Source organism: Microcaecilia unicolor, chromosome 2 (genome assembly GCF_901765095.1).
Source record: "Microcaecilia unicolor chromosome 2, aMicUni1.1, whole genome shotgun sequence".
Classification (NCBI taxonomy): domain Eukaryota; kingdom Metazoa; phylum Chordata; class Amphibia; order Gymnophiona; family Siphonopidae; genus Microcaecilia; species Microcaecilia unicolor.
Window position 1 is genome coordinate 216,189,828 of NC_044032.1, and position 72,089 is coordinate 216,261,916.

The window sequence follows — 72,089 nt, forward strand, 5'->3', positions numbered from 1 at the left end:
TGCAATTTGGTAAATGGCTATCAGCAAGAAACCTAATGAGAAGTCATTAGTCTCCTCATCACTGAGCAGAACATTTCAGATCAGCACAAGTCTTGACCAACAAGGTATGGAGGTGTATATAGCAAAGAGGTCATAAGCAGTTGAGCTACTCCATTAGATCAGTACTAGGCAGATAAGAAAGCACAACACTAGTTTAAAGGACTCTGAGGAAAATGTTCAGTGGGATGGTCAACACTTAAAATGATACAAGTATTGTACTCAAATAACTGTAAGGTGATTTTCGAGGCTATGTATTCAAGACTGAACACTGAAAATGCTTGCATAATTTGAATGAATAATTCTTACCCTTTCCTGGGTTGTGTTTATGAAGTAGAAATGGTAACATGTGGAACTGAACTGCAGCCTCAGTGCTAGAGGGTTAAGTGTGAGAGACAATACAAGCAAAGACTAGGCCTAAGCCGGTAAGTTAATTGGTAATTTTTATTTTCACATCCATCCAAACACTGTGGAGTAAATATTTACTATGGGTTCAATATTTAAAGCGGTTTAACGGGCCAGAAACAGCTCCTGGCCTGATAAATCATCTGACTGGGACTAACTGGTCATCTTCAGTGGCATTTAACCAGTTGCTGCTGAAAATGACTAGTTAGTACTTAAAGTAAAATTGGCTATTGGGGGTGGGGGTGGGGGGGAGGGTGGAATCAGCACTTAACTGGCCAAGGTCACCATATAAATAGAAATGTATAAAAGTCAGTCCTATCTTTATGTGGTGCCCCATAGCTGGTTAATTGCTAACTATCGCACTTAGGGCCCTTTTACAAAGCCACAGTAGGGCTACTGCAGCAATGGCAGTGGCAAATCGGCACTACCTCAGGAGTTCGTCAGTAGTTCTGCTGTGTGTTGCATGCTATTTCTGAATCTCCCAAGAAATGGCTGTGCAGCAAGAGCTTAACTTACCACACTGCCATTTCCTTCTTTTTTTTTTTTTTTTTAAACTCCTCTTACACGCTGCAGTAAAAGGAGGCCTTGGCATGCCTCAAACCTGCGGGCTGACACCATCACAGGGATCTTTTTACTACAGCTTTGTAAAAAGACCCCTTAACCAGCTACGGTGTAGCTGGCCTGACATTGAATTTCTGGGCAAAATGCTGGTACCAATCAGCAAAACGCTGAGCGCCGCCAGCTGAATATTGACCCCTGTGTGGTGACAGCGTAAATTTATATAGATCATTTATCCACGGTTATGATTATTAGTATTATCTACTGTATATTGCACAATGAGGTGTGCACAATACTTTATAGAAAAGAGCATAAGTCAGCATGTATGCATCTAACTTTAGGAGCAAGCACTTATGCCATGTCAAAGGCTGCTGTAAATGGTTGCACCTAAAGTTGGCAGTTGCACACGTAAGTGATAGTATTCTATAACTTACGCACACAACTGCAAGACACGCTCCTGAATGCCCATGAGCATGCCCCCCTTTGTAGCTGTGCACTATAGCATTTAGGCACAAAGGGGTCCTTTTACCAAGCTGTGGTAAAAAGGGCCCTATGCTAATGGCGGGGGCTGATTTTGCCACACACTGTGGCCCTTTTACCACAGCAGGCTAAAAAGGCTGAAAATAGCCATGGTCATGTGGTAAGATTGCTCTTACCATGTGGCCATGTGAGGGTGAGCACTTACCGCCACCCATTGAGGTGGTGGTGGTGGTGGTAAGGGCTCCCATGCTAACCCGGTGGTAACTGGATAGCGTGCGTTGCTGCCCAATTACCACCGGGTTAGCGCCGTGCTAAAAATTACAGCCATATTTTCCCCAGTGCGGGAAATGGTGCATGCTAGAGCTGGAACTACCACCGTCGCCCGCATTGGACGGGCAGTAGCTCCAGATTAGCATGCAGTAAGCTTGCGTTGGGTTTACTGTCACTTTGTAAAAGGGTCCCTAATTTTATAGACTTGTGCCTAGGTGTAGTTACATGCAAAACTACAAATTAATCCTAATTAACACCACTTAAGGGTTATTACTTGTACTTAAGGCCAGTTGGCACTTAATTTAACAATCAGGTGCCTAACTATTCTATAACTTAGGCTCCCAAATTTGTGTACTAGTCAGAAATTTGGGCTCGCAACTTTATGGAAACTGGGGAGGTGGGGGGGGGGGGGGGAATAATAGACAGCACTTGTCTCTCTATCTTCTGTCTTCCACAAATGAAAGGAATATTATGGGTCTAATATTCAAAGGATTTATGCTTCTAACTTTGAAAGTTATATTCATAAATTGGCCTCTTTTAGAAAATTTACGAGGGCTGAGTGCATAAATTTTTGTTCAAAATTTCACTTAACTCTTACATTTAGGAGCATAAAAAGTGTTTTGTGTGTGTGTGTGGGGGGGGGTAACACGGGTGGATTTAGAACAGGGAAAAGGAGGTAGGAGCATAGCACTATTTTCAGTATTAGGTGCATTAATTAGGCTCATAAATCTAGGCAAACAAATGGAGGCTTAAATTTTTGAGCATAACTTTTTAGCTCCTAAATTAAGATGAATTTCAGCTGAAAAATTATGGGCCCAATATTCAGAACATGCTGAGCACCTAAATTTATGCTCCTAAATTAGCCACCTAAATTAGTGACCTATTTTCAGCTGAAAATTCATCTTAATTTATGAGCTTAAAAGTTATGCTAATAAATATAGACCTGCCGTTCATTTGCCTAGATTTATGAGCCTAGTACTGAAAATTAGTGCTATGCTCCTAAAACTTCTTTTCCTCACTCTAAATCAGTCCCTGTTACTACCCACTTTTCATGCTTCTAAATTTAAGAGCTTAGTGAAATTTTTAATATAAATTTATGCACTCAGCCTTAGTAAATTTTCAAAGAGACCAATTTATGAGCAAACTATCAAAGTTAGGAGCATAAATCCTTTGAAAATTGGGTCCTATGTTCCTAAATTTGACTGAGAATAGAGCACAAATTTAGAAAGCTAACTTAGAAGCAAAGATTTATCAGTATTTTCTGAATATTGGGCCCTATGGGGTCAATATTCAGTTGGCGACAGTGAATATAGCTGTCTGATCTAGATTGTACTGTGTGAGTTCTTTTGTAGTTTCGTATGACAAATGTGTATAAACTACAAACTCACACATTCACCCAGGAAATAGGATACAATAGATATCTTTAATATGATTCCAGCCAAATAATCAGCTTGCATAGCTTATGGATACAGATGGATGGTATTCATGGCAATCTCTAAGCTCCCATACATGGTGAGGGGGCAATGAAGCATCTGGCCTTCCGAGATTTGTGACTATATCTCCACAGTGCACAGAGATGGAACACCGGAACAAAAAGTCAAAGAAAAAAAAAAAGAAAGGAAAAAGCCTCCAAAGAAGTTCTCATCTATAAAATGCCAGTGCATGATGCAGTTATACTCCTATTCTGCCCAGCCCAGGTGGGGCAGGACCTGACCAGGATGACCAATCATATATGAACACATGAACAGAACCTGGCCAGGTAACATGCACATCCAGAAAAAAGGAATGTATCTCCCCCAGTTACTAACTGATAAGGGAGAATAAAGGTCTCTGGCTGTGGCAGGGGGATTTAGAGACAAATCAGTGTAAACAAGGGCATGGCAGGTAATGAGGCCCAAGGTAAGGCCTTGAATATTTAGGGAAAGACCTCAGAAAGTCCATTTCACAGGTATGTAGGCCCAATTTCCACTGACAAAACCCAGGTTTGTACCATTCTGCATCACTGTCCGCTGCCGCATTATTCCAGATATTCAATGGCAGGGCCATGTCCTGACTTCGACATTGAATATCCAGTTTATGTGGCTCTGGCTAACATATACTGCATAAAGATAGGACTGACTTTTATGTGGTCCCATTTATGTGGTTTCCTTGGCTGCTTAAGTGCTGAATATTGGCACTTAAGTAGCTAAGTGCCAACTCCACTTTCCGCTTTTCATTTAGGCGCTAACTCTGGGATTCTACATAACGTGACTTAAGTTGTGTGCACAAATCCAGTCATATTCTGGATTTGTGCATGAAACTTAATTAGTTAATAAGCCAATCAGTACCAATAATTGCCAATTAACAGGTAATTATTGACACTAATTGGCATTAATTAGAATTTACATGCAGAACTGTCTAAGCGTAGTCTATAACGTGATGCATGTCAATTCTAAGTCATATAGTTGAAAAGGGGGCATGGCCATGGGCACGGAATGGGTGGATCATGGGCATTTGTAAAACCTATACAAGTGGGTATAGAATACACTCAGTCCATGTGTAATTTAGGCGTTGGCATTTACAACAATTTAGTCACGCAGATGGAAAGTTAGGCTTGTTCTATAAAGTCCACCTAAATTTAGGCATACTTTATAGAATACACCTAGAAGTATTTTGTTTTGGTGCCGATTTTTTAGGTGTCATATATAGAATCTAGTCCTAACTTAATTTTCAGCAGAGAAACCATTTAAATTCTGCTGAAAATTAGCAGATAGCCCCGAGCAAGTGATTTAACTGGTCAGTGGCTGTTTCTGTCCGGTTAAATTATATTAAATACATAGTAACATAGTAGATGACGGCAGAAAAAGACCTGCACGGTCCATCCAGTCTGCCCAACAAGATAAACTCATATGTGCTACTTTTTGTGTATACCTTACCTTGATTTGTACCTGTCCTTTTCAGGGCACAGACTGTATAAGTCTGCCCAGCACTATCTCCGCCTACCAACCACCAGTCCCGCCTCCCACCACCAGCTCTGGCACAGACCATATAAGTCTGCTCAGCACCATCCCCGCCTCCCGCCACCGGCTCTGCCACCCAATCTCGGCTAAGCTCCTTAGGATCCATTCCTTCTGAACAGGATTCCTTTATGTTTATCCCACGCATGTTTGAATTCCGTTACCGTTTTCATTTCCACCACCTCCCGTGGAAGGGCATTACAAGCATCCACTACTCTCTCTGTGAAAAAATACTTCCTGACATTTTTCTTGAGTCTGCCCCCCTTCAATCTCATTTCATGTCCTCTTGTTCTACCGCCTTCGCATCTCCGGAAAAAGTTCTTTTGCGGATTAATACCTTTCAAATATTTGAACGTTATCACCCCTGTTTCTCTTTTCCTCCAGAGTATACATGTTCAGGTCAGCAAGTCTCTCGTCTTGTAATGCAAATCCCATACCATTCTCGTAGCTTTTCTTTGCACTGCTTCAATTCTTTTTACATTCTTAGCAAGATACGGCCTCCAAAACTGAACACAATACTCTAGGTGGGGCCTCACCAATGATTTATACAGGGGCATCAACACCCCCTTTCTTCTGCTGGTCACACCTCTCTCTATACAGACTAACAACCTTCTAGCTACGGCCACCACCTTGTCACACTGTTTCGTCGCCTTGAAATCCTCAGATACTATCACCCCAAGATCCCTCTCCCCGTCCGTACCTATCAGACTCTCCCCACCTAACACATACGTTTCCCATGGATTTCTATTCCCTAAGTGCATCACTTTGCATTTCTTCGCATTGAATTTTAATTGCCAAACCTTAGACCATTCTTCTAGCTTCCGTAGGTCCTTTTTCATGTTATCCACTCCCTCCGGGGTGTCCACTCTGTTACAGATCTTAGTATCATCCGCAAATAGGCAAACTTTACCTTCTAACCCTTCAGCAATGTCACTCACAAATATATTGTACATAATCGGCTCCAGCACCGATCCTTGAGGCACTCCACTACTCACCTTTCCCTCCCCCGAGCGAATTCCATTCACCACCACCCTCTGTCGTCTGTCCGTCAACCAGTTCCTAAACCAGTTCACCACTTTGGGTCCTATCTTCACCCCATCCAGTTTATTTAAGAGCCTCCTATGGGGAACTGTGTCAAAAGCTTTGCTGAAATCTAAGTAGATTACGTCTATAGCTCGTCCCTGATTCAATTCTCCTGTCACCCAATCAAAGAATTCAATGAGATTCGTTTGGCACAATTTCCCTTTGGTAAAACTATGTTGTCTCAGATCTTGCAACTTATTGGCTTCCAGGAAATTCACTATCCTTTCCTTCAGCATCGCTTCCATTACTTTTCCAATAACCGAAGTGAGGCTTACCGGCCTGTAGTTTCCAGCTTCTTCCCTATCACCACTTTTGTGAAGAGGGACTACATCCGCCGTTCTCCAATCCCTCGGAACCTCTCCCGTCTGCAAGGATATATTAAACAAATCTTTAAGAGGACCCTCCAGAACCTCTCTGAGTTCCCTCAATATCCTAGGGTGGATCCCATCCGGTCCCATGGCTTTGTCCAACTTTAGCTTTTCAAGTTGTTCATACACACTCTCTTCCGTGAACGGTGCTTTTTAACAGGTGAAGGATGTCCAAAAAGGACGTCCCTGACGACATTTTTTTCTTCCCTTTGTCCCAACGAGAGGTGTAGCCCTCCCGTTAGATTTTCCACGGTTAGGCAATCGGAAAACGGTAGTGCATCTCATTACAATACGATTTATACACATTGGGGTACTTAGATGTATTGGATAGATGGAATATAAATTTACCAAATAAATACATATTTACGCAAAACATTTATGCCTGCTATTGACATGACATAAGTAAGCGTGCTTAATTGTAGACACACGATACCAATTTATGCTAGTATTGTGTAATTGAATCTTGGCACCTAGATGTAGTTTGGGCTCAGCGCACTGCATCTAAGTTTCTAAGTTTGATGATCAGTTGTAGAATTGTCCCGTTTAAAAAGTCAAAAACAGACCAGATAATTAGGGATGTGAAGCTGCGTTTTCATGTCATTCATGGCACCAAAATGTAGAAATATTTTGAACATACTACATTCAAATGCCTGAGAAAACAGGGCATCTCTTAATAGGAAAAAAAACTTAGCTCCTCTCAGTAGACATAAGTTTACAGCCATCTTTAAACTAAGTACATAAGTATATAAGTAATGCCATACTGGGAAAGACCAGAGGTCCATCAAGCCCAGCATCCCGTTTCCAACAGTGGCCAATCCAGGTCACAAATACCTAGCAAGGTCCCAAAAAAGTACAAAATATTCTATACTGCTTATCCAAGAAATAGTGGATTTTCCCCAAGTCCATTTAATAATGGTCCAAACTTTTTTTAAACTCCGCTAAGCTAACTGCATTTCCTACATTCTCTGGCAACAAATTCCAGAGTTTAATTACACGTTGAGTGAAGAAACATTTTCTCCAATTCGTTTTAAATTTACTATATTGTAGCTTCATTGCATGCCCCCTAATCCTAATATTTTTAGAAAGCGTAAACAGATGCTTTACATCTACCCATTCCACTCCACTCATATCATATCTCCCCTCAGCCGCCTTTTCTCCAAGCTGAAGAGCCCTAGCCGCTTTAGCCTTTCCTCATAGGGAATTCATCCCATCCCCTTTATCATTTTTGTCGCCACAATGCTTCTAACCACAAATAGTCTGGGCCAGAATCAATTTAGGCACCAGTCATTTCACTTGGATGCAACTCAAAATACAGCCTCCTGGGACTTTACTCAGTCAAGAAGCTTAGGGGGGAATTCATAAAGCGATGTTATGGCCTTAATACACAATAAAAGGAATTAGTGTGCGCTGAGCCCTTTTACTCTTGCATATTTATTAATTTTTTTAACATTTACATATTTAAAACATAAATGTGGAAATACACAAAAAAAATTAAAAAAGAATATATAAATAACATATTTTACATCCAGTAAATATATTATTGAAATATAATTTTACTTTAGTCCCCAATATCAATATCTGAATCAAGATACTAGGATATATATTTAAAAAAAAAAGTAAATCAAATTAATAAGCAGTTAGGAACAACAGAGACCGAAAGCCGACTTTACAGCATTTCCTATGAGATCGTTTCCAGGGGTCTTCTCGCTTTTTCTTTAAGTTCAATAAATTCCAACAATTTTCTTGGGGTATAAAATACATAATTAACTGATTCTAAAAATATACAACATCTGCAAGGGAACTTTAACACAAAAAGACCACCTAAATTCAAAACCCTGGGTTTATATATAAGAAATTCTTTTCTCCTTTTTTGTGTATTTCTTGCGATGTCCGGAAAGATCTGGATCTTACCCCCAAGGAAAGAGTCATTCAGGTGACGAAAATAAAGTTGAAATATATTATTTTTGTCTGGTTCCAGAGCAAACGTTACAATTAACGTTGTTCTTTCAGTTACTATCTCAAGAGAGTTTTCAAGAAATTCTGTTAAATTTAAATTAGGATTATCTTGATTTGGCCCTTTAGATCCCTTTATTCCTGATAAATACTGGGTCCTCGTAATGGGCGGGTAGCCCTCCATTGGGATCTCCAGTATTTCTCTAAAATATTTCTTAAGCATTTCACCTGCGGGTATCAATGGGCACTTTGGAAAATTTAACAACCTCAAATTATTCCTACGAGCATTATTTTCCAAATGTTCAATTTTCCTTTCTTGTAACTCTCTTTCTCTTATTAATTCTGAGGTAATACTTTGTAATTTTTCCAGTTCCCCATCGAACTTGGTATTTTTTTCAGTTTGCTCTTGAAATTTAACAGACAGGTCCTGATGAGTTTGTTTTAATTCCGAAATTTCATTTTTCATTGAGGTATTCATTTGTAACAAGACATTACTCACACCCTGTATAGCGTCCCATAGGGTCTCCAGCGTGACTACAGCAGGTCTTGTAATTCCTCCAGAGTTCCCCGGCACCAAACTCCCAGGAGTAGAAGAACAGGGTTGACTCAGCCCCTGCTCCGCTGTTTCACTTCCTGGGGTTGAAGTTCCCCTGGGTCCTCCTTCCACGGCTATGGCTGGGTACTCCTCCATTCTCCGTGGCCCCAGTGGGGAAAATACGACACCGGGCTGCTGGGGTGCTGTAAGTGAGGGAGGGCTCAATGAGATTCCCTCTATGCTGCGCTCCGCTCCCGAAAGAGCAGGGCTAGTCGAAACGGAAGTCCGTTGAACCTGGGAGGCGATGCCAAAGCTGTCGAGAGTTGTCTGGCGGGTGGATGGCGTCGAATGCGGGACCAGGGAGGTAGGTGCCGCAGTTTTCCCCTTCCGCTTCCCCATCATTCAGACAGTAAACGGAGCCCACATGGCAGATTACTCAGCAGCATACAAGGCATTGCGTCCACACTACTGCTCAAAACGCCATCTTGATTCGTACCTATCAATTAGGCACCAGTCATTTCACTTGGATGCAACTCAAAATACAGCCTCTTGGGACTTTACTCAGTCAAGAAGCTTAGGGGGGAATTCATAAAGCGATGTTATGGCCCTTTTACTAACGGCTTGGCAGGAGTCCGGTGGCAGATCCCATCCCCAGCACGTGCTATTTTTGTAGTGCCGGGGTTTAGCCAGCAGTAATCGGTTACCACCAGGCTAGCGCAGGAGCCCCTACCACCTTCTCAATCAATAGCAGTAAGGGATCCCCCCAAAATGGCAATGCGGTAAGTGGTTCACTTACCATGTGGCCATTTCTTTTTAAAAACACTTAGCCTTTTACCTCCTGCGGTAAAAGGGGGCCTCATCGCACATCAAAAATACACACTGAAGCTAATGCAGACCCCAGATTAGTAAAAAGACCCTTAAATGATTAAATCCAATTCTATACCTATGGGCTTTTAGTATTTAAAATGCTTTAATTCTCTTAATGCACATTAAGGTGCATTAAGGTCATAACACCGCTTGACGAATTCCCCCTGAAGGACCAGATTCAGGTGCCTAAAAAATCAGCACAGTAAACATTTCCCCTTAAGCATATTCTATAAGCGACACCTAGATTTAGGCACGGTATATAGAATACGCTTAGTTGACATCACAGCACCTAAAAGTAGGCGCATCCATTTATACCAACAAAAATATGGCGTAAATCCCTGCATGTAGATTTATGTGCAAAGGGCCATATTGTATGCGTGTAAATTTTGGAACACCCACAAATTGCCCATTTCCCCACCCATACCCCTTTGGAACTGCGCACATTAGAATTTAGGTGCAGTACATTACAGAATACACTTAGCGAGTTGCATGCGTATTGTAATTATTGCCAATTAGTTCTCATTATTGCTTGTTAAGTGTTGTAATCAACGCCAATTAGCTTGTTAAGCCAATTAAGTTACACGTATTTTTATGAAATACACTTAGATTTCAGCGCAGAACACTAGTGTGTTACTTAGAACCCAGCAGTTAGTGTGGCAGTCTACCACATGTATTGAAATGGATAAGGTAACCCCATGGTGGGCACAGTGTAAATCTCCTGCCAGTGTAAATCTCCTATGTTTTAGCTTTCTGGTGTGTGAAAGAAGACACAGCTATATGGCTAATTTCTCATTCCTTTACTAGCTGGGCCACCAAACAGGTGCACTTCCAGTGTCATAAACAGCATCCGGGCCAACCAGTGAAAGGAGTTTGTGTAATGAGGTTGGACAGATGAAGGAAGCTGTGGAACTAAAAGACACTAATGTTGATGCCCAATGAATGCTATTCCCAGTTCATCTGTGTGCAAATGTCTTGGACAACATATCTGGCAGTCTGCTGATATGTAGGATCAAGAATTTATTTTTTTTTTTGCTTGAAAGCAGACTTTTGTAAATCAAAAACCATTGGACAAGACATCACCTTGAGGAGAATGTGGTTCAAGAAAAAAGTTAATAAACAGATAAGGCACATGGACACAATTCTATTAAACGTGCTTTTAAAATCTGATCACATTGGTTTCCACCAACATGTCAGGTTTAAATTGACATCTTGGATGTAGAATTTATTTCTTATTTGAGCTTTCTTTTACTCAACAAAAAAAATGCAGGGTTGAATATTCAGTTGGCAGTGGTGAGCATTTGGCTGACCTCTGCCAGCATTATTCCCGGATATTCAATGCTGATTTATGGAGCACCAGGTAGCACATGGCTGGTTATGTTGATATTCAGAATTTAACTGGCCAAGGGCTGCTGCATAAAGATAAGACTGTGTTTTATGTGGTCCCATTTATGCGGTTACCATCCAGTATTGCCCTTCTGTGTTCTTTTCCCTATGCTCCCTACATGCCCAGCATCTCTTCTCTGTCCCTCCTCTCTCTCTTCCTTTCCTCCCCACCCCCTACCCTTGTGACAGTATATCTAATCTTTTCCTCCCCACCTACCCTCCTGATCCAAGATTTTTCCTTCCTTGTCCAGTGTCTTCCCCCACCCCTCTTTTCTCTTTCTCCAGTCAAGTCTCAGTCTCTCTCTCCCCCTCTCCTTCACTCCCCCACCTGGTGAATGTAGTTGCAAAAACCTCAGAAAGGCGGTATATCAAGTCCCATTTCCCTTTCTCTTTCCCTAGTCCAGCATCTATCCCTCTCCCTCTCCCAGCACCTCTTCCTGACTGTCCCTCCCTCCCCCTTCAAGGTCCAGTAGAGGCATACCTGTACCTCTTTCTCCATCCATCCTGCAGGTCCAACATCTGTCCCCTTTCTTCCCTCCCTTTCCCCCTGTTCCAGGTTCACCCCTCCTGAGTCCTGTGTCTCTTTCATCCAGCATCTCTCCCCCCATCTCTTCACCTGTTTCATTCAGACTCAGTCTCTCTCTCCTCCTTTCCTTTGGTCCGGTACCTCTTCCTGTCCCCCCCCCCCCCCCCCCCCACACACACACACACATACACATACACACACACACACACACAGCATTTAACAGAGCAGCACCTGCACCACTCCCTGTTCAGGTCCAGGACCTCTCTCTCTCTCCTTCTATCCCACAATCCCACAGGTCCAGCATCTCTAACCTTTCTCCTCCCCCCCCCCCCCATTCCAGGATCTGTCCTTGTCCCTCTAACATACCTTGATTGCCTCCAGTAGTAGCACACTGTTGCAATTCTAACAGGCTGCCTTGAGGTCTTAACCTTCCCAGTGATGCACATGGAAGCAGGGAATTGAATGAAAGGAGGGGGAACACTTCACTGGGAAAAAAAGAGGTCTTGAGGCAGCATGTTACAATTTCAGCAGTGCCGCTACTCAAGGCGTTTGAGGCACATTAGAGAGGTCAGAGGAGGGGAAGGGACAGACACTAGAACTGGTGTGGGGGGGGGGGGGGGTTGAAAAGGAAGAGACACTGAACTTGCAGGATGGAGGAGGAAAGAGAGATGCTGGATTCTATGAGATAGAGATGCCGGCACCTGGACTGGCCCTGAGGCAGACAACCAGAATTCTGGATGGAGCCTGGAGTGAGAGTCAGGGGCTTATGGTTGGGGAGGCTTAATGCCCCCAATCTTCTTATACCAGGTATCTATGCTGGCAGAGAAAAAGTTGTCGGTAGTGTGTACTGGCATGTATCAGCTGAAAAAATGGTGTGTGTACTTAAGTCCCCACAAAGTAGAAGGCTACAGGATGCCATCAGTTAGAATACTGATAGTGGTCTCCTGCACTGCATGTAGAGAATGTCAGTTTGAAAGAAATGCTTGATTGATTGGAGATAACTCTAAGATCAGCACCAACCTGGGCATGCCTGAATGAGTATAAGAAGTAATCTGATGTTCATCATATATGGTAAAAGATACACAGGTCAATATTAAACTTAAAGTTAAAAGTTAACTTCTTGGAAAGTGTTTAAACATATTCCAGTTTGGCCACTATCCAAATAGAAGCATTGAATATCTAGATATCCGATGATGTCCAGAGTTATTCAGATAACAGTGCTATTCAGCACCACTATCCAGAAAGCTATCTGGACAACTTAGGACACTTATGGCATTATTTTAGAAACATATTTATATGTAAATAATGGCAATTACATGTGTATATTGCATACACATGTAAGTACGAATTTTACAAAGCTGCTATTTACTCAGGGAAACTCACACCACACGGATATTTCAAGGGGGTGTGGTTTGGGCAGGACCAAAATCTATATGTGTATTCCCCATGTAAACAAAGAAAATACACATATATAGGGGGACATTTCCATGTTAGTTTACTTCAGCACAAAATACACATAAGTGTTTTAAAAGTGCTTATTTCAGCTAGGGCTTTACATGAGGGACTATTCATTCTCCTTAATCCCATGAAGTTTATTTCCACCTCTAAAATGAAACCAAGTTAAAATTGCAGCCTCACTAATTAATTGGCAGTACTTACACATATAGGCTAGCAAAACTGGGCAGGTAGATATGGACGTGGCACTACTCACACATGTAAGCTGTAAAATCATCACTTCCACTTGTTAAGTGCTGACACCTCCACATGAAAGCTGCTGGGTCCAAATCTCTGGAATGTTTTACCATTCACATTGAGAATATTGCAGAGTTGTGCAGAGTTCAAACAAAATTTGAAAACCCTTCTGTTCCAGCAGGCTTTTAAATGTTAGATTAAAGAGCATATGGAATGAATAAAAATTATAATATCAGTATGCCTATAGATAAAGCATTATGGGCCAGATTCTATATAAGGCACCTAAAAAATCCACACGGTAAACATTTCCGCCTAAGCGTATTCTATAGCTGGCGTCTAGATTTAGGCACAGTATATAGAATACACTTAGTTGATATCCCAGCGCCTAAAACTACGTGCCTCCATTTACACCAATAAAAATATGGCATAAATCCCTGTACATAGATTTACGCACACTGGGCCATATTCTATAACTATGCATGTAAATTTTGGAATGCCCATGAAATGCCCATGTCCCCGTCTATAGCCACGCCGCTTTTGAATTTCACGCATTAGAATTTAGGCACAGTTCATTACAGAATATGCTTACTGAATTGTACATGTAAATTCTAATTATTACCAATTAGTGCTTATTATTGCTTGTTAAGTGATGTTATGAACGCTGATTGGTTTGTTAAGCCAATTAAGTTACGTGCGTTGTTATAGAAAATGCTTGGATTTCGGTGAGGATCTCTAGGTGCGCTATATAGAATCCAAGTGTATACTTCTGGCTTATTTTGCATATTTTATGTAAGATTTTTGCTGTGTTGTTTTATTTTCTACACTTTTATTATGTATGTTGACTTGTTTACCGCCAAGTACTCTGGGATTGTACGGCTAATAAATATTTTTTAAAAATACACATTTGTAGAATGAATGCTTCTGCTGCATGTGCTGGCAGTTGCACATACATTCCTGTAGGTATTTTAGAACAGGCTCTGTATTGGCAAAGCATTAGCTAAACTACCACCGGAATTGAGAATGTCCTGACCTGGACATCTCAATTCTGATCTCTGCATTCTATTAAAATGAGAGATGCTGTGTATCTTTGCCACCATACCACCGTAGCCCTATCAGGATAGCACCTGGGAGGTCTGCACTGATTTCTAACAACATTATCTGTATAAAGCCACAAAAATCAATGACTGGCCCCATTTAATGTAATTTATCTAGGCAGCAAGAACTGCTACCCAAATAAAAGCTTTTGATCTTTGGGCAGATAGTGTCAGTTGCATACCTGCTGGATTCTTTTATGCTGTAATGTTGATACACATACTGTAAGATGCATTGTAGAAATGATCTTTTTCCTAAAATTCTGCTTCACATTAGTGGGAGGAGCCAGCATTCGTAGTGTACTTGTCCCCTCACATGCCAGGACACCAGCCGAGCACCCTAGGGGGCACTGCAGTGAACTTCAGAAAAAGGTCCTAGGTGCATAGCTCCCTTACCTTGGGTGCTGAGCCCCCCAACCCCCCCCCCCCCCCATAACCCAAAACCCACAACTGCACACCATTACCATAGCCCTTAAGGATGAAGGGGGCACATACATGTGGGTACAGTGGGTTTCTGGTGGGTTTTGGAGGGCTCACATTTACCACCACAGGTGGGGGGGGGGGGCTGGGCCTGGGTCCACCTGCCTGAAGTACACTGCACCCACTACAACTGCTCTAGGGACCTGCATACTGCTGCAATGGACCTGCGTATGGCATTTGAGGCTGGCATAGAGGCTGGCAAAAAAGTACTTTTAAAGATTTTTTTGAGGGTGGGAGGGGGTTAGTGACCACTGGGGGAGTAAGGAGAGGTCATCTTCGATTCCCTCCGGTGGTCATCTGGTCAGTTTGGGCACCTTTTTGATGCTTGGTCGTGAAAAAAGAATGGACCAAGTAAAGTCGCCCAAGTGTTCGTCAGGGACGCCCTTCTTTTTTCCATTATCGGCCGAGGACACCCATCTCCTAAGCACGCCCCAGTCCCGCCTTTGCTACACTGCCGACACGCCCCCATGAACTTTTGTCGTCCCTGCAATGGAAAACAGTTGTGGGCGCCCAAAATTGGCTTTCAATTATGCTGATTTGGGCGACTTTACTAGAAGGACGCCCATCTCCCGATTTCAAAAATTCACCTGATAGTATTCTATACATAAAGGGCTTGGGGGCCCTTTTACTAAGGCGTGTAGGTGCCTGCGTGCGTCCAATGTGCATCAAATTGGAACTACCACCCGGCTATCATGTGGGGCAGTAATTCCATTTTTGATGTGTGTCCAAAACATGCGGTAGAAAATATATTCTATTTTGTACCATGTGCTACTAACTCACTGGTAATTGGCAGTTTATGTGCGCTGACGCTTACCACTCAGTTAGCGCATGAGACCTTACTGCTAAGTCAATAGGTGGCGGTAAGGTCTCAGGTCGAAATTGGATGTGCTCTGGTTTTAATTTTGCCGCACATCCATTTTTGGCCACAGAAAAAAGGCCTTTTTTCCAGGTGCATTGAAAAATGGACCTGCACGTGTCCAAAACTTTTCAGGCCACTTTTCAGCACGCCTTAGTAAAAGGGCCCCTACATTTAGTAAATGGCACTGAAAAAAATCCACATGGAGCACTATTCTGTAACATCACTCCATGTTGTGCACTATTATTGAATAGCATTTAGCACCAATTTCCGCACCAAATTTTGAGCATGAGGATTTACACCAACAGTAACATGGTGTAAATCCTGGTGCATAATTTATGCATGTATGCCCAGTATTCAATCACATTGTGCGCATCTTTAGTGGATGCCCCTGATACACCCATGCCCCTCCCATGGCCATGTCCCCTTTTGAGTTGCACACTATAAAAAATGCACACGAAAAAGCACATGGATCTTTCTGTCAATAAATAAAAGTTAAAAAAAGAATAGTGTAAGTGTAAATCCAAATTGTTGCCAATTAACACCAATAATTAATTGTTAGCACTCAATTATTGGTACTGATTGGCTCGTTAGTAAATTTAGTTATCCTCCCATCTCAAAATAACGTTCATTTTTGCATGCAGAAATTTGCACACCATTTATAGAATCTGGGGAATAGCCCATAAGTGTGAGTCCCACCCACACTCTGCCAAGACTCCTGATAGGTGTATTCTCATCTGTAAATTATGTGCATTTACAGAATAGCTCTTAGGCAGAAGTTTGGCGCATTATTCTAATGTGTTACATATGTAATCATTATGTTATGTAACTTTATAGAAATACCCTCATACTGAGCAAGAAACTGTTTACCAAACTAATATCAGCCTGTTTTGCTCACTAGTGACCCTGTTTACTAAGCCACACTGTAGGCGTGCAAACCTTTTTGCATGCATTAAAAATTATCAAGCGCTAACATTAGAGACGCCCATAGGAATATAATGGGTGTCTCTATCGTTAGCGCATGCTAATTTTTAGTGCAAGCTAAAAAGTTAGTGCGCCTACAGCACAGCTTAGTAAACAAGGCCCCAGGTCTACAGTGTACCCGGGCATACCTTTCAGCACATTGAGCATCAGCTACTGATATGTGGAGAACACCAAAACAGTTGCATACATATTGCTGAAGAATTTTGATAACAGCCCATGACATGTACATTTAAATCTGGATTCAGAAACGTAAAGTTTGCCCTTTAACACAAAGTCTACAAATCCACCTGTTCTCCTCCTCCCCAGGTTACAAATGATCCAGGCATTCACATTTCCTACTTATCAAACCCTAGCAGCAGGGAAATAAGCAGCACAAATTGGCAGATAATGTACCTTATTTCCATGTAGAGGCAGGTGCATTTTCCTCTAGCTAAGTGGCGAGATGACACTGATCCATTCTGACAAGCAAGCAGGACTAAAATTACTCAGCACGCATTTACACTGGTTGGGGGAGGATTTCTCCCACAAAATTCTGCCAAACACTTCAATCCCCGGGGGTGCTAATTAAAATTTACTGGATAATATTTCCAAAGCTCAATGGCCCCAGATATAGCAATCATCCATGCTGGTGCCAGCAACAGCACCTGATGATGGGTTCATTTATTCTGGAAATTTCCCCCTTGCAGGTCTGCAAATACCAGAGCTGAATGGACTAGATGTCTCCATTGATTTCACAATAATACCATTTGGATGCAAAGTCTAATTATCAATTTCTTGTGAAGCGGCCTGCCACCTTACACTGGCAGCAGTTGTGGATTTACGAAAGACTGAGGTTTCTTTTACACTCACCTCTCCAAATGAAACTAGAGCAGGCACAGGCCACTCCCCACCATAATTACGGTAGCCTGCAGCTGAGGCTGAATATGATTACAGAATGCAAAGTACAACACTTCATAATTAGAGACATCAGTTCATGGATTTAATTTGATAAACAAGTGTGTGAAATCAAGACCCACTAATCCACCCACAGGTGTTAGAGGCAACCTATGCCACTGAAATTCAAATCTGGCACTAACGGCCTTTAAGTAAATATGCACAATCCAAACAGCTGTTGTAGATTTCTCCTGCTTAGGGGCTCTGGGGGGGAAACAATTAACCTAGCAAAAATTACCTAAAAGGACTGCAAGCATATCAAATTATTTTTGTCAACTTTTTAAAAGAAAAGGTTGCATCAACTGCATTATTCTACTAGGTGTGTTATAAGATTATCATGGTATATACTACAGAAAATCACTTTATCAGGCAAACTGTTTTAAGTTTGATTTTGTTTCATTTTCCTAGAATAACTAAGGGTCTGATTTACTAAAAGTCATTCAGATTTGAAATTAGTGTGGGTGGCCAATCTTCTAAATCAAGTAGAAGCAAAACCTCCTTTGTACTCCATTGAGGAAGTTAATGGTGTGCAGAATCAAACAGTTCTCTACATGTCATTATTTATTAATTTTAGATTTTGCTCACACCTTCTTCAGTAGTAGCTCAAGGCGAGTTACATTCAGGTACACTGGGTATTTCTAAGTTGGTACCTGAGGCAATGGAAGGTTAAGTGACTTGCCCAAAATCACAAGGCACAGCAGTGAGATTTGAACCAGCCACCTTGGGATTGTGAGACTGGTGCTCTAACCACTAGGCTACTCCTCCACTCCATTAGTTTGGTGATTTTGCCCACACTAACTTCCCTAAACTAAGTGATCTTTTTACCAAGCTGCAGTAAAAGGGGCCCTTCGGTGGCATCAGCTTGTGGATTTTCCACGTGCCGAGGCCCCTTTTACCGCAGCGGGTTCATTTTTTTAAAAAAAGGAAACGGCTGTACAGTAAGTACACACTTGCTGTGCTGCCATTTCCTAGACAGCCCTTACTGACTCCTATTTAGGAGGCGGTAAATGCTGCCAGGCTAAGCTGGTGGTAATTGGGCAGTGATTACCACCTGGTAATCGCTCCCAGGTGGTAAAGATAAAATAAATATTTCCAGTCATGCCGGAAATGGTATGCGGTGGGGGCGGCTCTACTGCCAGCTCCCATGGTGGGCCAGCGGTAGTGCCAGATTGATGCACACCAATGCCGCAGTAGCTGTACCGCAGCATTGTAAAAGGGCCCCTAATAAAACAAAATCTGCCGGATTCTATACAGCGTGCCTAGAGATCCATGCATATTCTATAACAACGCATATAACTTAAATGGCTTAATAAGCTAATCAGCGTTGATAACAGCACTTAACAAGCAGTAATGAGCATTAATTGTCAATAATTAGAATTTACGTTCACAACTTGCTAATTGTATTCTGTAAAGAACTGCGCCTAAATTCTAGTGGACGCAGTTCAAAAAGGCATGGTTATGGGCGGGGACATGGGCATTTCGTGGGCGTTCTAAAATTTACTCACATAGCTATAGAACATGGCCCAGTATGTGTAAATCTACATGCAGGGATTTACGCCATGTTTTCGTTGGTGTAAATGGAGGCATGTAGTTTTAGGAGCAGGGATATCAACTAAGCGTATTCTATATATCACGCTTAAATCTAGGTGCCACTTATAGAATATGCTTAGGCAGAAATTTTACTGTGCAGATTTTTAGGTGCCTTTTATAGACTATGGATCTGTATTAGAAGTGAGGGCCATAGAGTCTCTCATCCCTAATGTATCCAAAGTCCTTCTCACATACTCCTACATAAGAATCTTGGAATGTCATCTACCCCAGTTAAGACCCAAAGTGCAGCCACAACACCCCTTTTCTCCATTCCTAATCAAGAATCCTAATTCCTACCAAACATACCTATCCCCGCATCAAGGTGCTTAGATTCAGCCACAAGAACTTCTATCCCTCTGCCTGTCGGCGTACCTCAGGGTTCTGTTCTTGGTCCCCTCCTCTTTTCTATCTACACTTCTTCCCTTGGTTCATTAATCTCATCCCATGGCTTTTCCTACCATCTCTATGATGATGACTCCCAAATCTACCTTTCTACCCCTGATATCTCACCTTGCATCCAAACCAAAGTTTCAGCGTGCTTGTCTGACATTGCTGTCTGGATGTCTCAATGCCACCTGAAATTAAATATGACCAAAACCGAGCTTCTCATTTCCCCCCCCCAAACCCACCTCCCCGCTCCCCCCGTTTTCTATTTCTGTTGATGGCTCTCTCATTCTCCCTGTCTCCTCAGCTCGAAACCTTGGGGTCATCTTTGACTCTTCTCTCTCCTTCTCTGCTCATATCCAGCAGATTGCCAAGACCTGTCGTTTCTTTCTTTACAACATCCGTAAAATCTGCCCCTTTCTTTCTGAGCACTCTACCAAAACCCTCATCCACACCCTTGTCACCTCTCGTTTAGACTACTGCAATCTGCTTCTTGCTGGCCTCCCACTTAGTCACCTCTCCCCCCTCCAGTTGGTTCAAAACTCTGCTGCCCGTCTCGTCTTCCGCCAGGGTCGCTTTACTCATACTACCCCTCTCCTCAAGACCCTTCACTGGCTCCCTATCCGTTTTCGCATCCTGTTCAAACCTCTTCTACTAACCTATAAATGTACTCACTCTGCTGCTCCCCAGTATCTCTCCACACTTGTCCTTCCCTACACCCCTTCCCGTGCACGCCGCTCCATGGATAAATCCTTCTTATCTGTTCCCTTCTCCACTACTGCCAACTCCAGACTTCGCGCCTTCTGTCTCGCTGCACCCTACGCCTGGAATAAACTTCCTGAGCCCCTACATCTTGCCCCATCCTTGGCCACCTTTAAATCTAGACTGAAAGCCCACCTCTTTAACATTGCTTTTGACTCGTAACCACTTGTAACCACTCGCCTCCACCTACCCTCCTCTCTTCCTTCCCGTTCACATTAATTGATTTGATTTGCTTACTTTATTTATTTTTTGTCTATTAGATTGTAAGCTCTTTGAGCAGGGACTGTCTTTCTTCTATGTTTGTGCAGCGCTGCGTACGCCTTGTAGCGCTATAGAAATGCTAAATAGTAGTAGTAGTAGTAGTAGTAGTAGTAAGAGCCTACAGTTCTTGTTACAAGAGCTTCCTTTCCATCTTTTGTTGTTCTACCTCACGCTTGTTCTAATCAGTTCAAAGAACAAAAAGGATTTTTTTTAAGAGCTTGTTTCCACCAGGGCTTTATACAAGGGATTAAAGGAGTCATTCTCCTTAATCCCATATAGTTTATTTCTCAACCAAATTGAATCCATGGTAAAATTGCAGCCTCATTTCTTAATTTGTGGCACCCACACCTCTACTTGGAAACAGCTAGGTTTGTGCTGTTCATTTTTTTTTCAATCTGCCCAATATTTAGCACTATTTAACTGGCCAGGAATGACTCCTGGCCAGTTAAATAGCCTTAAGCCTGCTAAGTGCTAATAATCAGCACGAGATAGCCGGCTATCTCGGTAGAATATTAACGCTTGGCCCCTTATTCTATAAAGGTTATGCTTCTAAATTTATGCTCCTAATTTAGGGTCTATTGCACTCATAGATTTAGCTTACACTTAGGAGCTTGAGACCCTTACCCCCGGATTCCATATAGTGCGCCTACAGATTGGTGCCAAAATCAGTGCAGATTCTATAACAATGCGCACAATTTAACAAGCTTACCAAGCTAATGAGTTAAGCAATAATGAGCACTAATTGGCACTGATTAGAATTTAGGTGCAGCATATTCTGTAATGATGCGTGCCGATCTAATGTGTGCTGGCAAAACAAGACGTGGTTATAGGTGAGGAAATGGGGATTTTGTGGGCATTCTTAAAGTTATGTGCCTACTTATAGAATATGGCCTGTGTGCCTAAATCAATGTGCTGGGATTTATGCTACATTTTCATTGGTGTAAATGGATGTGCATAGATTTAAGCACTGAAATACCAACCAATTATATTCTATAATTAGTGCCTAAATCTAGGTGCCAATTATATAATATGATGATTAGTCTTTTTAGGTGCCATATATAGAATCTCCCCCTTAGCAGCTAGCCCAGTCTCCGATTATGTCACTTGAAATAGCCAGTTAGCACCAGGCAGCCTATGAATATCAGCTTAACCAGCTGTGTGCATAGCGACCAAAAAAAAATCAAACAAAAAAAAAAAAGACAAGAAATTCAATGCTGGTCGACAGATATAGCCTAGCATTGAATTTTCGGGTTTGCCGCCAACCACAGGAGGCAGACTGGCTAACTCCCATGATCTGAATATCGGCTCCAATATGTATATTTTTTTAATGGGTGTTCCCACTGCATATGCTGGAAAATATACATGCACTCCTGCAGGCACTCTAGGAAAGGATCTGCACTGTGGAGTAGATTATTTGTTAGTGCAGTGGCCTGAGAACCAGGGGAAATGGGTTCAATTCCCACTACAGCTCCTTGTGACTCTGATCAAGTCACTTAGGGGGTCTTTTACAAAAGCTTAGCTCGAGTTATCTGCAGCAGCGCCCATTTTATTCCTATGGGCCCAGATGCAGATAACTCGAGCTAAGCGTTAGTAAAATGAGAACCTGTATATAATATGTAAACTGCTTTGATTGTAACCACAGAACGGTGGTATATCAAATCCCACCTCCTTTTCCTTTTCCTAAAATACTACTATAATTGAGCATGTTCTCACCTGGATCTCATAATTCCGATTTCTATGTTCTGTATAAAATGGGGCTCAAGAGCATCTGTGCAAGCAAGCAAAATACTAGCACAAAACCTGGAGAAGTCGTGCCTAGATTGACAGTGCTGCTGTGCTGCTTTTGATTGGTCTATTGACATGAGTGCCTATTTTGAGCAAGTGCTAACGTCATGTTTATTTTTACCAGCTTTCTCAGATGTTGTTGTTATGAATGATATGATATCATGTCAGACAACTTGTAACTGTTTTGTGGACATTTGCAAGGACAAGTGCACATTTTCATTTTGAATATTTTTGAATAAATTCAAGCTGTATTTCATAAAACTCAATACTTGGTGAATGATGATATCAGATAGTGAACTTTTGCTGTCTGTTATCTCAGCTTCAATTCCCAGCTTTGATGGTGTACTTTACTAGTCTAAGTTTTATATTTTAGTGGTTGAGTGTTATTTTTGATTTATAATTACTTCTTGACTATTAGACTTGATTTGGGGGTTTGAGTGTATTTTAATATAGATTCAACAAATCTATACCTTAAAGCATCAATTCACTGTTCTTGTGTTTTTATATAAAACATTTTGGGACCATCATACTAGAAAGACAACTGAAACTTCATAGTGCTTACATGAATAAAAATATCAGTTCATGTAATCAAAACTGATTTGGTAAAATGTAATAGAATTTACATCTGTGCTCAAAATGAACACAAAATTAACAAGTGAAAAGTACTTAGCTGCAAAGATATAAATCATCCATCACTTCACTTTAGCAATGTGGACTACAGTAGATCATGTTTTGTACATGATCATGTTTCAGGAAATCCCTCTGCAATGGGTAACTCTGCAACACTTGAAAAACATTATCCAAAATTTGTCAATGTTTGCAAAAAATATTTTTAATATATTGTGCTTTACTGCTGCAAACATATAAAATGTGATTTACACAGAAATGTTTTATAGCATTGCCCTCAAAATGCATAATATTATCTGCACATGGCCCCTCGGCTACTTGGTAAACTGCATTATAGAAAATCATTAGCAACATCTGTATTATTTAAGTTGTCTAATGTTTCATTAGTATTATGCTCATAATGCATTATATCTCTGTTATTTGAATTTCAGTGCTGTTAAATGTGTATATTTTTATATTGTTTCATGGTAGTCCTATTATTAGGTTTTAATTTGCTGTTCTCAAGTTTACCTCATTTAGGGGCTCATGTTTGAAAGAGAAAAACGTCTAAAAAGTGACTATAAAGCAGCATTTGGATATTTTTCTCACAAAAACTTACAAATTTGTACTTTCAAAACCTATTTTTCAGAGGTTTTCTATGCTGTTTGTCTGCAGTGCATCCAAATCTAAAGCGGGGCTTGCTGGGAGTGTGTTAAGAGCAGGATTTGGGCGTTCCAAAGACTTGGATATTTTTCAGCCATAAAGAATAAAACAAAACCATCCAGGACTAAAACTATGACATTTTGAGCTAAACCTATTTTTATAACAAATAAAGCACAAAAAGGTGCCCTAAATGACCAGATGACCGCTGAAAGGAATCAGGGATGTCCTCTCCTTACTCCCCCAGTGGTCAGTGACCTCATACCATTCCACCCCAAAAAAGTGATTAAAAATATTACTTACCAGACTCTAAGCCCACCTAAGATGTTATTCTCAGGTCCATTACAACAGCATGCAAGTCCCTGGAGTACTCTAGTGGTGGATGCAGTGCACTGCAGACAGGTGGACCCAGGCCCATTATTCCTCCTACCTGTTAACCTTGTAGTGGAAACTGTGAGCCCTCCAAAACTCACTATAAACCCATTGTACCCACATATAGGTGCTCCCTTCACCCATAAGGGCTACTGTAGTGGTGTACAGTTGGTGATGTGGGTGTTAGGTGGGTTTTGTGGGGCTCTCAATTTCCACCACAAGTTTAATAGGTAGGAGAAGGTATGCGCCTGGGTCCACCTGTCCACAGTGCACTGCACCCACCACTAGACTAAGAGAGCAATGGTGAGATGTGTACTTGGGAGCATTTATTTGAAGTCCACTGCTCCATTGCTGCCCTGGGATATCTGAGGGACCAGTCTACTACAAATGCTGGCCCTTCCTATATCCCAATGGCTTGATTTTCTACATATTTCATTTGGATGTTTATTTTTATTATTTTTTATGGGGGGGGGGGTTCAAAAATGATTTAAAAAAACGCCTCACAAAACACAAAACCTTGTTGAAAATGGCATTTAAAAAATATATAGACATTTTCCTTTTTTCAAAAATGACCTTGTTTCTTATTCGGATTTTTGGACGTTTTGTGCAAAATGTCCAAAGTTGGACTTAGACGTTATATCAAAAATGCCCCTCTTATTATATTTATGTTTTTATTTGGTCATTTTTACTATTGTTACGTTATTAACAAAATTGTAAGTTTTATGTTAAATGCTGTACACCACCTTGGGTGAATGACTTCGTAAAGGTGATTAATAAATCCCAATAAATAAATACATAAATAAAAATAAAACATAATATAAAAAAATACTTTGGCCAATATTCAGCCAGTGGGGTGAGCGTTTTGCTGCACCATAAGCATTATTCCCAGATATTTAATAGCAGGCCCTGTCCAGGCTTCAACATTGAATATCTGAGGGTTTTTAGAGCCAACTAACACATAGAGGGGCATTTTCAAACAGGGACACCCATCTCTAAGGATGCCCATTTCTAAGGACGTCCCCGCAAAGGGGTGGGGCATCCTGTATTATCGAAACAAGATGGGCGTCCATCTTTCGTTTCCATAATACAGTTGAGGATGCCCAAATCTCAACATTTAGGTAGACCTTAGAGATGGTCAACCTAAATGTTGAGATGATTGACCTTAGAGATGGGCGACCTAGGTTTTCGCCAATAATGGAAACCAAGGACGCCCATCTCAAAAACGACCAAATCCAAGCCATTTGGTCATGGGAGGAGCCAGCATTCGTAGTGCACTGGTCCCCCTCACATGCCAGGAAACCAACCGGGCACCCTAGGGGGCACTGCAGTAGACTTCACAAATTGCTCCCAGGTGCATAGCTCCCTTACCTTGGGTGCTGAGCCCCCCCCCCAAAACCCACTACCCACAACTGTACAACACTACCATAGCCCTAAGGGATGAAGGGTGGCACCTACATATGGGTATAGTGGGTTTCGGGTGGGTTTTGGAGGGCTCCCATTTACCACCAAAAGTGTAACAGGTAGGGGGGATGGGCCTGGGTCCGCCTGCCTGAAGTGCACTGCACATACTAAAATCTGCTTCAGGGACCTGCATACTGCTGTGATGGAGCTGGGTATGACATTTGAGGCTGACATAGAGGCTGGCACAAAATATTTTTAAAGATTTTTTTTTTAGGATGGGAGGGGGTTAGTGACCACTGGGGGAGTAAGGGGAGGTCATCCCCAATTGTCTCCGGTGATCATCTGGTCATTTTGGGCACCTTTTTGTGCCTTAGTCATAAGAAAAATGTTTTTAAATTTTCTTTTTTTGGGTGGGAGGGGGTTGGTGTCTACTGGGGGAGTAAGGGGAGGTGATCTCCTCTTCCCTTCGGTGGTCATTTGGTCAGTTCAGGCACCTATTTGAGGCCTGGTTGTGAAAAAAAAATGGACCAAGTAAAGTCGACCAAATGCTCGTCAGGGATGCCCTTCTTTTTTCCATTATCAGCCTAGGCCACCCATCTCTTAATCACGCCCCAGTCCCGCCTTCGGTACAGTGCCGACATGCCCCCATGAACTTTGGTCATCCCCACGACGGAAAGCAGTTGAGGGTGCCCAAAATCGGCTTTCAATTATGCCGATTTGGGCAACTCTGAGAGAAGGACGCCCATCTCCCGATTTGTGTCGGAAGATGGGCGTCCTTCTCTTTCGAAAATGCCCCTGATAGCCTACTAATGTTCATTAGAGATAGTTGCATACACTGCTTCTACTGCATGCAAATCTCTTTCATGAATATTCATTATGGATATCCTGAAAGCCTGACTGGCTGGGGTGCCTCCAGTACCAGGTTTGAGAAACACTGAGGGGTCCTTTCACTAAGCCACAGTAAAAAGTGGCCTGCAGTGGTGTGTGAGCGCATCTTTTGGATGCAGTGGGCCATTTTTTACCATGCCAAGGAAAAAGGGATGGAAAATGGACGTGCAGTAAGATTGAAACCAGCGCACATACATTTTCACCCTGAAACCTTACCACCACCCATTGACCTAGTAGTAAGGTCTCACGTGCTTCCCACGTGGTAAGCATGCAGTGCACGCCAACTGTTGTTTACCTCTGGGTAAGTGGCCCGTGGTCGAAAATAGAAAATTGTTTTCTACCTCAGGATTCAGGTGCACCAAATTCGGAATTACCACCCAGCTCACATGCTAGCCAGGTGGTAGTGCTGATTTGGCACAGGCTCTATGTGCATATGCCCTTACACAGTTTAGTAAAAGGACCCCTGGATTAGTCCTATGTACCTGAAGAAGATACTGGTATTTTAGCTTATATTTAAATAACTTTTTATTTATTTTCTACATTTGTACCCCACATTTTTCAGCCTATTGGTAGGTTCAATGTGGCTTACAGTTATCTAAAAGTAAATAGATTACAGGTCATATAGGTTCAGGTGAATTACAGAAACTAGGAATCAAAGGCATATTCAATATCAGCAAGAAGAGAATCCCAAAAGAGACACAACACAGTAAGTGCTGGCCCAACCATTAGACAAGAATAGGGGGGTCACCTAGGGTAGCCGCTTCTTGGAGGAACAAAAAGCAGCTGCTGCCAAACAAAATCAATAGGTCCTGAAAGCCACACTAGAACAAAGAACCGTCAGCACACACTTTAACCTGCTTTTTTTTTTTTGTAAATAAGATATGTGTTTGATGATCATGATGTTGAGTTGAATTATTGAAATTTTGGGAAGTTGCAGGCTTGGGCCCTGAAAATTAATTGAGGTGGTTGTTAGGTTGAAGGTTTACCCTGGGCAAGAAACAGTCAACATAAATTTTACTGATAGGATAGTTAGCAAAGCTTCAAAGTGGATAGAAGATAGTGAGAAGCTAATTATGGCACTAAGGGGGTTGGTTTTCTTCTTAATGTGCACTAAACAGCAAAATCATGTCTATTTTACAAAACGCATATTAGTCTAAGTCACTGAAGGTTACGTAATATTGGGATACAAAGCATCCAAATGCATACAAAGCACCTTATTATTATGCAAATTGAATGACAGTGTGTGTTGAACTCTGCAAGTTATGTTATTCCTGGAAGAGTAACACCAGCTCAAAGCAGGTATTATTTGTCTTCCTATCCGGGAGCATCGGGCTGCTAAAATATATCCCAGTAAGTCCAGGAACCATCTTAAAGGGACCAGTACATTTCAACATCGGTGTGAAGACCTGCCTGCCCATAATTAACACCTCTACCCTCGAAAGGGCCTCCCACTATCCTCCACCCTGGTTTCCCCTCAAGTTCCTCAACGAAGACCCCCAAACCCCACCAGACGACTCCCTCTCAGACCCTTAATCCAGATCTTGCACCCCACTGAAGTCATCCCATAAACCACCTTCTCTGCCCCCAAGAACTCCCTCCTCAACTATCAAAAGAAGTCCTCTATTCCACCCTGTAGTCCCAACCCAAGGCCTACCTCTGGAAATCCCTAGTGGACTAGGGTAATGGGAGTTTTTACAACTTGAATCCCTAGTGATAGTGCCTCAAGAAAAACAGTAGGGTTCAACCAGTGATAGCATCAGAAAAGTTCCCTTTAACCACAATATTCAGCCATTAAATAGGTTAATTTATCCATTTAATTTATTCCTGATTAATATCAGGCCTAAATTAAGTTGATAGTGCAGATACAGTACTCATTTACGCATATATTTAACAGCACCATCTTACCAGGTAGTGCCACTGAATATACGTATTAAGGTAAGCACTGGAGCTTGTGGTTAACGTTAAATAGTGACTTCCTGGCTATTTGTTGACCCTATTGCTAATTTTATTATTATGATGATGATGATGATTATTATTATATATATATTTCATCCTGAAATAAAAGAACAATCTTTCCACTAAGTTGTAGAAAAGGAGGCTTGGAAAGTATAACCTAAAAGATGGAGATAAAAGCTGATGATGTGGAATAGGTAATAATAATTTCTAGCATTATTCAAATTGAAAAATGCATTAAAATGTTAAATTCCTGAGTACATTATGTTTGATGTGACATGACAGGAAGAAAATTCGGTTCATTGCTTAGAGCACTGAATTGTGAGGAGTACAAGTTATGGAAGTTGCATTCAGGACTCTTTTCTGCTGCTAAGTCTCGATATGGATGAAAATATCTGAACAGTAACATTTTAATTTTGAGAACAAGCAGCTGTAGTCTGCAGTTATTAGGGCAGAGTCCCTTCTAAGGCCTACAAATAACATAACAATGTATTTGTTTATGAACCTGGTGGACTAGCAAGAAAGCAATACTTCACAACAATTAGTGGGTCTAATAGCTTATGCTTTATCTTCACATAACATATTTTAAATAGCTGCTTGGTTGAATTTGTAGCTTGATGTATATGTTAAGAAAAATATTGTTTTTTTGGCTGTTGTTATGACCTGGTGGTACATTGCCATGTGTTTCTTACAGTTGAGCCTATCTTCATCTAGATGAAATTTTCTCTATTTTCTTTCAAGTTGGTGCCCTTGATGCTTAAGGATCCATAGTTCTGGGAAGAACCACAGGGAAAGATTGTTTGTGGACCACAGGACCATTTTTTCTAATGCCATTGCTAAGCATGCATTCCAGATATCAACCTGTTCTGTCAAGGTCATCATTTTTTCATCCACATGAGGGTAGGACAAGGCCTCTAGGAAGTTTTCAGTAGTCAGATTTCTCATGTCTCGGATTTCCTTCCATGCTTTGATTGGGCTCTTCTGTTTTATGCAATCCTTAGTAGAAAATTTGATTAGGAAATGATCAGTCCATGATAGGGATGTTATCTCTATGCCACCAGCCTTGCGTTCCAAGATGTCAACCCCTTTGCAGAACACCAAGTCTAGCATAAGGCCCTTTTCATGGGTTGGAGATTTGAACACCTGAATGAATCCTAGAGCTGGAGTAGTGGTACCTAGAGTTTCGATGTATAGGTTAAAGTCTCCCATGATCAGTAGCCTAGGGTAGCTCGGTGTTACCTCAGTCACCAGATTCAGCAGTTCTTACACAGTGGTTGTGGTGTAGCAAGGTGCTCTGTAGATCATGAGAAGCCACATTGGTACCTTGTCTCCCAGCTGCATTAGCAGGCATTCTGACTCAGACAGGTGGGGGACTGTGCAGTTTGATTGTCTCTCGGATCAGGACTGCTACTCCTCCACCCCATGTCCCTTCTCTTGGTTGGTGCAGGGTAATGAATCCTGTGGGGCATAGTTCAGCCAATGGTACTCCTCCACTTTCATCCAGCCAGGTCTCAGTTATTCCCAAGATGTATAAGTGGTATTCACTGATGACATCATGGATCATAGGAATTTTTTTTATTGACTGATCTGGCATTTACTAGGCCCTAGTTTCCAAGTACTGGTGTGTTTGTGGTTGCAGTTGTAGTTTTAGGGGTTACTTGATGGAGTTAGGCAGTTATTTGTGTGGGTATAGCTAGATAAGAGCTTTGCTTCTTGAGTCTGTGTCTTCTAGGTGGATGGTTGAGTCTATTGTTTCTTCTTCCCCGGATTACTGGGATGTCTGAAGATTTTTGGTTTACTAGGTGAAAGCACATTCTTGTCTACAGTAAGACTACAGAGTTCTCCAGCTATTCAGTATAACAAAAAGCCAGTTTGTCCTTGGCAGCAATTAACAGAGGAGTGTTAATTAGGTAGACAGTGCTTGATGAGGGTCTGAGTCCCTTTGAAGTATCAGCTTCCTAGGAAGAGGAGACCCTGTTATTAAAAAAAAAAAAAAACCTTTTACCCGTTGGGTAAAAGGTGACATCAGCACATGGCAATACCATGCGCTAACACCACCACAGGCCCCTAAGGTAAAATCTAGAAAGAAAATACAGTTATTCACAAATATTCAGCTCTAAGAAACCTGACTAGTTATGCCACTGAATATCTGGCTAAATCTACCCGCTCAAAATTTTGAAATGATTTAGGGTTAAACTTGTCTGATTAGTCCTGAATATCATGCTAACAAGCACATTTGAAAGACAGCCCCAGGAAATCTTCTGGGTCGATCCCTTTTATACTCAGCTAAGGGAGATAGTTACTAATGTGCATTAATGTAATAACCCACTTTGTTTGCCCCTTAATGTGCGTTAAACAGCAATAATGTGCTATAATAGCATATCACATATTAGCTTAGATTACCACAAGCTACTAATAATGAGATGCAAAGCATGAAAAGGCATGGAATGAATCTCACTATTATGTAAATTGAATAACGAAGTTTGCAGTGAACTTCTCAACCTGTGTTATTTCTGGAAAAATAATGCCTGTTCAAAGCTGGTATTATTTCTCCTGCCTGAGAACATTGAGACACTAACAAGTGCCTTGATTTTTCTGGCCATTATCTCAAAGGGTCAGCATGGGAACTATGAAAGTGGCTCATTCCCCCCTTTCCTGAAGATACCCACAAACACTCTGAAGACCACCATCCCCCTGTAGGCCTACTTTAAGTCATCTCTCATAGTCTAGGGTATCTCAAGTAGGAATGATCCCCACTCACTCCTGCCCATAGCGGCACTGGGTTTAAAATGGTGGCCAGTGCTTTGCTAGGATGCACGAGTGGCTACTCCTTGAGGTTTCTTTACTAGATTTCTTACTTCACCCAATTCAATTCTTCAGAGGTGGGGAAGAAGAAAAAGTCTGGGCAGTGAATTTCCCTCATCTGTTAAACCCTTGATCCGGGGGAGGGGATGATGGATTTTCATTTGGCCCGCAGCATGCCTGAACAAGCATAAGCTCATGGAGGAGTTCAGAAGCACTCCGTGGATGAGTTTGAGGTTATGCTGAGATCCAGTGGTTGCTTCAACCCTTGGGTTGACCCAGAGTGAAGTCAATGGCCCAATTACTGCTTCTGAAGGAACATTAATAGAGAGGAACAGATCTAGGATAGGGGAGATCTCACCAAATCTCTCAAAAGAAGGATCAGAATGTGGGTCCTCCAAACCAGATTCAATTTCTCCTATTGTCTTAGTTCCCCTATTGAAGGCTTTCTACTTAGTGCCTCAAACTGGCCTGAAACTGGCTGGATCAGGTAAGGCTACTTTGGAGGATATTTGGCAGGGTATTTGTAGAATCGATGTTTCTCTTACTTCTAATATTTCACAAGCTTCAACATTTTCAGAACAGATTGTGGCCAAATTGTCAGAACAAGATACTAGAATGTATGAGTTGGCGTGTCAGATGGGGAATTGGTCCAACTTTTCAACTTTTTAATCAGCTAATGGGTCTTTTGTTAAAGACAGTTTGTTGTCTTAGTTGAATATGGAAGTTCTAGAAGATCAGGGCAAAATTGAAAACTAAAGGCTGCTAAATTTTCCCAAACAAGATTTTTGTCTCCACGTGAACTCTGGAATATGTATTTGAAATACTCTTTAAAATTATGAATCTGGAAGAAATTAGAATTTCCAAGCTCTATTACTTGTCATCAGGGAAAAAGAGTGAGAATGTTAAAGAATGTGGATTGGACTCAGTAGTATCTGTGGATAGCTTGGATATTTCAGAGTTCTTGGAATCATCTGGGAATGACATTGCTGTTAGAGACACTTTAACAGCTGTTCTTTGGCTGAAGAAGATAAATCTTTAATCTTTAAGTATTACTTTCAGTTTAAAGATGTTTCCTTCTGTGGGCAAAAGGGTTTCCATTTTTCCTGATATGTTTTTTTTAAACAACTTAAGCCATGAGTGTTGGCATTAGCTGCCGCTTTTTCCCCCCTCTGTTTCCTAAGTGTCTTGCAAGCTATTGGAGGAATAGGCATTCTTTTGTGGAACCACTACATTTAGAATCATATCTTGCATCAAAAGTTATCTCTTAAAAACTATTTCCTTATGGTAACTAAGTTAGTTATGCGCTGTGATGATATTTAAGGCTGGGTGCCATCGAGTTTCTTTTTCTGTAGTACTAAAATAATTTGCTTTATGATGATATTGGAAGTTAGTATCTCTCCCTTTCTCCCCCTTTTATGTCTGTAAATGTGATGTTTGATTGTAATTTCTTTAAATATTGCCATATCTTGATCTTTCTTTTCTTTAATGTTTATATAATGTTATAATTTAGAAATTTCAATTTTGAAAAAATCAAAAATATAAAACTGGTGGCCACTTCCCCTAAATGTAGTCTTATGGTACAGTTGGGAGTCAGCCAGCCACGTCTATATTTCCCACACTAGCACCTTTAAGAAATGCTCCCAGGCAGGTTCGGCTCAAGAGAAAGTGATGCCTTGAACGAACTTGATTTGGCAGTGCCACCCACCATCATCACATTGCTTCTGGCACCCTCTCTCCCCACCCTTGTATTCAGTCTTTCTTTCCTTCTTGTCTGTCCCCCTTCCTGCGAGTCTAGCCTTTTCTTCCACTTCTTGCAGGTCTGGCAATGCTCCCTCATCTCTCTCCCTCCCCCATAGTCCTGTAAAGTCTATGTCAGTTGCTGGCAGCAGCAGCAGCAGCATGACAGCCTGCATTCAGCCAGCCCCTGGTTCTTCCCTCTGCTGCATCCTGCCCAGAGGAAATTGCATCAGAGGAGGAAGGGCAGGGAAAGACCCAGTGGCTACCTAAAGGCAGGCTGTCATGTTGTTGCTGCTGCCAACAACCAATGTAGACTTTAAAGGATCATGGGGTAGAGAGAGAGGTACGGGAGCACTGCTAGACCCACAGGGAGTAGAAGAAAAGGATTAACCTGCAGACCAGGTGAGGTCAGAGGCTGGGTATTTTGGTGCCCTTATTCACTGGCGCCCTGGGCCAGAGCCTCATCTGGTCCAGTGGTTAAGGTGGCCCTGCTCCCAGTGAGCAGAATAATGCAGCTTCCAAGATTTATCACAAGTTTCATTATTTCTATGCTGCAGGAGCTACTAACCTGCAGTACTGCGTTGCTGCATGTTAATGTCTCACACAGTAAACTAAGTCTTAAAAACTACCCCTCTACATCTGTACATCTTGCAGTTTATAACTATATAAATTTAGCCATTTAATGGGTCCTTTTACTAAGCTGCGGGACAAAGGGCTCTGCAGTAGTGGCAGAGGCCATTTTTCCCGCATACCAGGGCACTTTGACCACAGTGGGTAAAAAGCCCCCCCCCCCCCCAAATAGCCATACGGCAAGATAACTCTTACCACGTGGCCATGTGGTGGGAAAGCACTCACTGCTACCCACTAAGGTGGCGGTAAAGGTTCCCGCGGTAACCCAGCAGTAACCAGGCAGCGCATGGCAATGCCCAATTACTGCCAGGTTAGCGCCATGCTAGAAAAAAAATATTCCAGCATGCCAGAAATGGCACATGCTCCAGCCAGAACTACCACTGGCGACCACTTTGGGCCAGTGGTAGTTCAGTTTTAGAATGCGGTAGGCCCATGTTGGGTTTACCTATGTTTTGTAAGAGGGCCCCTAAAGGTGCCATATTTTTCAATGTGTAGATTTCAATCAGGTATTCAACAGCTATAAGTTAAGACTTTTAAGTTACTGAGTGGCACTGTTCTGTTTTAGGGGATGAATTATTCTTAGTTTTTTTCTCAGAAAATACTACCCTCCTCCTTTTTCTCAATCTGTAACAAGATGAAAAACCCTACACACTAGATACAGGTCTATTTTGGATTCCTGCTGCTTTTGTTTTTAAGTATGTTGGAACAAGCTCACTTGATAACAGGTTATAGACAATGATCAATGACAATCCAGAAAATAGTTCCTGTGAAATGGAGAGGCCAAGAAAGAACACAGACTCTCAGATAAGGCCTATTGACTGTGATTAACATTTAAAAACAGAAAAGGTCAGAACTGAATTTAGATCCTTTCCAAAGATGACCAGTGGAAAGTTATTACCAGACAGGCTAGCAATGAACCTGGCACAGAAAGAACAGACAGACAAGGGCAAACATTTCTTTATTAGTGAACAATGATCAGTAAATCCATACACTCTGCAATGGGTACATAAAAGAGCTATCTTGAATAATAAAGCTATTTCATTTTATTTCACTTTTAAGCAGACCATGAAGGAGTAAGTTTGTGAAAATGTTCTGTCTCAAATGCCATTTTGAATGGCATAGTGATATTTTGTTGGATAGGCTGATTATATGAGAGACTAAAGTTTATGAACACATTCTGGCTGATATTCAAAGCGACTTAAGGGGGGCAGGAGCCTCTCCTGCCTGCTTAGACCACTGCCTAAGTGGTGATATTTAGCAACACGTAACTGGACAGTACCACTGAATATCCCCACAGATAGTCCAACAAAAAAGTGAAGAGGTCAGGGCAGCATTGGGGTCAGCATTGGGGAGGATCCAGGGGTTATGCGGGTACCATCAATATTCAGTGCCGGTACCCACATAGCCAAGTGGGTGAATTTGGAAAAGCTCAAACGCTGTCCTAACTTCATACTTCTAGCTATGCAGGTGCCGGCATTGAATATTGGCTGGGACCTGCATAACTATTTTGAATCTAGAAACACCTCCTCCAATCCCCCTCCTGGCCTCCAAAACTGCCTCCTCCCTTCTACCCCCCAGCCCTCAGGAAGCAAAGCCCATCCCCTCCCCCCATAATGAGCCAACCTCCCTTCAAAGGTCTAGGTAGGCCCTCCCAGGCTTTCCTCTATCCTTGGTGGTCCTAGTGGGGTTATGGGGAGGCAGGAGCAAAGCACCTTTTCTAAGGGTTATAGTACCACTAGCTGCCACAAGAGGTCACAGCAGCCATTTCACACAGATAGCCACAAGAGGCAGGAACAAGGGCACTTTGCTTCTGCTCCCAACAACCCCACATAGACTGCCACAGATAAAGGTAGGCATGGGTGGGGCCTACCTAGACTTCAGGGAGGGGTGACGGCAGTGGCGTACTTAGGGGGGGCGGTGGGTGCGGCCCGCCCCAGGTGCACGCCACTGGGGGGGGTGCCACGCACGGGTCAGCTTCGTTGTTTCCATGCTCCTTCTGCCCCGAAACAGGTTACTTCCTGTTCCGGGGCAGAGGGAGCATGGAAACAACGAAGCTGACCGGCGCGCAGCACCCCCCCCCAGCGGCGTGCACCCGGTGGGGGGTTCTTTCGCCGGGGTGGGGGGTGACGAGGGTGTTTGTGCTGCACCGGGGAGGGGGGCGGGGCGCTGCACCCAGAGGGTGGGGCACATCGGCGACCGCCCCGGGTGTCAGCGCCCCTAGGAACGCCACTGGGTGACGGTTGGGTGGGCTCATTATGGGGGGAAAGGGGAGGGGAGTTTCTTCATCAGGGCTGGGGAGAGTTGGTAGGAGGGAGGGGCATTTTTGGAGACTGGGAGGGGGATTGAGGGGTCTTTTTAGGTACAAACTAGTTGTGTAGGTCCCGGCTGATACTCAGCTGGGGCATGCATAACTGTCTTGTGTGGGCTAATCTAGCTTACAGTTAGCTATTTTGAACCTAAACATCAGCTGAACATCCATTTGGATACAGAAAGTGAAAGTGCCTTGGTGCTTTGTAGCTTTTACTATATGAGACGTGGGGACCCCTGACGCAGGTGCTAGTCACCGAAACACGGCCCGTGTCGGGTCTTTTTGTCAAGGCTCATTCATTAAAGAACTGTGTTCCATTTTTAAAGGCCCGTGGTGCTGTTTTTTTTGTTTGGACTTTAGTTTTTTTTTTTTTTTTGAACCATCACTAGTTCTTCTATCTCCTTTATGAGCTGGGGAAACCAGAACTGCATGCAGTACTCTAGGTGTGGTCATACCAAGGACCTATATAGAGGCATAATGAATATGTAAGGATGGAATCAGAAGGTAATATTATCTAATCTACTGGTTGACTTCCTAATGCTCCTACTGAGCTGCTAACTTGACTCCCTTGAGACACCTGTTGAGGATACCCCAAGTAAAAGTTCAATCCTTTCAGAATCCAATTCCTAGCAGGTGTCATCTTAGAAAGCCAATGGTCCACATCTTGATAACCCCAGGTCTCAGCTTTAACCGTTGCTAGGACCTTTCGAAATCATTCATCATAATTGAGCCAAGCAAAGCCTCCAAAAGTCCTGTATGCCTGAACAATTAAATTAGAATAAATAAATAAACCTGGATATAATGCCGGCTTGACTGAACCCAAAACACTAGCATAAATGTGAAATCCCAAAATCCAAAATAGATGTAAACACTTTAACCTTCTTTTTACCACTATCATCCTTAGACTCACTGAATTTCTTACCTGACCCTTCACAATGAAAACAAATCCACATACTTTCCTAAAAGAATCTTCCAACTTAGCTTCTGAGAAACTTGACAGTCCAAGGGCACAATCGCACAAAGTGTATTCCCCTGCCTAGACACTTGAGCAGCACCAACCTGGGATGACTCGCACTGCTCCAGCCACCAACCCTTTGATAACTTCCCACCCAAAACACATTCTCTTCTCCACACAAGACCCTCTGCTCTCATTGGTCACTTAACCCTCCCCCCCCCCACCAATCAGTTTACCTTCCTTCCCACACCTCGCGCTTAACAATCAAACCATTTAACACCTTCTTTACTGCATCTATCCCTTCCTTTTCCTCCCCCTCGCCCCAATCTAGGAAAATACTCAGGGTGATAGTTCTGTACTGGTTATGGTGACACCTATGTTATGCCACAGGATGACACAGGCATTATCCTCTATATTCTCATGAATGGGATACAACCATACCAGCTACAAACTTTTTATGAAAGATAGGGAGGGCCGAAGAAGTGAAGGAGTATGTGAAAAACAGTATCAGATAGGCTGAAATGCACGGAACATGGGGGGAAAGGAAGAAGCTATATGGATCATCCTGGAAAGAGAAGATGGAACCTACAGTATATCCACACGGGTGTTATCTACAGACCTGTGGCACAAATGGAGAAGCTGGACAAGGATCTGATAGAAGATATTCATAAGCTTGATATGAAAGGGGAGATGCTATTGTTGGGAGAGTTCAACTTGCCTGATGTGAATTGGAACGTCCTGTTGGCAGAATCAGAAAGAAGTAGAGACATCGTGGATGCCTGTCAAAGTACCTTGCTCAGACAAAATGGTGACAGAACCCATGATGGAAGGGTCAACGCTGGATCTAGTGTTCACAAATGAAAGAAGTGTTTCCAGTGTCCATGTTGGTGCCTACCTAGGTAACAGTGATCATCACACAATATGGTTTGATATAATAGCAAAAGTGGAGTGCAGACGCACAAAACTCAAAATACTGGATTTCAGATGTACTGATTTTGGTAAAATGGGGGAATACCTGAAGAAGAAGCTGATGGAATGGGTAGGATAGGTGAAGTAGAAGTGCAGGGTCCAAGCTGAAAACTGCTATAAATATGGCAACTGATCTTTACACAAGGAAAGTAAACAAAAACAAGAGAAACAGGAAGCCTATATGATTCTTCAAACAAGTGGCTGAAAAAAATAAGGACAAAAGAAGCTTCATTTAAGAAATACAGAAGAACACAAAAAGAGGATCACGGAAAATATTGCCAGATTAAACTCAAAGAAGCAAAGAGGGAAATACAGCTAGCAAAAGTGCAGGTAGAAGAAAAATGGCTTAAGATGTAAAGAGAGGTGACAAGAACTTTTTTCAGATATATTGGGGAAATGAGACAAGATAGGAATGGAATTGTAAGACTGAAGGATGCTGAGAATAGATATGTGGAGAGTGATAAGGATAAAGCGAATGTGATAAACATCTGCAATACTTTTCAATGTTTTTTTTTTTGCTATCACCGTGTCAGTTATTGAACTGTTTAAATTAGAATTTCAGTCTTTATGCTGGGATGACATTCAATTTCTTCTACCTACTGATGATTCAATTCAAAAGATTTTTGACAAGTTGAGTATGATTTTCTCAATAGTGGTTAGTTGGATGAAAGCAAACTGTTCAAAGTTAAATGTGAACAAAACAAAGATCTTATGGTTATCACCATACTGACACGCCTAAATTCTTTCAATTTGAAGGAGTAAAAATAGCTATTGATAATACTTTGTAAGACATAGGTGTGACGCTAGTTTGAGTATGAATATACATACGCAAAAAATTGTGAAGGTTGTGTTCTTTAAGCTACATTTTATTAGACATTTTAAAAACTACTAACTCCACAAAATGTTAGAACAATAATTCAAAGTTTTATAACACCTTCTTTTGATTACTGTAATAGTCTGCTACAAGGTATGTCTAGATTGCAGTTGTAGGCATTACAGGTTTCACAAAATGCTGTTGCTAGAATTTTGTGGATTGTTAGTAGATTTGAACATATTTCTCTAGTTTTGAAGTCTTTACATTGGTTACCCACTGAATATCATATCAAATTTAAAATCCTGCTTTTAGTTTTTAAGATCTTGACAGGTAAATATTAGCAGCAAAATCACATGTGTATCAGCCTTCCAGAACTTTGAGATCTACACAACAATTTTGAGCTATAACATTGAATGAATATAGAGCAGCTATTTTTTTATGAAGCAGGTCCTACTTTGTGGAACAGTTTACCACTAAGACTTAGGAAAATTCAAGAAATTAGTTTAAAAGGGAATTGAATACCTACCTCTTTATACAAGCATATGCATAAGATGATAAAATGATTTGAGAAACTGGAAGAGATCAGATAGCGTAATGAGACTGAAGCTAAGATTTTATGTTGATTATTTGTGAGTATATATTAGTTAGTTTTAATGTTATGATATTGTGAAGAAACATACTTCTCTTTGGTGTTCATGGAAGAAAATCTTGGAGGACTGTGATTGGCTGCTGAGTGTATATCTGGAAATGGAATGGATATTGCGCCATTCACGGAAAAAAGCATTTATAAACAGCTTGAAAATCTGAAAGTGGACAAGCTATGGGGCAGGACAGGATACATCCCAGGATACTGAAGGAGCTCAAAGAAGTCTTGGAGGGACCTCTTAAGGATTTATTTAATAGATCTTTAGAGATGTGAGAGGTATTGGATATGAGCTGAAGTGGTCCCGCTTCATGAAAGTGGGGACAGGGAAGATGTGGGAAACAACAGTTCGGTAAGCCTCACATCAGTGGTAGGAAAAATATTGGACTCACTGCTGAAGAAAAAGATAGTTAACTTTCTAGAAGCCAATAGGTTACAGGATCAGAGACAACATGACTTTACCAAAGGAAAATTCTGCCAAATTAATCTGATTGACTTCTTTGAATGGGTAACCAAAGAACTGGATAAAGACATGTACTAGATGCAATCTACTTGGATTTCACCAAACCTTTGATGTCATCTTTCACAGAAGACTTTTGAATAAGCTGAAAGGGTTGAACTTAGGACTCAAAATGGTGAATTGGATTGGCATAATTTGACAAATTGTAGAGTAGCAAATCTCCTGGATTGAATGGTATTTATTCACAAGTACTGATAGAATTGAAAAATGAACTTGCGGAAATATTGTTTAGTAATATGTAATTTATCTTTAAATTCAAGCATGGTTCTGGAAGATTGAAGAATGGCCAATGTAATGCCAATTTTTTAAAAAGATTCCAGAGGTGATCCAAGAAATTATAGACCAATAAGCCTGATGTCAGTGCCGGGAAAAATGGTGGAGACTATTATAAAGAACAAAATTACAAAGTATATTCAAAAGAATGGATTAACGAGACAAAGCCAACATGGATTTAGTGAAGGGAAATATTGCCTCACCAATCTATTACATTTCTTTGAAGGGGTGAACAAACATGTGGATAAAGGTGAACCGGTCTATATTGTGTATCTGGATTTTCAAAAGGCATTTGACAAAGTACCTCATGAAAGACTCCAGAGGAAATTGGAAAGTCATGAGATAGGAAGTAGTGTCCTACTGTGGATTAAAAATGGGTTAAAAGATAGAAAACAGCGAGTAGGGCTAAATGGTCAGTATTCTCAATGGAGAAGGGTAGACAGTCCTGCTTATAATCGAAAGAGAAAAATGCCTATATTGTGACCCAAATCAGGAGATGGGCGTCTTTCTCTTGTGGGCGCAAAAATCTGTATAATCGAATGCTGATTTTGGGCGTTTCCAACTGCAATCCGTCGCGGAAACGGGTAAAGTTGATGGGGGCGTGTCGGATGCATGGTGAAGGCAGAACTGGGGCGTGGTTATCAGCCGAGGAGAGATGGGCGTCTTTAGCTGATAATCAAAAAAAAAGTGTTTTTACCGCGATTTTGGGTCACTTTTTTGGACCCTTTTTTTTCACGAACAGGACCCAAAAAAGTGACCCAACTGACCAGATGACCACTGGAGGGAATCGGGGATGACCTCCCCGGACTCCCCCAGTGGTCACTAACCCCCTCCCACCCAAAAAAAACCATTTTAAAAACTTTTTTTCCAGCCTCTATGCCAGCCTCAAATGCCGTACCCACCTCCATGACAGCAGAATGTGTTCTATCCTCTGACAGCCTTTCCCTGGTTCTGATGTGGCTCTTGGGTGAGTGTGACACCTTTTCTGTTATGTGCAATGCAGAGTCACATCAGCAATGCATTGTGTGGGTGTAGGGTATTGGGCTCCGTGATTCCACTAGCTTGTGGCAAATGCTCACGATGTTGGTAGTTGGTAGGCTCTACTCCCATAGTGCTTTTCCCCCTGCTTACTGGGTCAGAGTGTGCCCTGTTTTGTTTCCGGTAGTCCTCGAGGTAGTGGCCATTTTTGTAAGCCAGTTTAAGATCCCTTTCACGTGTTAGCCACGTTAGAGAACTTAGTTCTTACCTTGAATGTTGCTGAAAGAGGGCATTGTACACTATTCTGCCAGCTCTGAGCTACTGCTAATCTTAGTACCAGGGAGACTCGTTGCCAGTGGGGCACAACCTCTGATCTGCAGAATGTGGCTGAAAGAGGGCATTGTACAGCATTCTGCCAGCTCTGACCTACTGCTAATCTCAGTACCAGCGAGACTCGTTGCCAGAGGGGCACAACCTCTGATCTGCAGTTAACTGTGAGTAAGCGTGCTTATTCCAATAAAGGACGTTTTCGGAGAGATTAGTCTTCAGGTGTCAACTGGTGTGCCAATGTTATATAGCAGCAACAAGTCCTAGAGGCCTGCGTGTATGCAGGTCCCTGGAGCACTTTTAGAGGGTACCGCAACACACTTCAGGCAGGCGGACCCAGGCCCATCCCCCCTACCTGTAACACTTGTGCTGGTAAATGGAGGCCTCCAAAACTCACTGTACCCACATGTAGGTGCCCCCTTCACCCCTAAGAGCTATGGTAGTGTTGTACATTTGTGGGTAGTGGGTTTTGGGGGAGGGAGGTTGGGTGCTCAGCACCCATGGTAAGGGAGCTATGCATGTGGGAGCGTTGTCTGAAGTCCACCGCACTGACCTCTAGGGTGCTCAGTTAGTGTCCTGGCATGTGAGGGGGGCAAGTGTACTATGAATCGTGGCCCCTCCCACGACCAAATGGCTCGGATTAAGACGTTTTTGAGCTGGGCATTTTTAGTTCTATTATCACTAAAAAAAAACAAATGCCCAGCTGAAAAACGTCCATTTTTTTGAAAATATGGTCTGTCCCGCCTCTTCACTTACCTGCTTTCAGACATAGACGCCCATGGAGCTAGGCGTTCGTGTTCAATTATGCCCCTCATTGTGGTACCCAGGGTCTGTGCTGGGACCGTTGCTTTTTAACATATTTTTAAATGATCTAGAGGTGGGAATAACTAGTGAGGTAATTAAATTTGCTGATGACACAAAGTTATTCAAAGTTGTTAAATTGCAACAGGATTGTGAAAAATTACAAGAGGACCTTACGAAACTGGAAGACTGGGCATCTAAATGGCAGATGATATTTAATGTGAGAAAGTGCAAAGTGATGCATGTGAGAAAGAGGAACCTGAACTGCAGTTATGTAATGCAAGGTTCCACATTAAGAGTCACCGACCAAGAAAGGGATCTAGGCATCATTGTTGATGATACGTCAAAACCCTCTGCTCAGTGTGTGGCGGCGGCTAAGAAAGCAAATAGAATGTTAGGTATAATTAGGAAAGGAATGGAAAACAAAAATGAGGGCATTATAATGCCTTTGTATTGCTCCATGGTGTGACCACACCTCGAATATTGTGTTCAATTCTGGTAATCACATCTAAAAAAGATATAACAGAATTAGAAAAGGTTCAGAGAAGGGTGGTAAAAATGATAAAGGGGATGGGACGACTTCCCTATAAGGAAAGGCTAAAGCAGCTAGGGCTCTTCAGTTTGGAGAAGAGATGGCTGAGGGGAGATATGATAGAGGTCTATAAAATAATGTGTGGACTGGAACGGGTATATAAGTACATAAGTATTGTCATACTGGGAAAGACCAACGGTCCATCAAGCCCAGCATCCTGTTTCCAACAGTGGCCAGGTCACAAATACCTGGCAAGATCCCAAAAAAGTACAAAAACATTTTATACTGCTTATCCCAGAAATAGTGCATTTTCCCCAAGTACAATTTTATGATGGTTTGTGGACTTTTCTTTTAGGAAGCCGTTCAAACCTTTTTAAAATTCTGCTAAGCTAACCACCTTTACTACATTCTCTGGCAACGAATTCCAGAGTTTAATTACACGTTGAGTGAAGAAAAATTTTGTCCGATTTGTTTTAAATTTTCTACTTTGTAGATTCATCGCATGCCCCGTAGTCCTAGTATTTTTGGAAAGGGTGAACAGACGCTTCATGTCTACCCGTTCAACTCCACTCATTATTTTACAGACCTCTATCATATCTCCCCTAAGCCGCCTTTTCTCCAAGCTGATGAGCCCTAGCCGTGAATTGCTTGTTTACTCTTTACAAAAATGTTCTTTGGAGGAGATCTCCAGGACAGCCAGGATAGACCTGTGATGGGCATCAATAGCATGGCGGATCATGTCAGCAATGAACTGATTGATCAGAATAATTCTGATGTCATCCAGCTCAGAGAAGTCCAGAACATTTCTTCTATCGTTGTGATGCTGGTCTCTTTCTCCACCAACAGGAAGTTGGGATTGTGGTTCTTATTGAGGTCACCAACCCCAGTAAGAAGAAAGCCAGTGTAGGTATCCTCATCCCTGATCACCGCGATCAACTTCCCCTGTACCACCATCACCACCGAGGTCTGCGGAAGGGTCTTCAGCGGCTTCTGGTGCCTACGAGCCAGATGTTCTTGCTCCTCCTGCAGAGGATATTATGGCCAGCAAATGGCGGTAAGTGCTCCTGGCAGTAATGGCCATGTACTAATGGGGAAATTAGTGCATGACCATTAGAAAAAAACAAAACATGGCCATTTTACTGCCATGTAAAAGTAGATGCAGTGTCGCCCACTTTTTAGCGCGTTTTAGTAAGAGGACTCAGTTATTGTTGTGTTTTGCATTATTGGAAGGGGTTGTTATTTTACTGCACAAGAAAATAATTTACATGCAGCACAATAGAATAAAACCTAAGAAGTCAATTTGTCTAAATCGATACAAGCATACAAACTCCTCTGGGGTCCTTTACTAAGGTGCGCTGAAAAATGACTTGTGGTAGTGTAGGTGCGGGTTTTGGGTGCACACCAATCCATTTTTTAGCACTCTTGTAAAAAAGGCCTTTTTTGCCGAAAATGGACATGCAGCAAAATCAAAATTGCTGCGCGTCCATTTTGGGTCTGAGACCTTACCACCAGCCATTGACCTAGCAGTAAAGACTCACACAGTAACCAGATGGTAATGACCTATCCTGCTTATTTTCGAAAGCAGAAAAACGCCCATGTTCAGGAGATGGGCGTCCGTTTCCCGTGGGTGGCCAAATCGGTATAATCAAAAGCTGATTTTGGACGTCTTCAATTGCACTCTGTCGCGGGAACAAATAAAGTTGATGGGGGTGTGTCAGAGGCGTGGTGAAGGCGGGACTGGGGCGTGGTTATCGGCTAAGCAGAGATGGGCGCGCTCGGCCGATAATGGAAAAAAGAAAGGCGTTTTTAGCTAGAATTTAGGACACTTTTTGGACCCTTTTTTCTCACGAACAGGTCCCCAAAAAAGTGCCTTACATGACCAGATGACCACTGGAGGGAATCGGGAATCACCTCCCCTGACTCCCCTAGTGGTCACTAACCCCCTCCCACCAAAAAAACCCACTTGCAAAAACCTTATTTCCCAGCCTCTATGCCACCCTCAAATTCCGTACCCACCTCCATGACAGCAGAATGTGTTCAATCCTCTCACAGCCATTCCCTGGGTCAGATGTGGCTCTCGGGTGCACTGCAGGGTCACATCAGCATTGCATTGTGGTGGGTGTAGGGTATTGGGCTCCGTGATTTTACTAGCTTGTGTTACAGTCTCACGATGTTGGTAGTTGGTAGGCTCTTTTCCCATGGTGCTTTTCCCTCTGCTTACTGGGTCAGAGTGTGCCCTGTTTTGTTTCCGGTAGTCCTCGAGGTAGTGGCCATTTTTGTAAGTCCATTTTAGATCTCTTTCGTGTGTTAGCCATGTTACAGAACTTAGTTCTTACCTTGAATGTTGCTGAAAGAGGGCATTGTACACTATTCTGCCAGCTCTGAGCTACTGCTAATCTTAGTACCAGGGAGACTCGTTGCCAGTGGGGCACAACCTCTGATCTGCAGTTAACTGTGAGTAAACACGGTTATTGAAATAAAGGGCGTTTTCAGCGAGATTAGTCTTATGGTGTGAACTGCTGTGCCAAGGTTATACAGCAGCAAGAAGTCCTGTCCCTGGAGCAGTTTTAGTGGGTAATGCAGTGCACTTCAGGCAGGCGGACCCAGGCCCATCCCCCCCTACCTGTACCACTTGTGGTGGTAAATGGGAGCCCTCTAACCCCCCCCCAACCCACTGTACCCACATGTAGGTGCCCCCCTTCACCATTAAGTGCTATGGTAATGGTGTTGAGTTGTGGGGAGTGGGTTTTGGGGGGGGGGATTTGGGGATCTCAGCACCCAAGGTAAAGGAGCTATGCACCTGGGAGGTAATTTAATGTTTTTTCCTATTTTTTAAAAGTGCCTCCTAGAGTGCCCGGTTGGTGTCCTGGCATGTGAGGGGGATCAGTGCACTACGAATCCTGGCCCCTCCCACGACCCAAAGCCTTGGATTTGGTCGTTTTTGAGCTGGGACGCTTCGGTTTCGATTATCGCTAAAAAACGAAAAGGCCCAGCTCAAACAAACGCCCATATCTCAAAAACACCCACATCCAATGCATTTGCCTGGCACAAACCGTATTTGCAAAACTAAAGATAAACGTCCATCTTTTTTGAAAATACAATTCGGCCCACCCCTTCACGGACCCGTTCTCGGAGATGGACGTTCTTACACATGGGCGTTTGCGTTTGATTATGCCCCTCCACGTGTGCCAAATGCCACTTGGCACACGTCCGTTACGCATGCCCAAAAATAAAAAAATATTTTTCAGACGCACATATAGGACGCACGCCAAAAATGAAATTACTGCAAAAGCCACATGATAGTCGGGTGGTAACTCTATTTTGGCGCATGTTGGGCGAGCGTAGACGCTTACGCGGCTTAGTAAAAGGGCCTGTCTCTTTCTAAAAGAAAACTGATCATAGCCTTCTTTTCAGGTGTTTGTTTGTTTTACTTCTAACACTCATAAACTTTCTCATACAGTAATTGCAGTACCCTTATTATTTTATTCACAAAAGCATGGATTACATAGATGATTTTAAAATAAGTGGAGTGCATTCAGATATCGAGATATAGCCCTTGATTTGAATTCTAGAATTTAAAAAAATTATAATAATTAAAATTATAAAGAGCCTGCTTATTAGAATGTGCACTTTCATTGGGCACTGTGTATTGATGGCTTTACAGGGTAAGAGAAGTAAAACATCAAGAAGAAAATAAAAACACGAGCTTCCTACTGTGAAAAATAATTTTATTTTCATCAGACTGCTGCTGTTAAAATAGAAATATGGAAATGAAAAGATTTTGTTGGCGTTGATAAAGAATAAGTTTCTCAATACATTGGTTTGCTGTGTTTTTCCTTTTTGTTCTTTTTTCCCATTTTCTCTTTTTTTTCATATAAATTGTCAACAGTTCTATTTTCAATTGTAATGAGATATTAAAAATGAAATGAAAGGAAAAAGCAGACAAAAATTGCCATTCAAAGCTGCAACTCTGGATATTTATATTCAAATGTCAACTGGCATGGTTTTAGCTATCTTTTACTATCTGGTGGTTTGCTTAGAGTACTCCTTCCTATATACAACTATTTTGTGAAGTATATTTTTAGAAATATGCAAAGACACAGCTAGATTTACCTTAAATATTCCCTTAGAGGCAGGGGCAGGACCGGGGTGGGGGAAAAAACAAGGCTAGACAGGCAAGTGCCTAGAGCCAATAGGCTGAGGAGTTCCCTCTGTTCCCGCAACACATTCCTGAGTGGGGGAAGACTATTATCCACCCTTTTAAAAGTACAAGGCCTGGGATACTTGCAAACTGCAGTCACCACAGATCTGTTTCCATGCCTTTAAGGAAAGTGCAGCGAGGAGGAAGGAGATAGCACTATTTTTCAAAACCACACAGAGGGACCTTTCTTGCACATAACCTCCATTTGGCTCACGTTCTATGTCCAGTGGGGAAGAAGTAATGGTAATGTGTTATCACAGTGAACAAATTGCTAAAATTGGTTTCTGTGGCCTAAGCCACAGGCACTTACAAATAAAATATATTTTGCTGTTGAAACATGGCCATGTTAGCAGCTTCTTAGCTGGATCTCTAACTGGATAGCTTAAAAAGGAGATGTTGTTTGTATAAAAAGTAAGGGGTTGATATTTAAAGCGATTTAACCAGCAAGGAGAGGCTCCTGACTGGTTAAGGGACCGTTTTGCTAAGCTGCGTAGGCACATACGCACATCCTATGCATGTGAATTTTGAACTACCGCCCGGCTACCGGGCAGTAATTTCATTTTTGACGCACAGCTGCTATGTGCGCCGGAAAATATTTTTTTTCCGGCGCACGGTGCTAACTGGGTGGTAATCAGCATTGTACGAGTACTGATGATTACCACCCGGTTAACGCGTGAGACCTTACCGCTAAGTCAAAGGGTGGTGGTAAGGTATCAGGCCCAAAATGATCGCACGCCAGTTTTCATTCTGCCACACATCCATTTTCAGCCCAAAAAAAGGCCTTTTATACAGTCGCGCTGAAAAATGGACCTGCGTGCACCCAATACACTTGTCTACACCAGTGTATGCCATTTTTCAGTGCACTTTAGTAAAAGGACCCCTAAATTGTCTGTGCGAAGCTATCTGTTGATATTCAGCAGCACTTAACCGGTTATTGCCACTGAGTATCAGCACTAATCACTAAAGCCATAGTCAGCTAATTTATGAGTGGTACAGGAGCAGAGGAGGCAGAGCAAATGCCAAAGTTAAGCAGACAAATCAGACTGCATAAAACTCAGCCCTATCTTGATTAAGTTTCACTTAGGCAGTGATGTGCTGAATATTATACTTAACTGCATTTGGGGGCGGGGCAATTCTATATATGGCGCCTAAAATGTCCACGTGGAAAACATTTTTGCCTAATCATGTTATTTAGATTGTAAGCTCTTTTGAGCAGGGACTGTCTCTTTGTGTCAGGTGTTCAGCGCTGCGTGCGTCTGGTAGCGCTATACAAATGCTAATAATAATAATAATATAAGCGGCACCTAGATTTAGTTGCGGTATATAGGATATGCTTAGTTGCTATCCTAGCACCTAAAACTATGTACATCCATTTACACCAGGGAAACTGTGGTGTAAATCTTGGCGTGTAGATTTAGGCGTAAAGGGCTATATTCTATAACAATGCACAAAAATTATGGAATGCCCATGAAATGCTCATTTCCCAGCCTATAGCCATGCCCCTGTTTGCCTGCATGCTTTAAACTTTAGGCACAGTGCATTACAGAATACACTTAGGAAGTTGTGCATGTAAAATTGAAACCAGCACACCTATTTATGGCCTGAGCCCTTAATGCCACCCACTGATCTAGCAGTAAGGGCTCACGAGCTATACACTCGGTGACCATTCGCTGCATGCCAACTGCCGATTAACATTGGAAACACCATGTGTGTGGTAGGATGCATGCCAAATTCATGCTAGCCTGGTGGTAGTCGTGTTTTGGCATGCACTTCACGCATGTAGAGCGTACCATGCCTTTGTAAAAGGGCCCCTCAAGGCGGTATTTATCAAGAATATATGCTTATCGGGATTTTCAGCTGAAAAAAAAATTCTTTGGGACTGTGTGTCTTGAAATTAAAAAGGAAGATTTCTTTTCTGGTACATAATGATTAGAGATTTTTGAACATTATACAGATCGTATTGCTCTAAAGCTATGAACTTTCCTTTTTACCTTCCCTTCAATGTCGTTCCCTATGTCTTGTGTTTATTTCATGCTGAGCTGCTTTCCAACCATTCTTGTCCATTGGAGGCTTTTTCTGCTACAGGTGGTCGCTTTGGTTTGGGCTACAGTAATTGAAATGTTTTCTTTGTAGATGTTGATGTGTGGATTAGTGCACTGCATGGACAATATATTAAATTACATTATGATACTGTCTGCACTTCTGATTTTGTGGTTTATAATATTGCCTACCCTTGTTCTTTAATCTATCTAGGTCATACAAAAAAAAAAGCATCAGACTTCAACACAATGAACATAAAAGCCATTTAAATAGCTTTATTATTGTAGCTACTAGTATCCCATTGGCTCAAAAAAAAAAAAGCATTTTTAACAAGATAGTAAATGACAGATAATAGATAAAGTTGCTACTATTTGGGTTTCTATATTTGAAAAATGAAAATACAAAGAACACAACATGGGAAAAATTAATAATATCAAATTTTTAATATTTATTTATTTATCACATTTGTATCCCACATTTTCCCACTGATTGCGGGCTCAAAGTGGCTTACAATAATATTGTAATGAAGTTACAATGCAAAGAAGTACAATTTTGCAATTAAGAGCAAGATAAGAATAACAATTGAACAGCAATTGGTATTGAGAATAAAACAGAATTAATAATTAATCAGTAATAAATAAAGAAATAGTAACGTGTAATTAGTGTCCATTGGATCACATAATAGTAAGGGATAATTCTAAATTATGTTGAACCTGGGGAATAGGCCTTCTTAAACAATACTGATTTCAATGATTAATATATTAATCTGTATGAAGTAAACTCACAGTCTACCCGGGATTAATTACAAGAGTTCAAAAAAACATAATCAAACATCTTCTGTGTATCAAAAACCTATCTAGATCATGAGTATATTCAGCTTAGACTGTGAGCCCTCCTGGGGCAGAGAAATATCCAGAGTACCTGAATGTAACTCATCTTGAGCTTCTACTGAAAAAAGGTGTGAGCAAAATCTAAATCAAACCTATAAATGGCAAGTGACCGACTCACCTGCAAATGCGCAGTAGAGACTTCCCTCTCTGTCCCGCCCTCGCGTCAAGACGTGATGACGGGGGGAGGGGGGCGGGACAGAGAGGGAAACTGCGCGGAAGGGGAGGGAGGGAACCGCTGACGTCGCTACCGCTCCCCCCCCCAAGGTAGCTGCTACCGCCCCCCCCCCCCCCCCGGAGTCGCCACCACCCCTTCTTCACCCGGCCCGGGCCCTCTCTTCGTTATTCAACTTACAGCAGCGCCGAAACAGCAGCAAGCAGCTCAGCTTCAGCTCCCGTCGGCCTTCCTTCCCTGCCTGTGCCCCGCCCTCGCCGACGTGACGTCACACGAGGGCGAGGCACAGGCAGTGAAGGAAGGCCAATGGGAGCTGCTGCTTGCTGCTGTTTTGGCGCTGCTGTAAGTTGAATAACGAAGAGAGGGCCCGGGCCGGGTGAAGGGGGGGCGGGGGCGACTCCGGGGTGGGGGGCAGTAGCGGCTACCTTGGGGGGGGAGGGGACATGGGAGGTTTCAGAAGGAGGGGGGCCTTGGAGCTGGGAGGGCTGGACTGAAGGGGGCCTTCCAGCTGGCTGGGAAGAAGGCACGGGGGGGAGGGGGCCTTGGAACTGGGAGGGAGGGCAGGGGGGCCCTTACAGTTGTGAGGGAATGGGGCCCCTTACAGTTGTGAGAGAGAGCAGGGGGCCTTGGAACTGGGAGGGAGGGAAGGGGGCCTTGGGAGCTGGGGGGGGAGGGCCTGGGGCCTTGGAACTGGGAGGGAGGGAGGGAGGGCGGGCAGGGGGCCTTACAGCTGGGAAGGGGGAGGACTGGAGCCTTGGAGCTGGGAGGGAGGGCAGGGGGGCCCTTACAGTTGTGAGGGAATGGGGCCCCTTACAGTTGTGAGGGAGAGCAGGGGGCCTTGGAACTGGGAGGGAGGGAGGGAAGGGGGCCTTGGGAGCTGGGGGGGAGGGCCTGGGGCCTTGGAACTGGGAGGGAGGGAGGGAGGGCAGGCAGGGGGTCTTGTAGCTGGGAAGGGGGGAGGACTGGAGCCTTGGAGCTGGGAGGGAGGGACAGAGGGGGCCTTGGAGCTGGCAGGGAAGGAGGATGGCAGGGGGCCTTGCAGCTGCAACGGGAGGGGGGCCTTGGGAAAAAAAAACATTCCAAAACGCGCCCGTTTTAACGGGCTTGATGGCTAGTAAATAAATAAACAGACGCTTGCATAACTCTTTTAGGGTCCCAACACAGACCATGTTTTGTTACTCACTTTGTCAAGGACCCTAAACAAAAAGATTTCAGCTTTCACAGCATAAACTCCTCATATTCCTGCTTCATTTGGGTTTCTGCCAGATACTTGTGACCTGGATTGGCCACTGTTAGAAGCAGGATACTGGGCTTGATGGACCATTAATCTGACCCAGTATGGCTATTCTTATGTTCTTAGGTTAACTGGAATAATTCCTACACAGAATCTGTGCTAATTCTGTTCTAGTACTTCTGTGGTACTTTAACAATAATTAAAAAACTGGATGAAAAGACCTCAGAAGCCCCCAGTGCTCAGCTGAGGAACCTATAATCTAGCACTAAATGGACAACCTGCTTAATCATAGGTCAAAAAAACCTACATATTTTCATACCCTTTTCAACCTTGCATTTTGCATTTAAGAATGTTCAAAAAGCGCTTAACTTCAGGCACTCAGTGACAAACACTTAACTTCAGGCACTTAGCATCAGGCGCTTAATTTCATTCCAGCACTCCCAACGGGGACCCATTTAGCCTTCCGGCTTTATCAAGGGAATCGCGCTGTCCTCCATGCCACCATGCTATCTGAAAAATAAAATTAATTGTAAGACCACAAAAAGTCAAGAATTCAGCCAGAACATATCTTTCTTGTCATTCCAAACTGACATTTCTTCGGCATAGCATCTTCAAAGATCTTCAAAATGGCATCCACAATTTAACAGACACTAATATTTCAGGCAGTCAATAAGAACAAGTTCAATCCATTACAAAACCTTAAAGAGAAAGAACTTTACACAAACACACGCCATTCTGTGGCTGTATTCAAACCCTTTGGTTCAATAGTTTGTAGTCAGTAGATCCACTGTTGCTCACGCTGTATCAACAAATGATCTAAATTACCCCCCCCCCAGGGGAGGACTGCATGTGCTGCAATACACAACACTTTAACTCTGTATATTCATGTCCACCTCTTAGACACTGTGATACCAACGGGGCTCCTGCTTTCTTACTCGCAATACATGATTTATACTCAATCATCTTTGTATGTAATTTTCTCATGGTTTTCCCCATGTAGAACTTATTGCATAGGCATTGCAACACATAAAATACATTTCTTGACTCGCAAGTAGTGGTAGATGTCAGATGATAAACTTTTGAGTCAATTGGATTAATAAATTCTGAACATTCTAAGGTAATAATGCAAGTACTGCAGTGTCCACATTTAAAATGATCCTTCATTCCTTCAGATGGTCCTAATTCTAAAGAAGATGAATCCACTGGACATATCAGCTCTTTCAAATTGCACCCCCTTGAAAAGGCTATACATAAACGTTGTTGTTGAAACAAGGGATGTGTTTGCATGATATCCCCGATTCTGCTTAATAATTTTGCCACTTCCTCACTCCCCCTCATGTATCATGAAACAAAAGTCTCTATTAGATCTTCATCACTCAGTGACTTACGTATATCTTGAAGCAACAAATCTTTGTTATTATACTTAGCCCTCAAATATGCTTTCTTCACAACAGATGGTGGATAACCCTTTGTATTAAAGACCTTTCTCTTTTTTTTTTTTGCCTGCGTCTTAAAATCTATTTCATCTTCACAAACCCTCGGGATTTGGAAGAACTGAGAATATGGTAAACTGTTCTTCAAAAGTTGAGGATTGCAGCTTCCTAAATGCGCTGTGATTGGCAGGCAGGCACTTCTGTGGCAATTAATATTAGAGCCTTCCTGGGAAAAGAATGGAATGTGATTACAGGAAGTGTCTTGCAAAAGCATTTATTAAGCTGGATCAAGGTAAACAAAAAAAGGCTGTAGACGGCTTTTATACACGCAGCTTGTCTACATGTATGAAAGCCATCTGTGGCATGCGCAGAACAGCCACACTTAGCAATTGGCTGCTCTGTGCATGCTCAGCTGGCTGATTGGCTTTCCCCCATCGCATGCAAATGAGCCTTGTTTACAAAAGCAGCGAGCAGCTCATTTGCATGTGATTCTCTTTGGAAATCACTCTGTATCTCGAAATTGGTAATTTTTACCGATTTGAAAATACAGATGGATTCATAATGGGGTTCTTTGTGCACCTGGTCCTGAGAGTCTACTGGTAAAGCTACTAGGGGATGGTTTAAGCTGGCTGTTGAAGCTACTCTATACTTTACCTAGAACAGTATATAAGACACAAAGGTACATTTTTGGCAACATAAACAGGAGGAATATTTATGCTAAAACCTTGTTAAAATTTAATCATCTCTTACGCATATCTTTCAGGCACTATTACCAAAATGAAAATATAAAATGTGAAGGCCTCTTTTCTCTGATTTATGGAAAAAGGGAAGTATTTCTGGAAGCATGTTTTGGGGCAGGATCTAACAATGAAATGCATAGATTGTGTTTTCCACTCTCTCAGGCCCTTCAGCTAAAAAAGGTCGTTAAGATTTGGGGTTAAAACACTGTAACGCAGAACTTTAGTGCATTGCAAACCCATCAAGAAGGGGTGTTTTCCACTATTTTTTATTGCAGGTCATGCATTACCATTCAGATTAATGCACAGTATGGGCCAGATTCTATATATGCCCCCCCCCCAAAAAAAAATCAGTGCTGAACAAAACCACACTTAGCACTAGTCTATAAACATCGACTAAAATTAAGTGCAGTTTATAGAATACATGTAGCGGCCATCCTGCAACTAAATTTAGGCACAGCCATTTGCACCAACTAAAACCTGGTGTAAATGCCAGCCTCTCATTAGGCAGGGATCTGGCATATTCTGTAACAGTGTGTGTAAATTTTAGGAATGCTCATGACCTGCTTATGCATCTCCCGTGGCCATGCCCCCTTTTGTGATCTGCGCAATAGAATTTATGTGCACCACTTTACAGAATACACTTACTTATTTATTTATTTATTTATTTATTTATTTATTAGGATGTATTTACCGCCTTTTTGAAGGAATTCACTCAAGGTGGTGTACAGTAAGAATAGATCAAACATGAGCAATAGGCAATTACAGCAGTAAAAATATTCAAGTAACAATACAAAGTATGGCATGGTATACTACTTTCTATTTTTCCTTTAATTGGGTACCTTGGTTTACTATATTCTATAACAACCTATTCCCAAGGAATATCGTATATGGTGAACCGGACCTCCAATGCTGAAGTTTATTTATACAGTATATCAAAATGACCTCAATACCTCCACCCCTGGTCTAACACCAAATGGTGAAACAGAACCTTTATATAAAGGATACCAGGGATTCTGTGGGGTTATTTCTTATCATAGGTCATGATTTTAATTTATGTAAGATGTAAGAGTATGTGCTGATTCAGGTCAGCCAATGCAAACAAAGAAGTTTTTTTGATTTAGTAATAAATTGAGTATTTTAACTTTAATTAAAATCATGACCTATGATAAGAAATAACCCCACAGAATCCCTGGTATCCTTTATATAAAGGTTCTGTTTCACCATTTGGTGTTAGACCAGGGGTGGAGGTATTGAGGTCATTTTGATATATAAATAAACTTCAGCATTGGAGGTCCGGTTCACCATATACGATATTCCTTGGGAATAGGTTGTTATAGAATATGGTATACTACTTGCAATGACTACACAATACGTAATAGAACATTATAATTGGTAGGGAAGGGTAAGGCAAAGTTGTAACATATAGATGAGTAAAAAAGTAGGAAGAATCAGAAAGTAAGGTGACTGATTTGAAGAAAGTTGCACATGAGGTCAGAGAAATGGTTAAATATCATCTCAGCTAGGGTAGGAGTGGATAAACGTGTCCCGCTGCAGTATGTGCAGCCCGAGTCAATCCTTGTGTGTGTGTGTGTGTGTGTGAGTGAGTGAGTGAGTGAGTGAGACTAACAAGTTAGTTACTTCTTCCATTAAAGGCTTGGTTGAAGAACCAAACTTTCACCTGCTTCCTGAAGTACAGATAGTCTTTTGTTAAGCGGAACCTTTCAGGCAATTCATTCCAGAGTGCAGGGGCTACTCCGGAGAAGGCTCGCTTGCAGGTATCACATCGTGTAATGTCTTTTGGAGAGGGTGTAGTTAGTGAAAGTCCTTGGGAGGACCTTAGTGACCTTGGCGGTGTGTGTAGGATCATCCTACAACTTATAAAGTTGTGTGTGTAAATTCTAATTAGTGCCAATTAATGCTGATAATTGCTTGTTAGAGGACAATTATCAGCACTGATTAGCTTGTTAAACAATTAAACTGTGCACACAAATCAACTACGTGTGCAGATTTGCGCATGCAACTTTAGTCGCCATTGATAGAATCTGGCCCTACATGCTTCCAGTTAGCACAAATACAGTTTGCACCTCCTATTGGAGGCAGTAAGTGATCCTGCATTATCTCTGCATTAACCAGTTAGAATGCAGTAAGTGTAATATGCTAGCTGATTAATGTTTCCATGCCTATTCTCCACCCAAGCCATGCCCCCGATAGAAAAATTTCTGAAAATTGAGCAACGCATAGTGTAACACATGGAAACAGGCAAATTACCTGAAAACCTATTAATGTAGTCATGTGGTAGCCTATTTCTGTGCACTAACCATGCATTGTGTTTAATGCCCTTTAGTAGAAGGGTCCCTATGTGCATTATGTTCTGAAAATCTATCCACATAAAAATTAGGTGCAAAAGTCCATGAGATCTTTGTTTTTTCAGCAAATGCTAAAGTGTAAGTGCACATGCATTTTCTTTAAAATTTGGTGCAAAACCCATGGGTAAATAGTACCCATCAACTTGACACCAACAGGGACAGTTTGAAAATTGCCCTCAGATGTCTTTAGTTATTTCCCCTCCTCTGTATTCAGTAAAGTTAATTCCCTTTCTATTATACATACTTTTATAACAAGAAGAAATGTGTGCTATAAAATGTCATTTTCCAAGTACCTGTGACAGCGTTGAAGGAGGGAGGGGCAAGTTATTACTTCCATGGTTCTTAGTAGCCTACACTATAAAATGATTGTCTCTCTAGTTAGAAATATGTTAATAAAAGTAAAATCTCCAGCTTACTAATTACCTTTCTGTAAACCCCCTGGTGGCAGAGCAAGGTATTACAATGATGGTACCAAATATGTCACAGTGTTTCCCCAAAATGACTCAACACCAACCAGGGAGTTTAACAATAAAAAGAAAATATTTTTTTTATTATTTGAATTATATTTAAATGTTAATGAACTTTTACCAACTTACAAATTTAACATATGTATTTCAATTACAGGTTTGCAACACAAATCAGTTTAGTCTCTAGAAACATTGGGAGCATTTTCAGATAAGTATGAATATTAGGTACATAAATCATTTAAGCACATTCAATTTTACAAAACACTAGATTCTTTAAAGTTTCTTTTCTCCTGTCTTTCAGATTTCCGGAGACCTTCAAGGATCTCAACATGTAAGTTTTCCTCCACTCTTTTTTTTTCTTCTTCTAGTTATCTCTCACTTATTGTTCAGGATTCCTTTACTATTTTCTCTTATGTGCACTTTTTTAATAGTTTCAGTCACTTAGCTGTTCTCTTTGTTTTCTCTCTGGCTCTCTTGAACGGTGGGCGCCTTTTCTTTCAGGTGACAATCTCCAGCATCAACTTTCTTCCAGTCTTTTCCTAGTAACATGTTCTTACCAATACAGCTCCCTCCCAACTGCCAGCCTGAGCTGTTTGTCACTCTCCTGAGAGTTCCATCAGCATGCCGAACACTCAGCGCATGCACACAGACTACTCAGTTTCACTGCACTGCTCACTGTCTCTACACCAGATCTAGAAGGATCCAGGTAATCTTTTAAAATTTAACCCAAAGGGTTACATTTCATTTTAGATTTGTTGAGTATTATGTGATGCCCAAGACTTTATGTGCAGGATTAACAAGCAAGCAACCTCAATATAGTTGATTGTAGACCATAAGACTATCACAATCCAAATGCGAAGTGACTGGCTGCTCAAGAAGACAAGCCTCATTTTCACCTACAGGCATATCAGATTAGCAGAAATTGTAAAGCCAAATTAATGGATGCTTTATGTTTTTTAAGGTCTTAATTTGAAAAGCCTCTTTAGATTTTCTGGGCTGCCTTCAGTCCCATTAAAAAGTTGCAAATGGCTGATATGGCTTAGGAGATAGGATTATGATATCTCTGTAGAAAAGGTTGTCTTGCTTTTAGTGCTGTTTTTTTTTACACGTCAAAATGATAAGTACATTAACCCCCTATTCCCCCACCCGCATAGGTAGAAACACACAAGGTCATCATCAATCCTGCATCACCAGTGCTGCCACCCATAGACTTGAAGAAAGGGAGAAGAAATCTAGGACACGGCAGAAGACGTATAAAGGAGAAAAAAAAAAGGTCATCTACACAGGACCCATATTTTAATTCTCTGGCTATCGTAGATTGTGACTGCTGCTAGCATTTAAAGATAAAATTAGTTGGCATGGTGCTATCAGCACCTCCACATTTACCCTGCAGGGACTCCTGTCAGCCTGAAGCCATAGGCATGTCTGAGGATTAACACAAACTAATGATTATACACTAAAGCTTTGGAACTGTCGGACTAATAGGATTAAGCAATACCAGATGCAGGTCTCCCTTCAGGTTAAAAATGCACTTTTACATTACAAAGTCAGACAGATCCCTTTGAACATGCAATGAATATGGATGTTTTCAATTATCACAGTCTTCCAGGGCTATACGATATGGCAAATTAATCCCTTTAGAACATTGGAAACAGGACAAAATAGCCTCCTTGAAGCTGAAATCCTTAGTTTTAGATTTTTTTTTTCCCATGGGGATAAGCAGCAGTGCACCACACAGAATTAATCTTATTAACCAATGGAGAGAAAAATAAAATGAAAATAACATGTAGAAAATATTTTAAGTATCTTATAACCTAACAAGTACATACCAACAGTCAGGGCTTAATTTGTAGACCAAAAAAGAAGTGGAGCCGGGAGGAGAGGGTGCAGCAGCAGCAACAGGAAAATAGGGACTGAATTAGGGAGTAAAGTGATGGTTTTCTGCTGCTCCGGACTCATTCCATCCTCTCTTGCTTCCTGCAGGCTTCTTGGAAGGGAGGTACTGGAGCAGAACACCCCTGCTTACTCTGGAGTCTGAAAAAAGGAAGAGGTGGAACTATGTTCCAGGCCATTCCCCTAGAAATTAAACCCTGCCAACAGTACCTAAATGTAACTTACCTTGAGCTACTACTATTGAAAAGGCATGAGCTAAATCCAAATTCCAGGGTTCTCAGAGCTGACAAGTTTATACTATCAAAAGCACAAACTCTCTCTTCCCCCCCCCCCCCCCCCCCCCCCCCCATAGTCAGCTCATAACAGTCAGAGTTTTTTTAAAAGCTTACCATCACCGGCTAAATTAGCCCCAATATGAAGTGCTGGGGTCATGTCCGGGCACCTACACTGAATATAGGGGGCTAAATTTTTCTGTCCTGGCCACCAGAGTTTATGTGCGTCCTGGAAGATATTCAGCCTGGTCAGCATAAGACAGTTACATAGGACGAGGCTGAATATCAGCCACGACCCACATAATTTTTTTTAAATCCTCCCTGTGAGCCCCCCCCCCCAAAGCAGGCTGCCACTTCCCTCCACCTTCCCCCAGGCCGCAGGCAGTCTCAACTCCTCCCTCTCACCTGAAGTCCCCGGGGTTGTCGTTGGGGGCAGGAGCAAAGGCCACTCGCTTCTGCCCCTTATGGCCGTTAAAGAAAATGGCTGCTGCAACCTCTTACAGCAGCTCATGGTACTTTACGAGGCATCTAATTTACAGTATTCTGTAAGTTGCCCATGTAAGTAGGAACCCTACTTATGTCCCATCCATGATCCACCTCTATGTATAGCCCTTTGCAACAGGGGCATAGCTAGGTGGGGCCACGGGAGCCTGGGCCCCTGCAAATTTCATCCGGGTCCCTGGTTTTGCTGGTAGGGTCCCCAACCCCCACCAGCTGAAGCCTTCTTCAGCACCAGACTCCAGCACAGCCACGTTCGCTGACCTGCTCTTTCTTCTTGCTGATGTCCTGTGCAAGCTCCTTTACGTGATAAACTCAAGGAATCATTAAGCATATTTTGGGAAAGCTTACAGAAAAACAAGTTGAAGAAGTTTGAAAAAGATGCTAAGGACTACATTGAAAACCATGTCTATATCCAGAAGTCCAAAGTCTTCTGGATATAGACATGGTTTTCAATGTAGTCCTTAAGTCTTCAGTCCCAAAAAGGAGCAATTAGGAAGATGATCCTTTTGTTTATGTTTTAAGTGATAATCCAGCTTATTTTCAAAAGAGAAGGGCGTCTATCTTCTGACACAAATCGGGAGATGGGCGGCCTTCTCTCAGAGCCGGCCAAATCAGCATAATCGAAAGCCGATTTTGGCCGCCCTCAACTGCTTTCCATTGCAGAGCTGGCGAAAGTTCAAGGGGGCATGTTGGCAGTGTACCGAAGGTGGGATGGGGGCGTGGTTAAGAGATGGCCGGCCTCGGCCTATAATGGAAAAAAGAAGGGCGGCCCTGATGAGAATTTGGCCAACTTTACTTGGTCCCTTTTTGCTCATGACCAAGCCTTGAAAAGGTGCCCGAACTGACCAGATGACCACCGGAGGGAATTGAGGATCACCTCCACTTACTCCCCCAGTGGTCACCAACCCCTCCCACCCTGAAACAAAAATGTAAAAACATTTTTTCCAGCCTCAAATGTCATACCCAGCTCCATCACAGCACTATGCAGGTCCCTGGAGCAGTTTTTAGTGAGAACTGCAGTGCACTTCAGGCAGGCAGACCCAGGCTCATCCCCCCCCCCCCCCCCACCTGTTACACTTGTGGTGTTAAATGGGAGCCCTCCAAAACCCACCCGAAACTCACTGTACCCACATCTAGGTGCCCCCGTTACCCTTTAAGGGCTATGATAGTGTTGTACAGTTGTGGGTAGTGGGTAGTGGGTTTTGGTTGAGGGGGCTCAGCACCCAAGGTAAGGGAGCTATGCACCTGGGATCAATTTGTGAAGTCCACTGCAGTACCCCCTAGGGTGCCCGGTTGGTGTCCTGGCATGTGAGGGGGACCAGTGCACTACAAATGTTGGCTCCTCCCACGACCACAGGGCTTGGATTTGGCCGGTTTTGAGATGGCCCTCCTTAGTTTCCATTATCGGCGAAAACCAATGGCGGCCATCTCTAAGTGCGGCCATCTCTAAGGTGGACCCAAATGTTGAGATTTGGCCGGCCCCAACCGTATTATCGAAATGAAAGATGGCTGGCCATCTTGTTTCGATAATACGGTCGGGGACGCCACTTTACGGGGCCGTCCTTAAAGATGGCCGCCCTTATAGATGGGCGCCCCCTTTTGATTATGCCCCTCAATGCCTCCAGTGGAAGTAATAATGGTGATGATTTTTTAGATGCACAGAAGACCTGAGGGAGAGGAAGAGGGACCCATAGGGGAAGACGAGGATGCTCCAGATCAACGCATCATCAGACACGATCCGAGTAACCCACTCTGCAATGATGATGAATTTATCCTCTATCAGCTTGGAGGCTACTGATCTGTCATTATTGTCAAGAGGGATGTCCTTTGTGCCCACATCCAGTTTTGATAAATTCCAGTTCCAAATTTTGGAGGACAGACATAGACCTATGGATGTACCATCAGAATTTTTGTAAGAATTAGCACAATTATCTTTATGTAAGAATTTTTTTTTCAGGATTAATTCTTCCTTCAGATTTTGGGAGTAGGCATAGGGGCTACTTTCGCACCAACCATAGCCAACATATTTATGACTGCTTTTGAAAAGAAATGGTTGACTGACTCTCCGTTTTGAACTAATTTTTTTTATGGAAATGTTAAATTGATGATGTTTTTTTGCAGTAGTCTGGTGATTTGCAACAATTGCAAGGATTTGTGAATTGGATCAATACTTGTGATTAACCTATTCAGTTTATCTATGAGGCTAACAATGTATCAGTATCATTGTCAGCTGGTACTTTCAAACTAAAATGTATAAGAAATTGACTGATAGAAACAGTATCTTACAATATGGAAGCTGTCATCCCCGTTCCTTGAAAAATAGTATACATTATTCCCAATTTTTCAGGCATCGCAGAATTTGTAGAGCTTTGGAGGATTATAAACAGGTGAACAATTTGGCTGCATATCTGTTACAATGGGGGTCCAAGATGGGCTGCAAGTCCTCCACAGCATCTAGAAGGAAGCTAGTGGAAGCACTGGGCATCTGAACATCTCATTTGCGTGTTGTACAAACATATAATGCTGTGAAGAGAGTTTCTGAATTCTGATGAATTGGCCTACAGGGGTGCTGCTGCATAGGCTACTCAGATGGTGGCTTTAGTACTGCAAAATTACATTCCTATCAGTGTTTTTATGACATGACCGCGTGACAAAAGTATTCTCAAACCACATCCAAAAAATTCACCCTGTAATGTCCCACATGAGAAGTAAATTGTATATTAGAGTCGCATAAATTCAAAAATTGTGGAAACTGTTTTAAAGTGGCCATGTCCCTATTCCAAAATAATAATACATCATCTATATACAGAAGCCATTTTATCACACTACCAAAAAACCTTGATGTATAAACACAGTTTTACTGGGACATATACAAGCAGGCCACAGTAGGAGTTATTGTGGCCTCCATGTCCACTCCCTTAGTTTGTAGAGAAAAAAGTGCTCTTCAAATTTGAAATAATTGTTATATATTATCAATTCTGCTGTATGAAGCAACATTTAAATTTTGGTATCAGATAAATCTAAAGTCTGTAATTGTTCATTTATCATGTCCACCGCATTTTGTTGAGGAATGTTAGTATACGATGCACATCTAATGTTACCAATATAACAGACTGATTCTCTGGTATCTGTACCTGGTCGAGTATCTGTAATATATGGCCAGAATCTTTGACATATGATTTTATACCTTTCATACATGATCTCAAATGAAAATCTAAATAATGAGATAATGGCTCAAACAAGGAGCCCCCGACCTGATACTATTGGTCTGCCTGGAGGGTGTTGTAAAGATTTATGGATTTTTGGAACGAAGTATATTACAGGTATAGTAGGGTATTGCTTAAAAAGATATTTACATTCTTTGGCTGTTATAACGCCTGCTTGATTAGCCATAGACAGCATTGCAAATATCCGTTACTGATAATCAGCAGTAGGATCAAATTAGAAAAGATTATAAAACTTGCTGTCCAACAATTGCCAATAAGCCTCCTCCCTATATTTTAATTTATCTAGTACCACTACCCCTCCTCCATTATCTGCCTGTAATATAACTATTGTATCATCAGTCTGTAAATGTTCAAAGCTTGACGGGTGTAATCCAAATTGCTGTAAGAATCCTGAGGAGGTGATATTTCTCAAATGTTAATAGGTAAAGAACAGTGGTTTATTTTTATTTGGAAGACTGTCATACCACAAGATTTGAATAAGGAAGTTGATTGGGCAGCAATTTATAAACAAGGACATTTTGTCCATTGAGAATCATAAACGCTGCTATGTGAAGGTATCGGTGTTTTTTCACCGATGGTGAGCAGTGGGGCATTACTTTTGGAGCATTCAGCTTTTTTTATCCAGGTAGTAGCTTTTATGAGTAGGTAAGTGAAATGGTTTTTATGATATTAAGTGTGGCAGCTGGGCGGCTAGATGGCAGATGACGTTTAATGTGAGCAAGTGCAAGGTGATGCATGTGGGAAAAAAGAGCCCGAATTATAGCTATGTCATGCAAGGTTCCACATTAGGAGTTATGGACCAAGAAAGGGATCTGGGTGTCGTTGTCAATAATACACTGAAACTTTCTGCTCAGTGTGCTGCTGCGGCTCGGAAAGCAAATAGAATGTTGGGTATTGTTAGGAAAGGTATGGAAAACAGGTGTGAGGATGTTATAATGCCGTTATATTGTTCCATGGTGCAACTGCACCTTGAGTATTGTGTTCAATTCTGGTCGCCGCATCTCAAGAAAGATATAGTGGAACTGGAAAAGGTGCAGCGAAGGGCGACTAAAATGATAGCGGGGATGGGACGACTTCCCTATGAAGAAAGACTAAGGAGGCTAGGGCTTTTCAGCTTGGAGAAGAGACGGCTGAGGGGAGACATGATAGAGGTATATAAAATAATGATTGGAGTGGAACAGGTGGATGTGAAGCGTCTGTTCACGCTTTCCAAAAATACTAGGACTAGGGGGCATGCGATGAAACTACAGTGTAGTAAATTGAAAACAAATCGGAGAAAATTTTTCTTCACCCAACGCGTAATCAAACTCTGGAATTCGTTGCCGGAGAACGTGGTGAAGGCGGTTAGCTTGGCAGAGTTTAAAAAGGGGATAGACGGTTTCCTAAAGGACAAGTCCATAAACCGCTACTAAATGGACTTGGGAAAAATCCACAATTCCAGGAATAACATGTATAGAATGTCTGTACATTTGGGAAGCTTGCCAGGTGCCCTTGGCCTGGATTGGCCGCTGTCATGGATAGGATGCTGGGCTCGATGGACCCTTGGTCTTTTCCCAGTGTGGCATTACTTATGTACTTATTTAAACAGTAAAAGCAGTGAATGCTTTTATATTATCACAGTTTCAACCTCTGAAGACACAATAGTGAAACATGTACCATGTTGGGTTGTCAGTAACAGGCTGGAATAAGGATTTGGCAGTTCAAAGTTTGAAATGTGACATTGTGGAAGCTGAAAGAAATATTGTGGATATTGACACAGTAAAAGATTGGTGGTGGTTCATGAGAATTCTTTTTACAAGGAAGTTTCAACATCATTACTACAAATGCAGATAAGCTGGAAGGGCAACATTGTTGTAGTTCAAGAGAGGTGCTTTATGGATTGTGTGTGTGTGTGTCTGAACCACTATCAGTTTGAAATCCACAAGTGACATTGAGATGTATCCTAAATCATATTGGAGGTCTTTTACAAAAGCTTAGCTCGAGTTATCTGCAGCAGGGCCCATAGGAATAAAATGGTCCCTGCTGCAGGTAACTCAAGCTAAGCTTTAGTAAAACACCCCCATTGTGAATAAGATATGTAATTGTATTAGGAAAAACATGCGTTTTATTAATAAAGAGATAGCTTTTGTATTTGATATTTGTAGCATAATAAAGTTGAATGAATTAAGAATATTATTCTCATAGTTGTGTAAAAAATATACATCTATATGGAATGGAAATTGATATAACACCTTTCTGAGGTTTTCGCAACTACATTCAAAGTGGTTCACATATATTCAGGTACTGATTTTGTACCAGGGGCAATGGAGGGTTAAGTGACTTGCCCAGAGTCACAAAGCACTGCAGTGGGAATTGAACTCAGTTCCCCAGGATCAAAGTTCATTGCACTAACCACTAGGATACTCCTCCACTCTTATATGGCTCTTAGATAGATAGATAGATAGATAGATAGATAGAATAACTATATTGGAATTAAATGAACCTTGACTGTGTATTATTACAAATATGATGTAAGATGATTGTCTAGAGTGATGCCTAGAAGTTTGACTATAAAAGACAAACATGGAAAATCCAGGATCCCACAAAACAAAAAGAAGACAGCAATGGTCTTAGTAGCATCAAATATCAAAAGTTTGAATCAGGAGAGCTAAAACGGTCAGAAAGATATTAAAGAGAATAGGTCTTAATGCCAAACTCTAAGGGACTCCACATGTCAAGCTGTGTTGTTTAGACAAAGAATCAGACCAGCAAACCTGGAATGATATATGCTACAGAGAAGAGAAAAACCAAGATAGTACAGTTCCCGGGCTGTCCACTTAGTTGCAAATCTTCATGTTGTCTGTAAAAAAAGGCAAGCTTTTCCTTCTCTAATCCTTCAGCAACATCACTCACAAATATATGAGTGATGGGATCTTGCCAGGTATTTGTGACCTGGATTAGCCACTGTTGGAAACAGGATGCTGGGCTTGATGAACCTTTGGTCTTTCCCAGTATGGCAATACTTATGTACTTATATTAAATAGAATCAGCCCCGTTACCAATCCTTAAGGCACTCCAATACTCATTTTTCCTCCAAGTGAATTCCATTCACTACCACCCTTTGTTGTCTGTCAGTCAACCAGTTTCTAATCCAGTTTAGGTCCTAACTTCAACCCATTGAATTTGCTTTGCTGAATTCAGATAGACCACATCTAGCATGTGCCCTCAATCCAGCTAAACAAATGTTCCATTTTCTCTCTAAGATGATCTATATCCCTTCCTCCTTTCCCCAGTTGCCCTTAATTTCAGCTGTTTTTATATTGTTTTTCACATACAGTGCCACTTCTGGGGAGCGTGCCAGGTGCCCTTGACCTGGATTGGCCACTGTCGGTGACAGGATGCTGGGCTAGATGGACCTTTGGTCTTTCCCAGTATGGCACTACTTATGTACTTATGTACTTATGTACCTTTTTGGCAGCCTCTTTCTTTTCTAAAAACATTATAGCTGGTATGATTGCATTCTATTCATCAACAAATTAAAGAGTAGTAAGTCAGCGCTATAGAAATGCTAAGTAGTAGTAGTAGTAGTAAGTCACCTGAACCAGATGGTATACACCATAGAGTACTGAAAGAAAAATATGAAATTGAAGATCTGTTGTTAAAATCATCCATAGTACCTGAAGATTGGAGAGTGGCCAATGTAATGCTGATTTTTAAAATGGATCAAGGCATGATCTAGAAAATTACAGACCGGTAAACCTGATGTCAGTGCTAGACAAAATAGTGAAAACTGTTATAAAAAATAAAATCACTGAGCAGAGTCAATATTGTGTCTGCCAAGGGAAATCTTGCCTCATCAATTTACTTAATTTCTTAGAATGCATATATAAACATATGGATAAAGGTGAGCTGATCGATATAGAGGGGCATAATCGAACGCGAACGCCTATCTCCATGGGCGTCTATGTCCGAAAACGAGTACGTGAAGAGGAGGGACAGACCGTATTTTCGAAAACAATGGACATCTTTGTTTTGTTTCGAAAATACGGTTTGCACGAACCAAATGCCATGGATTTGTTCGTTTCTGAGCTGGGCATTTTTTTTTTTTGCGATAATGGAAACTAAAACCAGCCAGATCAAAAACGTCCTAATCCGAGCCATTTGGTCGTGGGAGGGGCCAGGATTCGTAGTACACTCGCCCCCCTGACATGCCAGGACACCAACTGGGCACCCTAGAGGTCAGTGCGGTGGACTTCCGAAACAGCTCCCACATGCATAGCTCCCTTACCACGGGTGCTGAGCCCCCAACCCCTTCCCCCAAAACCCACTACCCACAAATGTACAACACTACCATAGCTCTTAGGGGTGAAGGGGGCACCTACATGTGGGTACAGTGGGTTTTGGAAGCCTCCCATTTACCAGCACAAGTGTTATAGGTAGGGGGGATGGGCCTGGGTCCACCTGCCTGAAGTGCACTGCGGTACCCACTAAAAGTGCTCCAGACCTCTAGGACTTGTTGCTGCTGTAGAAACTTGGCACACCAGTTGACACCTGAAGACTAATGTCTCTGAAAACGTCCTTTATTGGAATAAGCATGTTTACTCACAGTTAACTGCAGATCAGAGGTTGTGCCCCACTGGCAAAGAGTCTCCCTGGTACTGAGATTAGCAGTAGGTCAGAGCTGGCAGAATGCTGTACAATACCCACTTTCAGTAACATGGGTAACACATGAAAGGGGGCTAAAACTGGCTTACAAAAATGGCCACTACCTCATGGACTACCGGAAACAAAACAGGGCACACTCTGACCCAGTAAGCAGAGGGAAAAGCACCATGGGAGTAGAGCCTACCAACATCGTGAGCATTTAACACAAGCTAGTGGAATCACGGAGCCCAATAACATATACCCACCACAATGCATTGCTGATGTGACTCTGCAGTGCGCATAACAGAAAAGGTGTCACACTCACCCGAGAGCCACATCAGAACCAGGGAAAGGCTGTCAGAGGATAGAACACATTCTGCTGTCATGGAGGTGGGTATGGCATTTGAGGCTGGCATGCAGGCTGGCAAAAAAGTTTGTAAAGTGGGATTTTTTTGGTGGGATGGGGTTAGTGACCACTGGGGGAGTCAGGGGAGGTGATCCCCGATTCCCTCCGGTGGTCATCTGGTCAGTTGGGGCACTTTTTTGGGACTTGGACCTGAAAAAAAAGGGTCCAAATAATGAGGACCAAATTCTCGTCCAAAACACCCTTCTTGTTTCGATTATCAGCTAAAGACGCCCATCTCTCCTTGGCCGATAACCACACCCCAGTCCCGCCTTCACCATGCCTCCGACACGCCCCTGTCCACTTTGTTCATTCCTGCAACGGAGTGCAGTTGAAGACGACCAAAATCGGCTTTCGATTATACCGATTTGTTCGCCCACGAGAGAAAGACACCCATCTCCTGATTTGGGTCGAAATATGGGCGTCTTTCTCTTTCGAAAATAAGCTGGATAGTGTATCTAGATTTTCAGAAAGCATATGACAAAGTACCTCACGAGAGACTCATAAGAAAATTCCTGACATAGGAAACAGAGAGTAGGGTTAAAAGGCCAATTCTCTCATTGGAGGAGGATGAATAGTGGATCTGTGTGGGGACCGGTGCTATTTAATATATTTATTAATGATCTGGAAATGGAAATAAGGAGTGAAATTGTGAAAAATTGCAGGAAGACCTTAGGAAGCTGGAAGACTGGGCATCCCAATGGCAGATGAAATTTAACATGGACAAATGCAAAGTGATACACATTGGGAAGAATAATCCAAATCAGTCACTTGATGCTAAGATCCACCTTAGGAGTCAATACCCAAGAAAAAGATCTAGAATGGATAAATATGAAATGATTTTTTACTGTTTCATAAAGTACAAAGACTAGGGTACACTCAAGCAAGTTACATGGTACTATTTTTACAATGTATACTGTAAATCTGATAATCCTCTTCTTACTTGTAGTGGTTTATCACAGTTGACAACAATCTTTTAACACTCTCATAACATATGTAAACACAACCATGGAGGATTTTTTGGAGGTTAAAGGAGCCTCAACAGTACACCCCTTTTTTATTTTTGCCAAAAATGGACGTTGCGGCAAAATGAAAATTGCTTCTCATCCATTTTGGGTCTAAGACCTTACCGCCAACCATTGACCTAGCGGTAAGGTCTCATGTGGTAACTAGGCGGTAATAGTCTAAGCTTATAAAATGCTGATTACCACCCGATTACTGCCCGCACACCAGAAAATAAAGGGGCCCTTTTATTAAGCCGCGTAGGTGCCTACGCGCACCCAATGCACATCAAGCTTTTCCCATTTTCTTCTCATCCCCTCTCCAGCACTTCTATTGTTCCATTTGTGTCTCTCCTTCCCATGTCTCCTATCCCCCATCTTATACCTACTACCTAGTCCTTCATTTCTATTTTTTGTACTCATCCTCTTAGCCCTCACCTATTCTCCACTGTCTCTCATGCCCTAACCATCCCCAGCTCCAGCTCCATCCTTGTCTCCTTCCTTCCCTTGCCCCCAGGCCATTCTTCTGTCTCACTTTCTACCCAATCTCCTACTGCCTCTGTTTCACCATCTTTTACACTCTATTTCTATCCTCACTCAACCCTTTCAGATACCCATCCTTTACCTCCCATACCCATCCCCACTGTACCCATCCATTTTCAGTGCCTCTCATTCTCTCTCCAGTCTTCCAGATCATTCACATTATGTCTCATATTCCCTACATACTTCATCCCTTTCTTTTACCTCATTCCCTCCCTCCCTCCCTCATTCTCCAAACCTATCAACACCCCCCCCCCCTCCAATTTGCTTCCCATAGCTACATTTAGAAAATGGAAACTAACCCACATACATTTCTGCAGCATAGATTTCAGGGCCTAAGAGCCAAAAGAGACCATTGGCCATCATCTCCAGAAATTACCTTTGTATGTTTACTCTCTTTAATGGTTGATATCCTGGTCTGTATGAGAAAAAGGAACCATCAGATTGTTACATGGCAATGTATACTAAGAGCACTGCAACAACTATAATTTCTTTTTAATTAACCCAGATAAGAAACAAATATTATGGTTTGGAGAATCATCAGTTGACTTTACTGGTCAGTCAGTTGATTTGAATAGGGAACAGATTGTAGTCTCCCCAGAGCTGAGAATATTGGGAGTATAATAGATGGTAAGTTGACTATGGAATCACATGTTAATATGTTAATAAGCTTCTGAGGATCCTTAGCTGAAATTGGGTGGCGGAGCAGGTGGGGGGAAGAGGGGTTGGTGGTTGGGAGGCTAGGATAGGGGAGGGCAGACTTATACGGTCTGTACCAGAGCCGGTGATGGGAGACGGGACTGGTGGTTGGGAGGCGGGAAATACTGCTGGGCAGACTTATATGGTCTGTGCCCTGAAAAAGACAGGTACAAATTCAAGAGATGAGTTTATCTTGGGCAGACTAGATGGACCATGCAGGTCTTTTTCTGCCGTCATCTACTATGTTACTATGTTACTATGTTACTATGTTAAGTGTGAGCCCTCCAAAACCCACTTTACCCACATATATGTGACACCTACAGCTATAAGGGTTATTGTAGTGGTGTACTGTTGGGTACAGTAGGGTTTTAGTGGGTTTTGGAGGGTTCCCCATATAGTATAAAGGTGTAATGGTGAGATGTGTCCTGGGACCATTTATGTGAAGTCCACTGCAGTAACATAGTAAATGACGGCAGATAAAGACCTGTACGGTCCATCCAGTCTGCTGAGGAGGAAGGAGGTGTTTTAGAGAGCTCTGCTGACTTCCAGTGGAAAGGGAGTGAGACCTAGCTCCCTCCCCAAACATGAGGAGGGTCCCTGGGGAGAAGGCCTCAGGAAAGTCCCAGGCTATGGGGCCTCCTGGGGCCCGGGACCAGAAGGCTGAAAGGAGTGGCTCTCTCCCTGGTTTGACTACCGGGAGAAGGGAAAGGAGTCCAGTGGACCGAAGGGAGAAGCAGCCCAGTGGAGGCCACCAGAGCATTTCCCCCTCCATGGCCCAGCTTGCGGAAGGTAAGCGAGAAGACAGTGGAGGGGGGAGGAAGATAGTACAGGCCCCAGAAGGGCGCTTCCAAGGAAGGGAGAAGGAAGAGGCGATGGAAGTTTGCCAGAAGCCTTTGCTGGAGGCAGCTGAGAGTGAGAGTGAGGAGAGTGGATCGTCAGATGAGGAGTTCCTTGAAGTGAGCTATGACCCTGATGATCCAGCAAGTAGTGTGGTAAATATTGTAAGACGAATTAAGCTGGTGGAAAAAGAAGTAGTGGAGCTAGGAAAAGGTCTGAAAATGGCAAGAACTATGTGTAAATTTGCCCCAGCGGAGCACAGACAAATGTATGTTAAAGAGGAAGCCCGGATATCGAAGTTGTTGGGGAAAAAAGAACACTTGTTGAACTGTTTAAAAAAGGGCTCTGTGAATCCTTTGAGGGAGCTCTATGTTAACCGAGAAAGGATGGCTTCGATACCACAGTCTGGGGGTTCAGGAACACTACAGTTGCAGCAAGCTTCAGTGTCTTCAGCAGCATTAGAATCAAAAGAGTTGTCTGGGTTCAGAGGTGACCCCACTTTAAAATACATGAGACAGTTGGCAACACAGTCCAGAGCACTTACCCAGCAGCCAGAGGATAAGGAGGCAGCGGCAGGACATGGCTCTGAGGTGGGGGCTGGAGTAGAGATCCTACCTGTGGAGGGGAGGACAGAACTCAGTAACTTTTCAAAACTCCAGATAATGGAGGCAGCAGAGGGAGACGCAGGTAGCAGCCTGTTTTCTACAGAGGTGGTGGTTGAAGTCTCAGAAGGCTTACCTGCAGTTGTGCAAACAGCAGAGACAGTTGCCGTGAAGGAGGCCCTGTTGGAAAAGGGTCCGCAGAGGCAGACTCCGGTATTTTTGGCCGGGTCTGCAATGACTGAAGTGGAAACCGAAGCAGCATGGCATCTGGAGAAGCCCCGCCCACGAAGTCCGGGAGCAGGGGAGGTCTTCCCTGAGCATGGAGTAGCTGGCGGTTTACAGGAGAGGGGTCGGAGAGAGAGGAATAGGAGCGGGCAGCAGCTGGGAGCTCATTTGACCAGCTGTCCATTACAAGAGGTGAAATCGGGGGGTGCTAACAGCCAGCCTGTGGCGGAATCAGGAACAGACAAGCCATGCCCCCGGGAAGCGCCAGCCATTGGGAGAACGCAGGAGGGACTGCACCAGAAGCAAGGGGGAAGTAACCCGATTGTTGAGAGACTTTCGTTGACTACAGAAGTGGACATGGCAAGTCTAACAGATGTGCAGCGGGTGGTGGAGCGGACCTGCCAGCAGGACGGCTGGGAGCGAGGAGCCAAGGGGAGCGGCGGAGTTCCGGAGGCTTCGCCCCTGGTGCCGGAGGTTGGAGGGAGTTCGGGGGCGGAGCGAGCAGGGAGTCTGGTATCGCCAGCTGCAGACCTGACTGGGCAGGTGCCAGAGTATCGCCAGGAGACAGAGGAGAGGAGGCGATTAGCCCAGAGGCTGGAGCCTGCAGTGGCAGGGACGAGCAGGGACGTTCCAGGAAGTGGAGATGGGCAGGACAATCAGTTGGAGGCAGCCCAAGCCGCAGAACTGACTATGGACGTTGCTGGATGTTTGTCTGAGAGGGAAGGGGACGGGGGACAGCGGGAGGGGGCGGTGGATATTGAGGAAGGGAGAGGGATGAGGGGAGGGGCAGAGGAACAGAAGGGGGGGGAGGCAGAGGGAAGGGCTGGAACAAGTGTGGAGGGGGGGCGGTGGGGGCTGGGGTCCAAGTCCTTTGCGGCAGTAGTCCAGGGAGGGGGAAGGAGGGAGGGGGGAGATCGGGTGGTTTTGAGGGCCCAGGGAGGGGTTGGGGGGGAGCGGGGACAGGGGGTGGACAGCTGCCTAAGCGGCGAAATGTGGTACAGCTCAAATGGATGGGGGAGGGGGCAATGCCCTCCAGGGATCGGGTCTTGAGGCTGGTGATGGGGATGGGGTTTATACCCGAGGACTTTTACGCGTGTATACACCCCATCAACATCCCAGAATATGACTTGAGCTTCATGACCCAGAGGGGGATGGAAATATTCTGGGAAAGGTACGAGGGGGTGAGGGGAAAAGGGGAGTGGCGGGACCTCAGGGCCATTCCAATCAGCAAGCCGGACCTGGTGCAGGTCACCCTGCTCGTGAGAAATGAGTC